Below are 72,089 nucleotides of genomic sequence, written 5' to 3'. Positions count from 1 at the left end.
ATATGGGCGGGTTCTATACTAAAGCCTAACCTTCAGCGAGTAAACATACCTTAAGCTTGTTAGCGCTTCTCCGTAACGGGGGTGTCTGCTGGTGTGCACTTCCGAGAGTGCCGGCGAAAGACTGAGAAGGAATACGCCCAGTATTTATAGGTTGAGCGTATGTTAAACGGTTCCAGCTGTATTCCTAATTGCCTTGTTTTGGTTCAATGACGTATCTAAAAGTCAACATACTGCCTGTAGTCGGATAGATCAATAAAAAAGGGAAGACGGACCCAGTGTAGTTCCCCCGGTGACTAGGTAACTTTAATGGAGCGCGAGAACAGACTGCCCGGGTGATATTCTCCCGGATTAGTTTAAGCGAGGGAGAAGATGGTTGTAAAGCCTCTGCACCTTACCATGGTCTAAAAATATAACATACAGACTGTATTTTACGAGGCAAGAGACACAACTAGTTTCTATATCACAAAATTAGTGTTTTGTTTCCCTTGACCAAAAAACGGGTTGTTGGTCCAAAATAAATATTCATATATCTTATGATGTATCGCTTATATGGAGAACCTTATTTTGGAAAAAGCGATATATATTTTGAGGTGTAAATGTGTCCTGCAATACTTTGATAGATAGTGAAAAGAGAAAAAGGAACTTCCCCTGTTTTATTCCTTAAGGGTAGGTCTAATATAAAGCAGATTACACTCTTGGGGTAATATAATATGTCGCCTTTATCTTAAGAGTCAAATGACATCAGGTGTCCTGTAAATTTGGTTATGCTATCTTCAGGTTATCTTCAAATTTAGTTATGCTATCTTCAGATTTTACATGACAGTAAGCAATATAAAGTGATGCAGAGGGAGTTATGATTGTCAGTATAAATAGTAATGGCAATCATCTAGATGGTGGAAAATTTTCTTTTAATTCTTTATTCTGCATGTAGAACTGTAACAGGTATTCATAGAATGGCCTGCTGCCAAGGGATTTCAGAATTTAGTCCCAGTCTTACAGTATCTAATGTAAATATCCAAAAAAAACTCGCGTTTTCGGCGGATTTGGTCTGTATTCGCACCTGGTCTTGGCACGATTTTTTCCAGCACTATCCATTTTATTTGTTCCAGATTGTGGTCATTTTCAATATAATGGGCCACCATGGGAGCATTTTGTTTTTTAGTGCGAATAGCTGATTTATGTTCAGTCACTCTTGCGTAAACTGAACGTGAAGTTTCTCCAACATATCCCTTATTACAGGGACTTATCAGCAGGTAAACGATGTTGGTCGTTTTACAATTAGTCATGTAGGGTAATCTAATCAATGTGTCATTGAATTTAAATTCTTCTGTTTCTATTGTTAGAGGGCAGATTTTGCATATTCCGCATTTATGATTTCCTATTACCGGGGCCCCGGTAATTATGTTCTTAAGATGGGTGTCTTTTTTGACTGTTGGCATTCTCGATCTGACTACTAAGTCTTTAATGTTCTTGTTTTTTTTGTATGCAAATAAAGGTTTTGGGATCACTTCAGAACCTACTTTATTAACATTTAAGATGTGCCAATTAGAGTAGATAATTTGGCGAATCTGGTTGTTAAGTAGCGAATGTCTGCTTACAAAAACTAGACTAGCATCTCGTTTGTTTTTAGTGTTTTTTAAGAGGTGCTGTTGATCGTAATATCTCGCTCTTTTGTATGATTCCCTTATCAATCTATGAGGATAACCATGTTCCTTGAATTTTTCCTTCATTGCAGTAGCTTTTTCATCAAAATCGTCTAGTCTGGTACAGTTTCTTCTCAATCTAAGGAAATGACTGAAAGGGATACTATCTTTTTGAGAAGTAGGATGAAAGCTACTGTAATGAAGTAGTGTGTTTCGGGCAGTGGGTTTTACATAGAGATCCATGATAAGTTGGTCCTCGTGGTGTTTAATCATTAAATCCAAAAATTCTATTTGTGAATTACTTATTTTTTCTGAGAATTTCAGATTAGGATCAAAGGAGTTGAGCCATAGTATAAATTCTTGTAAGACATCTTCATTATCATCCCAGATAAAGATGATGTCGTCGATATATCTCGACCAGTAAAAAATTGACTCAAAGAAAGGGGCCATTTCATTAAAGATATGTTTCTCCTCAAACTGTGCTACATAGATATTAGTGATTGTTGGGGCACAGCTCTGTAAGTATGATACAGTATATAGGATCTATTGTGCTAGCCCACTTTGGACACAAAATGGAAATGTATCATGTGATTATATATAAAAAATAATTGACCCTAAACTACCAAAAGGTTGTTAAAACAACATACTTTTATTCAACCTCGTAATATATGTTTAGACAGCATATTTATATCAGTCATTTATAAATACTTATTTGTGTATCCTATATGTTTTTTATCTCTTTCTGTATAGGTTTATGTTGTACACCAGTTTTTATGTAAAATACGAATGACGGTCACCTGACGAAGGCCTCAGGCCGAAACGCGTTGTGTTCCATTCTACCGCATTTGCCTTCTTCATAAATTTCTTCCACTGACTGAATATATCGTATAGCACTTCTGTATTTATATGTAAAATGTCCTGTTCTTTGTTAATATGAGTATTGTATGTCTCTTATTGTCATTGCTATGAATTATATATGTCTTTTTATGAATTAATCAACACACTATTTAAAAGAAATATAGACTCTTTTCTAATATCGGAAAAAATATATAAAAAGTAAATAAATAGAATGAAAAATAAAACAACCAAATATTTTTGATATACTACTGTCTAAGTGAATCATTATTGTCTATGTAGATAATATTTGAAATGAGGTTGAAATAAGGGTGACAACACTATCACTGGTTTGCTAGATACTTACTTTCTCAACTTGCAAAGAAACAATGAGCCAGATTAGATCTGTGAGTGTTGCAGCATGGAGTCTCGGGGGGATGTATAGGGAAAGAATATGGAACACCCTGCCCTCCCAATGTCCCCATTGCACGCACCACAAAGTGCCCATGAGGTTCATGCGCAATATTTCGTATGGTAAATGGGAAGGAGTTACGTAGTTGGATACCCACCCCTCTCGAGCTTGTAGTCAGCATGTGCTACCATATTGTAACCCATTCTATTATGTGCACAATAGTGATTTCCTTGTAGGTGAGTTTCTTGCAGTAGGACTATATTGGGTGAGTGACATTTTAGGTATTGTAGCACTATCCCCCTTTTTAATTTTGTCCCCTAGACCGTTCACATTCCACGAGGGGATTTTAAAACTGCAGCAGACATGGGCAGTACTCATAATATCTTGCATATACAATGTTGTCACATCTCAACCGGGAGATTGCTAGCCCCGGGAGAGCTTTTCTGTCTAAACATGGAATATCAGAGAGCAGCAGGGGAGCCCACAACACATGCCCTCGGGTCCACTTGGAAGATGCTCTGACCTATATTGCCCCACTGTCCAAAACACTTGCCATAAATCAATAGCACTGTTATCAACATACATTGACAACAAAACACAGCAAAACAATTTAAATAACAGTCCCCCACATCACCTCTCTGCCTCCCTGTGTCATGGACTCAAACCTGCCCACCCCCCAACATTGCAGAACACCTGTGTATCCCATCCCTTATGACTAAATATAGGGGAGCACATCCCAACCGGGTCGTCCACCCTTCACATCTCCCAAGGTTAGCATGTAAAGATTTTACCGCACTGCCGCTGTCCAAGGCAGCTGCTACAAGCTCCTGGGTCATCTTGGCATCTTTTCACAAAATCAACAACTCAGGTCCAGTGACAGGGGAATAATCATCAACCAGGCCCGTCAATCCCCCAGTAGTTCTATTGTATGTGGGCTTGCTGAACCTGCTCAAGACCAAGACCGCCATCTCTGCCCAAGAGTCTGCAAGTTTACCAAGGCGTGTATTGTCTCCAGAGCCCCTCGCGTTGCAAGGAATCTCCTCAGCATCTCCTATAACCTGGCCTTGTTGTAGCGTCTGTCGTAATTTCTCCTTGCTGACAGTAGGTACTAGGTGGTCTGTTCCCAGGGTGCTGCCATCCATCTAGCCAGTCCCAGGCTTCCTCAGGTGAGTTAATAATCCACATCTTTCCCTTCGCCACCACCCTGGGTTTGGCTAGGAACCACATTGCATATTTTAGTTTTCTTTCACATAGCACCCTCTTCACCTCAAGAAAGGAACCTCTCAATCTCTGAACTTTAATTGTAAACTCCAGAAAAAATGTGATTGTGCCGTTTTCCTATTTGAGTGGAAGGGCAGAGCAAGCAGTTTGCAATATTACATCTCTATCTCTGTAGTTGAAGCAGCCATATACTATATTGTGGGGCATCGGGTGACTGCACGATGACATCTCGAAAATGGCTGCAATTAATCCTATTGTGTTTGGTGTCAAACATGTTGGAATCATACCCCCACACCATTATCCGTGTGGGAGGTATGATTCCACCCACCAGGGGAGCCCTCCGTTAGGCTCTCAATGTTCCCAATACCAGCCTTCTAGACTCGGACAGCACAAAATGGTTGCTGCCGACAAGAGACACATTTCTGCCTCATGCCGCTGAGCCATGCTCGTGCAAGGGAAGGCAGAACAATAGGCATCCTGTCACAGGGAGGTGTGACCACCTCCCAGACAGGATTTAGTTTATTAAAGCTGGGTGGGTGTTCTTGCCAGCGCCTGAAAGTCTGCATGAGGGGCACATTTGGTGTCCCTGTGCATAGTCCAGTTCAAACCAGTCCTGGGAGCTGTTGGCTCCTGCTCTGGCGCAAAACTGGATGAAGGACATGGGGTTAACCTCCCTGTCCAGACTCTCCCCTTGGAGGGTCCCCTGAATGTTCCCAACCCTTTCCTTGGGGTTCTTAAGGGGTTACTTGGGTGTAGGTCCCTAGATTCGCCATGGACAAGATTCAGCACTGAAACCACTGCACTTCTACCGTCTGGGCAGTCTGGACTGCGCTGGACTTCGTTTGGGCCTGACTTTGTCTCCCTTTCAGTCTGCTGCCTCGGCTGTGCCTATGCACCATACTGGATCCACGTAGTGCCTGTGGAGCATCCAAGATACCTAAAGATAATCTCCCATGAAGTGAAGGAGTCACTCCCCTGCATTCACAGGCACCTCAACATTTATGACAGGTCTGATGATCCCAAGCTCCTACGGACACCAAACGGTTCAACTGCACAAGAGGTGGGGGTTCTACATCTCTCAAGGTCAGAGATGGCCTCTTACCCATTTTGAGGCCAGAATTCCTCTGGGGGCTGCAATACCCAAACCCTGTTCATTGCGTACTTTTCCAAGTGCAAATGCTTGCTGGCAAATCTGCAGCAAGTGCATTGGGCTCCAAGTATCCTTAAACTCTGGTAACTTCTGTAAAGATCTTCAACCACATCACACTGTGTGCTCCATGGCCTGTTGTTTTGTAAAGCTGTACAAGGTCCTCCTGCGACACCAGTGTCTTCGACCTGTGGGTCATGTGGAGGGTCAACTATAACTTCTTTGGGCTCCCCTGATTGCTCTGGGCTTGCCCTGACTCCCCTGCTTGTGGGGAGTCTCCTGGTCCTTGCAGGTCTTCTTCCTCCAACTTCTTCACTTTCTGCATGGGTTGCATTTGCCAAGGATTGTTGATGCTCCCACCGGACACTGACCCCTCAGCTCTCGACATCATCCATGGGACAGCTCATATCTGGCTTCTGGTCATATTCAGCATCACCTGGTCCCCATAGCTGCCAAGGTCATCAACATCTATCATGAAGCACCTGACATCTGTGGGCATTCGTCTACAGAGCTCCTGGCCACTCTCAAGTGACCAAGACTCTGTCTCCTGCTTTCAGGCACTCATCATCAAGAATCTAAGTTTGGACTCCCACTGACACTTTCTCCTCTTCCAGCAGCGGCATTCTCCTGAAGTCCTCCACTGGGTTTGACGGCGGGTTTCCTACGCCATTTCACACCTTTGCATCCCTCGGGTAGGTAACTTGGGTACCATGATAAGGTACCAGGATGGGTGAGGTGTCTCTCCAACCTTCTTTCTTTCACTGGGTTTCTTCAATGCCCACTGGAAAGGGCTCCTAATCTTTAAAAATCTAACTCCGGCTTACGTGTGGTCCCTGTCTACTCACTTTGAATGGTTCCTTGGGGTCCCAGAAATTCTACGTCCTCTCGATATTGTCCTGACTCAAGTTGTGGTTCTGATACCACTTTTTTAGTATATGGTTTGGTACCCCCACCCCCCTTTACTGTGATCTATTCGCTAAAGCATTGTGTGCTTTGTGTCTATTTCTGTGTAGGACATCCTGTAACGTGCTCAATAGTGTTATAAAATAAATACATATTTTTTATAACTACTGTGTGGTTCTCTTTTCATTTAATTGCATTCTGGTAAAACAAGCTGCTTTACACTCCTTCAGGTCTAAGCCGGAAGGCTTCTCTCCACAGCTACCACTTGGATAGCTTTCAAGGTTGTCCGAGACCTCTTAAATCACTATAAAGGTTGTCTGGACTGGTGCAAGGTGCCCACTTACATTAGTGGACATCATATACTAGGCCAGGTTCTTACAATAAAAATAAACACTATCAGCATTTTGAAAAAGGGCAAACGTTTTTCAAGTTTGAAGTGCTAAGGCCCGAGGCCTTTGAATCGTTTTACTTTTACCGCATGAGGAAGTAGGTGTTTATTATTGTCAAAAGCCAGTATTAATGTTTGTTATTGCTGATAGCCATTGATGTTCATCACTCTCCGACGCCATTGAGGTTCATTTCCAACTTGGCCCATTAAGATTCATTAGTGCGTGGGGCAATTGAGGCACATTAGCGTCTCAGACCATTGATGCTCATTAATCCCTGGTATGATACATGCTAAGATAGAGATTTCAAATGAAAAACTCTTGAAATTCACTGGAAAAAACAATAGTTAAAGTGTAGTTCATTTTAATAGGGGACGGTAGTGGCCACAACATAAAACTGACAAAAGATGGCAAAGTTATCACTTAATGTACTCTATAAACTTCCTATTTCAGATACAGAATATCAAATTACATCCCCTGTAATATTACAAACAATATTATTAATGTTTGCACTGGGACAGAATTATGCTTGAAAATAGAACGGAAGTGGAACACCACCATGAAATACCAAAACTACAATCATACAGTGTAATTGAATGTATGACGTTACAATGCATACTTTTACAACACATACCTTTACAACACAATTTTTACAATGCAACATCCATTACAACACATTCCATTACAACGCATGCCATTACAACAAATTTTAAACAAGCATTTGCAATGCAATAGGTCTCGTATTAGGAAAGTTTGAGCTATTGGTCTTGTAAATGACAAATTTTTCATTTAAGATTTGTTTTTGAAAATAGCGAAATTAATAGCTTTGCCATTTACCATGCCAATAGTTATAACTTTCGCAAATGTGACACCTATGGCCTTTGTAATGCAATATGTGTTGTATTTACGTGACTTACATGTATTGATATTACAAATAACAATGTTATGCTATGCTATATTTTGTTATGCTATGTTTTGTTGTGTTTAATTATGCCATGCTTTGTTTTGTTATGATATGTTTTGTCATGTTATGTTTAGTTATGCTATGTTTTGTTATGCTATGCTAAGCTTTGTTTTGTTATGCTATGCTTTGTTGTGTTTTGTTATGCTATGCTATGCTTTGTTATATATGCTATGCTTTGTTGTGTTTTGTTATGCTATGCTATGCTTTGTTATATATGCTATGGTTTGTTGTGTTTTGCTATGTTTTGTTTTGCTATGTTTTGTTATGCTATGTTTTGTTATGCTATGTTTTGTTATGCTATGCTTTGTTGTGTTTTGCTATGTTTTGTTTTGCTATGCTATGCTTTGTTATACTATTCTATGTTTTGTTTTGCTATGCTTTGTTTTGTTATGCTATGCTTTGTTATGCTATGCTATGTTTTCCTATCCTATGCTTTGTTTTGTTATGCTATGCTATGTTTTGTTATGCTATGCTGGTGAGGGTGAGTGAGGGTGGGTGGGTGAGGGTGGGTGAGTGAGGGTGGGTGGGTGAGTGAGGGTGAGTGTGTTAGAGCGAGGGTGAGGGTGAGAGGTTGTGTATCCTATGCTTTTTTTTATTATGCCATGCTACGTTTTGTTATGCTATGCTGATGAGGGTGTATGAGGGTGAGTGAGTGAGGCTGAGTGAGGCTGAGTGAGGGTGTGTGAGTGGGTGTGATGGTGAGGGTGAGGGTGTGATGGTCTGTGAGGGTGAGAAGGTTGGGAGGGTGAGGGGGTGTGAGGGTGTGAGGGTGAGTGAGGGTGTGTGCGGGTGAGGGGGTGTAAGGGTGAGGGGGTAAGGGGGTGTGAGGGTGAGGGGGGTGTGAGGGTGAGGGGGGGTGAGGGTGAGGGCGTAAGGGGGTGTGTGAGGGGGTGAGGGAGTGTGGGGGTGTGAGGGAGTGTAGGTGTGTGAGACAGAAATAGAGGAAGAGTGGAAAGGTCAAGACAGTGAAGGGGCAGGAGAGAGTGAGACAGAAACTGAGGAAGAGTGGAGAGGCCAAGACAGTGAAGGGGCAGGAGAGAGTGAGGCGGAAACTGAGGAAGAGTGGAGAGGCCAAGACAGTGAAGGGGCAGGAGAGAGTGAGGCAGAAACTGAGGAAGAGTGGAGAGGCCAAGACAGTGAAGGGGCAGGAGAGAATGAAACAGAAATAGAGGAAGAGTAGAGAGGCCAAGACAGTGAAGGGGCAGGAGAGAATGAGGCGGAAACAGAGGAAGAGTGGAGAGGCCAAGACAGGGAAGGGGCAGGAGAGAGTGAGACAGAAATAGAGGAAGAGTGGAGAGGCCAAGACAGTGAAGGGGCAGGAGAGAGTGAGACAGAAATAGAGGAAGAGTGGAGAGGCCAAGACAGGGAAGGGGCAGGAGAGAGTGAGACAGAAATAGAGGAAGAGTGGAGAGGCCAAGACAGGGAAGGGGCAGGAAAGAGTGAGACAGAAATAGAGGAAGAGTCGAGAGGCCAAGACAGTGAAGGTGCAGGAGAGTTTGAGACAGAAATAGAGGAAGAGTGGCGAGGCCAAGACAGTGAGGGGGCCGGAGAGAGTGAGACAGAAATAGAGAAAAAGTGGAGAGGCCAAGACAGTGAAGGGGCAGGAGAGAGTGAGACAGAAATAGAGGAAGAGTGGAGAGGCCAAGACAGTGAAGGGGCAGGATAGAGTGAGGCTGAAACTGAGGAAGAGTGGACAGGCCAAGACCGTGAAGGGGCAGGAGAGAGTGAAACAGAAATAGAGGAAGAGTGGAGAGGCCAAGACAGTGATGGGGCAGGAGAGAGTGGGACAGAAATAGGGGAAGAGTGGAGAGGCCAAGACAGTGAAGGGGCAGGAGAGAGTGAGACAGAAATAGAGGAAGAGTGGAGAGGCCAAGACAGTGATATGGGCAGGAGAGAGTGAGACAGAAATAGAGGAAGAGTGGAGAGGCCAAGACAGTGAAGGGTCAGGAGAGAGTGAAACAGAAATAGAGGAAGAGTGGAGAGGCCAAGGCAGTGAAGGGGTAGGAGAGGGCGAGACAGAAATAGAGGAAGAGTGGAGAGGCCAAGACAGTGAAGGGGCAGGAGAGAGTGAGACAGAAATAGTGGAAGAGTGGAGAGGGCAAGACAGTGATGGGGCAGGTGAGAGTGGGACAGAAATAGAGGAAGAGTGGAGAGGCCAAGACAGTGAAGGGGCAGGAGAGAGTGAGACAGAAATAGAGGAAGAGTGGAGAGGCCAAGACAGTGAAGGGGCAGGAGAGAGTGAGTCGGAAACTGAGGTAGAGTGGAGAGGCCAAGACAGTGAAGGGGCAGGAGAGAGTGAGGCGGAAACTGAGGAAGAGTGGAGAGGTCAAGACAGTGAAGGGACAGGAGAGAGTGACACAGAAATAGAGGAAGAGTGGAGAGGCCAAGACAGTGAAGGGTAGGAGAGTGAGACAGAAACGAAAGGCACATGGCGAATTGCGAACAAATGTGAACATTAACAATGCAAAAATACAACAAAGCAAGGCGAAGTGTTGGTGTGCATGGACCTAAGAACAAACTGCAGGAAGAAGCTGCCTCAGCCACGTCTGGAGGATGTAAGAAGGGGTCGACATAAGGCCATTCCTGGCCAGGCAGCCATTGTTCCAGTGTCGTCCCCTTTGCATGGTCAGTAGGAGCAAGTGGGAGGAGGGAGTGGGAGAGGGGTGTGAGATAGATCAAAGCCTTTGCTGTTGTCTGTGGCCGCAGGCTGCCAGTGGGAGGGAAGGAGCATATGGCGAGCGGCGGGGGAGTCTGGTGCGAGGCGTGGGGGGCAGGCAGGGGCGGATTGGCAAGGCGGGCATTCGGGAATGGGCCGAAGGGCCGGTGCCTCAGTGCCCTCTGTGGGCCGTTTTTTTCTCCCCTGTCCCAGTCCACAGAGAGTGGACTAGGAAAGGGGAGGAAAAAAAACGGCCCACGAGGGGCACGAGACAGACAGAGAAAATGAAAGCAGCTTCGGCATGAGAGTGATTGTCAGCTGTGGCCTCTCCTTCACCCCTGCCCTGCCAAGCAATGAAGCTGAGGCTGGGCTGGGGAGCGGTGATTGTTTGCAATAATCGGCCTCCCTGGGGGCCAGGTGTTTCTCAGGCCTTTGAGCCATTTTCACCTCGGCCCCCCTGGCACCCATGCAGCCCAGAAACGGCTTTAGTCTTAACACCTCACCCACAGCCCTTCACATTCAGGGCATAGTGGGCGAGGAAGAATGGGTCTTGCTGTGGGGGCCTGGTGATGTTTGGAATTTTTTTATTTTATTTATTTATTTATGCGATTTTATATAGCGCAGACTTTACCCGAAGGTGTCAGAGCGCTTCACACAAGGAACAGCAATATTACATGAGGAGAAAAATTACAAGTGGACAAATTACAAAAGCAAACGTTAAGTTACATGAATCAAAAGTGAAAATAGTGAGCAACCAAAATACATGAGGTAGCAATCGGTACATTACAGGAGGAAAAAGTGATATGTGTGCAGGTTACAAAAGCGTACAAAGTACAAGTAGAGGTATAATACTGCAATAAATGGCAGACACTCCAGCACAAGAACAAACGTTACATAGGCAATGGTGGCACTTGTGCAAGTATCTAAAGCAAACAAAAGTGAGAGGTAGCATACAGTGTGATACCAGAGAAAAGTGACGTGTGCAAGTTACAAAAGGGTACCATACACAGGTACAAGGGTAATACTACAGTAAATGGTAAACACTCAAACTGCCAGAACACACTGGGAAGGCACTTCCCATGCACCAGCTTCACCCAGCCTCCCCCCTGGCTACCTGGCTACCTTGGATGACCCAGAAAGCTGTGTTTTGTGCTCCCCTGCCAGGACATTTTCCCGAGGCCTGGAGGGCTGATTAATTTACTAATTGCAGGGGCCTTACCTCTGTTCATGTGCTCCTGAGCTGAAGGTCTGGGGAGGGCTAAGTAGGGTAGTAATAGCAGGGGCTTTGCTGCTTTTCAGGTGCTCCTGTGCTGGAGGGTTGGAATAATTTTGTGACAGAAAAGGGCCTTGCTATTTTTTTTAGTTGCTCAGCATGTAGGCCATTGGCACCTTTGCCCTGTGTCCTGTGCAAGAACAGTATCCTCCCACTTTCATTCCTTGTCTGTGGAAATAGTGTTTCATGAAAGGGCACGCCCCTTAAATGTGGGCCACGCCCCTTAAATATAGGCCACGCCTCTTGAATATGGGCCACTTTTTTCGTCAGTGCCCGGGCCGAATTGTGATCCCAATCCGACCCTGGGGGCAGGGGAGGGGGAGCAGGCATATGGGGTGTGAGTGAGGCCAAGCACGCGCCTGGGAAAGCTTGCGTATTACCATGAAGGTTTATGTGACAGACCAAACCTTAGCTAGCCTCTTTGCAGGTCTCTTTAGCAGAGGCGGTCCTATGCACGAGACCTGACAACAAAGGGTTTCTGAGGGGACAGATTGCAATCTTGGAAAATTGGACAATCTGCCCACGAGCATCGGCAGGCATGAGAGAAGAAACTGAACACAAAATTGACAGTTGTCTAAAAACACAAAACGGCTTTCTAGGTGTAGTGTATGAACACAAAAAATGTAGAGTGTCTAAAAACACGGAAAACAAACGGTTCTGTATGAAGGACTGGGTTAATTTAAGACCCAGCGGTGCCAGGGATAACACCTGAAACCTTCGTGGGTTACCCGTTCCGGCGTACAAATAACAGAGACACGGGACACTTCCTTCGGCGTCAAAGATTCGAGGTTTATTACTGCAGGGAACACAGAAGTCTCAGGAAGTACAACACGTGTAGGTTCGAGGAGTCTGATTCGACTTGCCTCTGTGGATCGCTCCTTTTATATGGTTTTCATGCATAGAATATCATAGTACACAAAGGTTTACAACTCGGTTCCCATCGTAAAGACCATAAGGGGTTGCTTTCATGTATTCAAGGCCCGGAACATAAGTACAGAAACGTTTGGTAGTTCCCAACTGTAAAAACCCGTCTTCCCACCATTAGTACATTCCAATCGGCAGTAAACAGATCGAGGAAGGAACAGAAACAGGTGCGGAGGAAGACAGAAACAGTGGGGAGATCGAAAAGGGTGTAAAAGAGGTGGTATCGGGAAACACGAGCTGCAGGCATCAAAGGGACGTGCCTAATGAGATGCACAACTAAGACAATAGTCCGGCACGGCAAGATGAGCCTCGAGCGGGGCCAGCTGCCTTGCAGTGTCATCCCCCTCATCATAAAGACACTTTTAAAGGAAACGTGTCTTCCGCAAGAGCTTGGGAATCCCGTCCGTTCGCTGGCTACTTGAGGGCAAGAAACAAAATGGATGCCGTATCTAAGATGGAACCTGTGGGTACAGATGAAGAAACCCACGAAACAAACGAACGGTTTAAGATAGTACAGCGAAAATGTGTACACCCACTAAACTCGTCATTTGCGGTTCATAGATACCAGACTCGACCATATTCGATGGAGTCGAAAATACCACTTACGATCGTCACGGAACCTCAGACGCTCCTTTTGCCCTCATGTAGGCAAGCACTAGTCGGAATCATATTCGATATTCATCAGACCATCTAGATGCTGCAGCAACATAATTCTATCCATCAGAGTTCCTTTGGTAACAGGTGGCTGTCTTATACACGTTGTAGCACAGAGGCCACATAAGGCAGGACCACACTGCACACAAAGGCAACACGTGAACAGGAATGCTACAACAGCCCCGATGATCATCAGAATTTTCCAACCCCAAGTCGACGTTAAGCCCCAAAACCACCCAAGTAGCGTCCAATCCCCTACGTCCACGTGTATGGATTCAGAGATTTTATGCAACTTTGAGATGGCTTGATAGACAGTCGGAGCGTTATCTGGAATGAAAATACAGCAGCTCGAATGGATCACCTTACATACTCCACCTCGATCTGCTAAGACAACGTCTAAAACCATACGGTTTTGTAACGTCATAAGCCAATCCGCCTGAAGCTCTGCTGTGATGTTACCAAGGGCACTGGCAGTGATATTAGCTGTTGATTCCACCACTCGGGTCAACTGTCTCAGGTTCCTACTATTGACCATAGGTCCCCAAAACGGAAAGAAACCCTTGAAAAAGTCTCCTGCCTCTTGACCGGCAGTGTCCTCTTCGCTAATCACGCCCCTCACAACTCTGGTTTTGTGATAATCTGCGGCAACCGTAAAAGTTGAAGGCAACAAGTTTGCAATATAACAGGTGCCCGCAAAGTCAAGGGGCAACCATGTATATGCACGGTCATAACAGACAAAGTACGTACCCTTGGCAGTCAGGAGAACAGGGGAAGAGAGCATTGGTAAGACATACGTCTCGGAGCAAGCACTCTCTCCACGGTGAGCTCTCGGGCTTCGGCCACGACCTTTTAGACAGAAATTACCAAGGTGGGGTACGATCCATATTGGAGACGAGCTTTTAAGCTGTCTTTCACCCACGAGCGCATTATACTCAACCTCACTCAGATCCCTATAGGTTCGCACCTCTTCCTCCGGGATGAGCGACGGCTCATAGATATCCCTATCTAAGTCAGCAATCGCTATTGCCAAAGGCTTATGGTACGGACCAGAACCAAAGTGGGGAGAACGTGGCTCTCGATTGGGGTAAGAATCTAGTGCGCTTCGAAACATTGTTTGGAATGCTCGAGCTGAACCCTGGGAACTGTAAGGCAGAACCAAGTACGGAATCCCTTTATCGGTGGTATGTGGCATTAACCCACACACCCAACAATTAGTAGTGTTTACGACCAACTGATGCTCATGAAGGAGCTGAACGAAGGAATTGTTCATGAACTCCGCACGTCTAGCCTGCTCGTGTTGTGGTAGGACATGGAAGGAATGAGGAGAAACAGTGGAGATAGGTTTAGGTTCAGGAGAAGGGGTAGGTGAGGCAGAAGGCAAGAACGTCAGTATCAAGTAATACACCACACCCGCCAATAGCGAGGAAACAGTTAAAAACAAAAGGAACACTTGAAACATGAAGCATTTTGTACTAGTAATTTGCTGCAGCTTGAATCTTTGAGCCTGAGCTTTTACCAAGTCCAACAGCTTTGAGAAAGCCATCCTCTAAAACCGTCCGCAACGTTTCTTGATGCACTTCGTTCTGTGTAGCAGTAGTCAATCCCCAGGAGTTCCCAGGAACCGACGTTCTTCGACCTAGTGTCAAGACCTACTAACCAGAAGGAAGTACACGCGCGGCCCTACGGCGCACCTGGATGTAAGGTATTTTTAATTTACAAATATATACAAAATCTCCTAGCTCTGGAAGCAAAAACACATATATACATATGGAAAAAGGCTCACAATATTACGAAAACCACAATTATACGAACGTGTTCAGACTGAATGGTGTCAATGGGGTAATGTGGATGTCAAGGGAGAAAGCAAAAGCTTTTTTATTAGTCTTTAGTATTGGATCGCAGAAAGTAGCGGCTTCTCCCAGGACGTGTCTGTTCATCAAACAACTGATCCGATGGTGGGACAGAGTTCTGCTGATCAGTCAATTGTTCAGATCTCGAGTTTTTCGATGTCAAATGTTCAACAATGTCGTTCTGCTGCACTGAGGGCTCTCCAACAGGCTGAGCGTCGCTAAAAGGGACGAAGGTCTGCTCAGTTTCCGTTTCGGACGAAGCAATGCCCTTCCTCACCCACGAGTCTGCCGGTAAAGGTATAGGTACCTTTTTAGTATGGGTGGCGTGCACCCAGTTTTTCCGTCCTTCCAATCGAACAGCAGTCCTCGTGGCAAGAAGTACTTGATAGGGTCCAGTAAAGCGGGGTTCAAGATTTCGTTTTCGTCCGAAGTTCCGCGTTACCACCCAGTCTCCAGGCTGGAGCTGGTGGCCTGGACCCTCCGTCAGCGTCGGCAGTGCTTCAAAGACCTGTTGGTGAATTAACCTCAGTTTAGCAGTCAGATCATGCAGATAATCGATCAACATCGTATACTCAAGATCAGAGAACACACTCGGTCTAGGGACCCCCCAAACATTTGCAGGGCGGCCGAACACAATCTCGTAGGGGCTAAGCCCTACTCGGGAGTGTACAGTCGCCCTTGTTGACAATAGAGCTAAGGGCAAAGCGTCAGGCCACGAGAGACCAGTCGTAGCCTGAATCTTCGCTAACTTCAACTTAAGGGTGCCATTATACCCCTCAACCAAACCTGCTGACTGGGGGTGATTGGCGCTGTGGAATTTCTGTGTAATTCCAAGGCCCTTACACACACTCTTCATCACGCTCCCCACAAACTCACTTCCGTTATCAGACCATACAATCCATGGCATTCCATACCGGGGAAAGTATTCCTTCAGTAGGATTTTTGCAGTGGACAAAGCAGTGTTATCTTTGAGAGGGTAGGCTTTGATCCATCGGGAGAACGCGCAGACCACAACTAAAACATATTTCAGGTTATTGCATCGCTCCATATGGATGAAGTCTAGCTGAATCACCTCAAAGGGACATGAAGGGGGAGCAAAATGGCCAGGAGGTGTAGGGGTTCCCTTTCCAGGATTGTACATCATACATATCATACAATTCTTAACCAATCTCTCAGCACACTTTGTAATACCATCATTCTTCCATACAGGGGACAACAACTTACAGATACCTTTCGCACTAATATGTGCCAAGCCGTGTGCCATCGTCCCAACAGCTAGCACATATGCATCCGGCATCATCCACCTCTTATTCTCCAACAAATCAATCCAACAGCCATTCTCATCCAACTTTCCCGTACTCTCTTTCCACTTGGTCTTTTCAGATTCAGTGGCCTCGTTCTGTATCGCTTTCATACTCTCGATGGTGTCCTCACACATACCCGTTTCTGTAGGCCACCTAACCGAACTCGTCACATACATTCTAGTACTGAGATTCCGGGCAGTCTCCTTAGCAATCTCATCCGCAAACGCATTGCCCCGACCGACATCATCCGTCACCTTACGGTGTGCACTACATTTAATAATCGCCACCTGCTTGGGCAATGTAAGTGCATCCAAAAGATCATTCACGAGCTGTCCATGCTGGATCTTCGTACCATGCGATGTCATAAAACCTCTCTCTCTCCACAAACGTCCGAAGCTATGTGCCACGCCAAATGCGTATTGGCTGTCAGTAAACACATTCACCCGTTTCCCTTTCGACAACACACATGCTCTAGTCAAGGCAATCAGTTCTGCCGCCTGAGCAGAATTCTGATTCAATCTCGCAGTCTCCACAACAGTACCCAATGTCACCACAGCATACGCAGTCGTTACATCGCCATTCGGCAACTTAAAACACGACCCATCCACATACAAGGTCCCATCGGGATCTTCCAATGGAGTATTTTTCAGGTCTACACGACCTTTTGTTTCCTCCTCCGTTTGTAAGTAGCAATCATGAGGTGCTACTTCGTCTGATTCCATACTGATTGGCAACAAAGTCGCCGGGTTCAGGACGTTACAACGTTTTATTTGGATGTGACTTGCCAAAAGCGTCAACTCATTACCAGACAATCTCGCACTCGTCAGGTGTTGAGTTTTCGTACGATTCAAGAGAGTGTCAACTGCATGCGGAACCATCACCGTAAGCATATTATCCATGACCAATCCTGCAGATTGTCGAATGGACACCGCAGCTGCCGCTGTTGCTCTCAAACAACTCGGCAATGCTCTAGCTACCGGGTCCAAGGTCGAGGAAAAATATGCACATGGACGTTGCTTACTGCCGAATTGTTGCGTCAAAACACTCAACGCACAACCTTCCCTCTCGTGAACGTATAGTGTAAACGGCTTACTGTTGTCAGGAGTACCTAACACAGGGGCCGAACACAACGCATCACGTAGTTCAGAAAAACTTTTCTGACATTCGTCCGTCCATGGTAAAGGAGTTGGAACATCCTTGCACGTAAGAGCCACTAATTGTTTCGCTAGCAATGAAAAATTTGGAATCCATTGCCTGCAGTATGACGTGATACCTAAAAAGGCACGCACATCTCTCTGAGTTGTTGGCACCGTCATTCGAGCAATCGCTGCAATTCTCTCTGGGGTCAACCTTCTTCCCTCCTTTGACAATAAGTGGCCTAGATAGGTTACTTCTTGGCAACAATATTGTAGCTTAGAAGGCGACACCTTATGATGTAAGTCACAGAGATGTTGCAACAACGACACCGTAGCAGTTTTGCAAATGTCCTGAGTATCTGCAGCCACCAATAAGTCATCGACATATTGGATCAAGGCCGCACCGGCCGGCAACACAAACGCATCTAGTTGGCCCTTCAAGGCTTGACTGTATATAGATGGACTTTCACAGTAGCCCTGAGGAGCGCGTTTAAACCTGAAGCTGCGTCCACCAAGAGAAAAACCGAAAAGGTCTCTACTTTCCTCAGCAATCGGAATGCTGAAGAAAGCATTCTTCAGATCGATCACCGAGAACCAAGATGCAGAGGCTGGAATCAGAGTCAGTAGAGCCGTAATGTCAGGCACCACAGGGAACTGAGGAATCACAATTTTATTCACCTCCCGTAAATCGATAACAAAACGATAAACAGGTGGTTTCGATGGATCAGTGCGTTTTAGAATAGGAAGTACAGGGCTATTGCACACGTTTCCCCGTGTCTCCTCGATAACATCTTTCTCGATCAAATCGTAAATGATCGCTAACAGCGCTCGCTCACCATCAAGGGAGATACGATACTGGGGAATACGTGGCAGTCGCACATTAGATTTCAAGTGGACAACATAAGGGGAGATGTCAAGCAGGCCCACGTCATTGGGACCTGTTGCCCACAAAGATGCAGGAAGAGAACTCAATTCCGGTGGAAACTTATCGAGAGACAAGTACATAGGAGAGACAACTCTCTCACCCAACGTAAGCTTTACTCCCGCAGGAGAACAATACAGAGTCGCATACAGACGTTTTAGCAAATCCAGGCCCAAAAGATTTTCACCACAACCAGTAGTCAAAATCAACGGAGCTTTCAGCTCACGTGGCCCAATTGTTAGGGGCAAAGGACGAGAAACCGGATTACTAACAGGGGCACCAGAGAATCCAACGGAAACATTTGTTAAGCCAGACAAAGGTGCGCCAGGGAGTTTCGAATGCATGATGGAACTTTTCGCTGCACCAGTGTCCAACAGAAAAGGCTCAACGACGCCCGAGGTGGCAACTGCGACGTAAGGCCCTCTCTGATCAACCGGAACTGATACTACTCCCTCTCCTTGTCTATGGCTGTCCTAGTAATTACCGTCGTCAGCATCCTGATCAGCATAATAATCATCCACATTGTACTGAGCAGATCGCCCTTGCGACGATCCACGCTGATCGAAACAATTATTAGAGTCAGAAGTATTAGTGGAACGATCGTTTTGAACACCGCGACCTCTACCACGTGATGTCTGTTGAGAACCACCACGACCTCCTCTAGATGAATTTCCACTATTACGAACAAGCAAAACAGGACAATCGAATTTCAAATGACCCTCTCCCCTACAATAGGCACACTGATTGTACCCCAACGAAGATCTCTGCGAAGAGGAGTCATTTTTCTGATTCGAACGTGGAGGATACGCCTGCTGCAACAACACTTTAGTTTTGAGTTCTTTCGTCTTCTTATCGGCACGATCATTCTCCTCTTTCTCTCTATTCTCATAATATTGGGCCGTGGCCAATATTTGAGCAGAAGTGGAAACAGCCCATGCACTTTCTGAATTACGCAATTTGTTGCTCAAGTCAGGCAACAAATTTGAGACAAACTTATCCACAAACAATCGCTGACCTCCCTCAGTACCCATATCCTGACCACTGTGATCAATGAATGCCTCCTCAAATCTCGTAAAGAAATCAGAGACACTCTCATCCTTCTTTTGTTTACAAGAGGACAGTTTGTCCCAATTGACCTTCATAGCTGGCATAAGCTTCTTCATCAAAGTGATAATTCTCTGAGGCAAAGCCGTAATTAACTGATCAGGCTTGGCCCCACCAACTTGCAAAGCGTCAGCAGCCCGCAATGCATTCCAATCACCGCCTAGTTCCGCCTCATGGTCTTCTTGTCGGATCTTTGCCCATACCGGTTGCGGTACGACATTGCCAAACAGCATATCAATATCGGCAAGATTCATTATCGTAGCATCCACAAGCTGCGATAATTCTTTATAATACCCTGCAGGATTTTTGCGAGGGTCAGGCAGAGATTGCTTTACCTGCAAAACTTCCGACCGTTTCCATGGAAGATGGATCCACACTCTCTGGAAATGTGGCAGGATCGGCGGAGCAGCACCAGGGTTACCTGGCATATACACTGGAGGAACCTCGCGCATGGGGTACTGACCAGGCGCTGCAAGCGGTCCCTCAATGTCTTCCAAAAATAATGCCCGAGCATTATAGAAGGACGAAAAGACAGCAACTGCTCAACAGCACGTCGAACATTGGTACCCACCAACATTCCGCTCGAAAACTGAAGCTGAAGATCAGTCAAAGCAGTCATAACCTCGTCAGATGCATCAGCCGATATTTGGTCACGTAAAACCTTACACATTTCTTCAAAAACAAACCTTTGTGTCGGTATGTTGAATTGACAAAACGTATCTAACACCACACGTGGAGGATTTCTAAGGGGGTATTTCATCCAACCCATCGCCCTGTTATACAGCGAGTCACGTTCCCTACCACCGGGAAGCTGACTTCGTCTTTGAGGACCGTCCGAACCAGCGGACTCAAGAATAGGTCCAAGAGAATTAAAGAAGTTAGCAGCAACAGAAGGGGTACGAGGTCGAACAGACGGAGAAGAAGAGTAACCCAACGGGGTAATAAGAGAAGTACCAGGAACAGAAGAGACAGCAGGAGAAACCAGAACAGCAGGAGCAGCGGAAACAGGAGTATGAGGAAGTACAAGCGGAGGAGCAGTAGGGACGGAAGCAGGTAGAGGAGCAGGAACGGGTTGAATAACAGGGACAGGTTGTGGAACAGGAGCAGGAGGGACAGGGACAGGAGGAACCACAGGAGCTACAGTACCCTGTGCGTACGGAGGTGGTGACTTCAAAAGATAGGACAACAAGGGGTCCTCTACCGATTCCTCCTTCTTATCCGTATTCGTCGGCAAAGCGGGGTAACACTTATCTATAGACATACGCTGCAATCTATCGAAAACTTCCTTTTCCTTTTCCTCCTTATCTCGCTGGAACTGCTCTGCTTTTCTTACCGTGGTAACAACTCCTTCTCTCTGATTACGTTTAATCTGTCTGATTTCTCTCTGTTTGGCTTCTTTACGCCACAACCGAAAGGAGTCAAACATGGCCGGCCTTGATTTTCTCTTAAACAATTTAGCTTCTAGATTATCTAAAATCGGAGTCTCAAAACTACCATGAGGTGGCCAACTAAGGACACCGTCCTTTTTAGTATAGCGAACCCAATACTCGTTGAATGTAATGGGACCTAAACCATGCTTACTGTACAGCTCATAAGTTGGAGTTCCAACCGGAGGTATCGGACACGAGTCCTCCAGTCGGGAATCCGCACCACAACCCTTAAAGCAACTGAACAAAGTACTACAGCCAGGCATTGTGCACACTAACCGAGTTTCACAAACGTCAAGGGTTACGGGATTACACTATATCCCAGCAATGAGCAAAAACCCTCGGTTTTTGGCGACTGCAGACGTCAAATATCACAACAAAGAACAAAGTACTAAGAACCACAAATGCAATGGAACCATGCAACAACTAAGCACCCACAACAAAGGACTCTGGGAGTGACCCACAAATACTTAACTAAAAGATCGATGGCGTCACCAGGAAGGCCCGTCTATCGTCTCGCTGTACCAAGGTCTACGCCAGGCGCCAAAACAGGTCTACAGTCAGGGCAGCAGTCCGTCGCAGCCGTCATGAGGCGGGGATCTTCGCGGAAAAGTCGTTGATCCACTTATTTCAATAACAGGATCGATGAAGCGGGGTGCACCTTCCCTCGGAGATTTCACACGAAGTTCCTCACGATCGTCGGGCTTGGACCGGTACCACTGATGTAGCCCCACGTTGGGCGCCAACTGAAGGACTGGGTTAATTTAAGACCCAGCGGTGCCAGGGATAACGCCTGAAACCTTCGTGGGTTACCCGTTCCGGCGTACAAATAACAGAGACACGGGACACTTCCTTCGGCGTCAAAGATTTGAGGTTTATTACTGCAGGGAACACAGAAGTCACAGGAAGTACAACACGTGTAGGTTCGAGGAGTCAGGTTCGAGGAGTCTGATTCGACTTGCCTCTGTGGATCGCTCCTTTTATATGGTTTTCATGCATAGAATATCATAGTACACAAAGGTTTACAACTCGGTTCCCATCGTAAAGACCATAAGGGGTTGCTTTCATGTATTCAAGGCCCGGAACATAAGTACAGAAACGTTTGGTAGTTCCCAACTGTAAAAACCCGTCTTCCCACCATTAGTACATTCCAATCGGCAGTAAACAGATCGAGGAAGGAACAGAAACAGGTGCGGAGGAAGACAGAAACAGTGGGGAGATCGAAAAGGGTGTAAAAGAGGTGGTATCGGGAAACACGAGCTGCAGGCATCAAAGGGACGTGCCTAATGAGATGCACAACTAAGACAATAGTCCGGCACGGCAAGATGAGCCTCGAGCGGGGCCAGCTGCCTTGCAGTGTCATCCCCCTCATCATAAAGACACTTTCAAAGGAAACGTGTCTTCCGCAAGAGCTTGGGAATCCCAGGGTCGCGAAGCGGACAACGTCGGTTCGCTGGCTACTTGAGGGCAAGAAACAAAATGGATGCCGTATCTAAGATGGAACCCGTGGGTACAGATGAAGAAACCCACGAAACAAACGAACGGTTTAAGATAGTACAGCGAAAATGCGTACATCCACTAAACTCGTCATTTGCGGTTCATAGATACCAGACTCGACCATATTCGTGCGAGTCGAAAATACCACTTACGATCGTCACGGAACCTCATGTAGTTCTAGTCCCCTAAGGGTTCAATTCTTATTGAGGGTGAGAAAACATAACACACATGCCTCAGTGGAGACAGGAGACATGCCAGTCTAAAAACACAAAAGGTAGAAGCTTCTATAGACAAAATATGGGTCTAAGCAGACAGATGCGAACAGACCACACTCAAAATGGCTTGTTAAAACGTGCAGCATTTTAGTTTATGAAGACTATGGTGATTTTTTTTTTTTACAAAGCTTGACAACAAAAAAACGCAGTATATACGCACAGCATGTGTGTTGAAGGGGGTGTGAAAGCACCGACTGCGCATCTGTTTAAAGGTAACGCTGCTGCATTTGTGTCCGAGGGTGGTAGAGGCCGGAAGCAACTATGGGCTATTGTGCCTGAGACTTCCCACGTGATGAGAAGTGAAAGAAATCAAGCTACATTCTCGGAGAGCAGTGGGGACTAGTCTGGAAAGACCCTGGATGCACAGAGTGCACATTCAGTGCTTGCTGCACGCAGACGTCAGGCTGTTAAATTAAAAGTCACATTTTCTATTAACTCACATGGAAGACTCGAGAGAATGCCATACCTGCTGCAAACTGTGTGCATCCCGTCAGGCTCAAAATAAAAGCGGCTGCCAAGTACAGTGGAGAACATTGTATGTTTACATCAACTAATACAACAAGTGGCAATGCCGTGGTAACCTGAGCACTTGTGTGGTGGTACAAACAATAGTTGAAAAGCTGCAAGGACGCTTTTTCAAAGCAATTACAGCAACATTTTACCACAATAAAAGCGGAGAAAAAGGCACACGATCACAGCAGGCTTTGAGTGTGATGGACGAAACGCATTCTCCAACTCTGTTGCGGATGGCAGGGCAAGAATTGTTAAAGACAAGCATGCAATTTTAAAAAAAAATATAAAAGCTGGGAGATAGGCGAAATATAAACAAGCTAGTAAAACTAATAGCAATGAACGACAACCACTTCTGATGAAAGAAACCTGATTTTTCAAACGCCCAGGGCTAAAATAGCGGGGAGCGCACTGGGAGGGGGTGACTAATACAACAAGTGGCAATGCCGTGGTAACCTGAGCACTTGTGTGGTGGTGGACGAAACGCATTCTCCAACTCTGTTGCAGATGGCAGGGCAAGAATTGTTAAAGACAAGCATGCAATTTTATTTAAAAATATAAAAGCTGGGAGATGGCTCTGTTGCGGATGTCAGGGCAAGAATTGTTAAAGACAAGCATGAAATTTTTAAAAAAATATAAAAGCTAGGAGATAGGCGAAATATAAACAAGCTAGTAAAACTAATAGCAATGAACGACAACCACTTCTGATGAAAGAAACCTGATTTTGCAAACGCCCAGGGCTAAAACAGCAGGGAGCGCACTGGGAGGGGGTGACTAATACAACAATTGGCAATGCCGTGGTAACCTGAGCACTTGTGTGGTGGTACAAACAATAGTTGAAAAGCTGCAAGGACGCTTTTGCAAAGCAATTACGGCAACATTTTACCACAATAAAAGCGGAGAACAAGGCACATGATCACAGCGGGCTTTGAGTGTGATGGACGAAACGCATTCGCCAACTCTGTTGCGGATGGCAGGGCAAGAATTGTCAAAGACAACTATGCAATTTTATTAAAAAATATAAAAGCTAGGAGATAGCTCTGTTGTGGATGGCAGGGCAAGAATTGTTAAAGACAATGATGCAATTTTTTAAACGGATCAAGGCCTGCGGCCGTGAATAAGTGACGGCGGGGGGCGGGGCAGCGGAAGCCTTTGATGTGGCAAATGCTGCTGGCAGGGGAAAGCTTGTGCACGAGGAGCTTGTCACGTGATTCGCTTCTCGTGAACTGTTGAAAATCCGGATCGTAAAAGTCAGCTTTGTGGATGGACGGCATTAGGTCTCTCTATGAGACCTAAAAACTACCTTTACAACGGATTCCATTACAACGCATACTACCTTTACAACGCATACCATTACAATTCATGTATGGTAAGTATTGGATAGTGTAGTGGTAAGAATTACTATTCTAACTCCAGGGGGGTGCAACAGCAGGGTAAGTGTTAGATAGTGTAGGGGTAAAAATTACTATTCTAACTCCAGGGGGTGCAACTGTAGGGTAAGTGTTGGATAGTGTAGGGGTAAAAATTACTATTCTAACTCCGGGGGGTGCAACAGTAGGGTAAGTGTTGGATAGTGTAAGGGTACTATGCATTGTGATGGTATGTGTTGTAATGGTATGCGTTGTAATGACTGCCTTGTAATGACATGCCTTGCAGTGGTATGCGTTGAGGTGTCATGCATTGTAATGGTTGCGTTGTAATGGCATGCATTGTAATGGATGTTGTGTTGTAAAAGTTTTGTTGTAATGGTAGTGCGTTGTAAAAGGTGCATTGTAAAGGTTGTTCACCGTATCATTTGAGGATCATTTCGTGACTTGAGTGTCCCTTGATCAACACAAAAACAAACCTGTGAATTACTTCCTGATTATGACCCACGTTGAGTAAATAATACTTACATGTATAGTTACGGATTCACTTAATCTTTTACTCCATGAACTTAGAACTTTAATCATTTAAACTCGCATCCACATGCACACACTTGCTCTGTTATATTATTGACATTTGCATGTCACATTCTCCACCTCTTGTCAGAGTAAGTTGAAGGTTTTTGCTTACAGTTCGACCTTAACTGGTGAACTCTCCAGTTTCTAAATATATAAATATATGAGTGACTGAGGGTGGCCAGCTGCAAGCTGGTACAGTGTTCTTTTCTTATTTGTGAATGGAGTGCCCGGTGGCCTGCAGCATTTTATGGTTTGGAGAGGACTGGGACAGCTCACAGTTATCTGTGTGCCTTGTTTGCAATTGTTAACAGCATGCTGGTAGCTATGAGCTTCCCCGATCCTTCAGAGCCAGGACCATGGCAGTGGGCCAACAAAAGACATCGGCCTCAGCGCCTATTTCACAAATGCTCCTAGCTGCCTGTCTTTTTTTGCCAAATCGCCCTCCCCCCCTTGGGCAGGGCATGAAGAAATGACCTAACAAGCTACGTAACAATTACGGGTCGGGTAGGAAGAATCAACAAAATACCTCCACACTTTGTCACAGAAAGAGAAGGTCTTAGGGGCAACAAGGAACCATAATTTCCCCCTCTCCTTGAGCAAGATTGAAGCGATGACAAAATCTCTCTCCACTTGGGTAGGTTGTTGGTTAGGGTTAGTGGGCTTAAAGGAGCAGTGAGTCTCTAGTACAGAACAATCAACATAATTGCTAACTTGTTCATTCTGACATTGTCTATGTGACACGCCATGTTGTCTATGAGCCTCAGTGGGATTGCTTCCAAGTGAAATTAAGTGATACAGAGCTTGGTGAAGGCTTGATTATGTTAGATGACCCCCCCCCCCCCCCCACCCCACCAAGCCCCAATAGGGTTCCGAAATCCAGTTTAAGCTGGAACTCCCTAGCAATAGCACTGAGCATTAGGGCACAATATTGGCAACAATTGTGAAGTTACTATGACACAACCAAGGGTTGTAGTAGCTTGTGCAGGATGGAAAACAACAGCCTTCCGTTGACTCCCTCCTGTACCTCCTATTACTAGGGAATATAATGGCCCCATAGGTTATGACCTACGTATGAAGTATTAACCAGTGAGGTGATGCAGCTATTTTGATACTCATACAAGAAAATCTAACCAAATCCAACAAAACCAAAGAGAGTAAATTGGTCCACGAACATGTGCCATGGATTATTAATGGTATTCTGGGGAAGTGCAAGAAGAAAATATCTTTAGATCCACATGTAGGGTTACTGAACTGGAATATTGGAGAAATTAAATCAAAATTTGCCAACAATGACTGGGGCCAATTTTCTAACATAATTTATTCCTTTTTCAAGAGACTTGGGACAGTAGCCAAATACAAATAGATTAGACTTTAACACATATAGTATACAGGCCCAAGAATCCAAAGCAGGAAATACCATTTGGAGGGCTAATTATTTCGGTAAAATCATCCCTTTATTGTTCAATCAAGAAACTTGATATAGCCTCCTTGGATTTATTAGTACTCGGATTGATATTCAAACAAGAGAATCCTTATCTTCTAGTTAATATTTACAATAGATGCACTCCCTGAAATAAAGACTCCTCAACTATTAAAAACTTGTATAGTATTCTAAATATTTATTGCGAAAGGTTCCATGTGATTATGAGGGGAGATCTAAACACCTGCTTTGAGCCCTGTGATCCTATGCTAGATTTGATTAAATATGAGGATTAGATCCGGAGAACTCCATCCTTAATTAAACTGAGGAGAAAGATGAGGAGCGTGGCTGCCTTACAAGTAGTGGACCTCCTAGTGTCCTATGGCCTTAGAGCCTGCCTTGGTCACTCTCAATCAGACCAATATGCTTAACTGACTTTTAGGAGAGGCGAATATGAAAGCAATAATGATTATATTTTGATTGAGCCTAGAATTTGGCACAAAATGGCTGATATGAAGGCCATTGAAAGAACAGAAAGTTACTATGATCCATTCCTGCTAGAATTAAATGAGTCACAAATTAGAGATCAGATTTGTCTGGATGCATTTCTCTCTGAAACAACAGTGTTAATAATAGACAACATTTAAAATGGTTGGATGCATATAATTTTGTGAATTCCATGCAAGCGATTTATAATACTCTAATTTCAAATTTTGCTTCTTTAGAGAATAAGGCCTGTACAATTTGCCAAAATATGGTCGTTCATGAAGAATTATTTCTGAAATAAAAATAAGTCTTTCAGAAAGATAACAAAAACAGTAAATATCTGCACTCCTTAAGCTATACAAATAAGGGGAGAAATAGCATATTAAAATGCAGACAGAAGTATAAAAACAAAACACACAAGATGATGGACGGAATGTTGTACAATGGCAAAACATTCCCCCCCAGTCACAGAACTGGGTTTAATCCATCGTTATTTTGCTCACCAAGCCACCCCAGTTCAGACATGGCCATATGCAAATCAGTCTTGACTCTGTGCCTCATGGGAACAGTCCAGCCCGAACTGCCAAGCCATGTCTTCCCTGGACCAGAATCAAGCATCCTAGGACCGGTTTCTGGCTATCAGCCGTCTTTAGCCAGGATAGCTTGACTTCAGTGGCATATTGAGCACGGGACCCACGTCTGGGCATACCCTTCCCACATAGTGTGAACAGCAAAACACGCAAGATGATGGACGGAATGTTGCACAATGGCAAAATATACACCCCAAGGCCCAGATCTGGGTTTAATCCATAGTTATTTTGCTCACCAAGCCACCACAGTTCAGACATGGCCATATGCAAATCAGTCTTGACTCTGTGCCTCATGGGAACAGTGCAGCCCGAACTGCCAAGCCATGTCTTCCCTGGACCAGAATCAAGCATCCTAGGACCGGTTTCTGGCTATCAGCCGTCTTTAGCCAGGATAGCTTGACTCCAGTGGCATATTGAGCACGGGACCCACGTCTGGGCATACCCTTCCCACATAGGGTGAACAGCAAAACACGCAAGATGATGGACGGAATGTTGCACAATGGCTTGGTGAGCAAAATAACAATGGATTAAACCCAGAGCTGTGACTGGGGGTGAATGTTTTGCCATTGTGCAACATCTGGGAAGCTTTACTGGAGACAGTCAAGACAAAAGACAGTAGGGGGATCTGGCACCTAGTAACACATGGATGGTGCAGGTTCCATTCACGTCCAGAAACCCACATACAACCAGTGGAGTGGGTAGAAATGTTTGTAGTACTGTATTCTGAATCTACTTGTTACGGTAGCACTGAGGATATTTTGCCCAAAGTGTTGAGAGAAAATGGAGAGACTATAGAGAGAGGATGGTGGTTACGCTGGAAGAAAGATTAAATGCAATACAGGCACAACAATCTGGAAATGTCCCTGTCTTGACATGATCCTTTCAGATCTTTATTGTTCAGACCATTATTTCGGGGACCATACATAAACACATTTTTTAATGCCATAGCTGCAGGAGCCCCAATCCCTAACTGTTAAAGGGATCAGAAATCATACCGATTTTGAAGAAGGGGGCTCGAAATACCCTATCCAATTACCATCCCATAAGGCTTATTGATAACTTCCAAAATGTTTATAGTAAGCACATGTTCACAAGACTTTCTGGGTGGATATCTGAAAACAAGGTGCTTACCGACTTCTAAGCAGGCTTTAACGCAAACACTTGCATGCTAGACCAAGTACTTTGCTTTCTGACCATAAAATGGAAAGCAGTAGACATAGATCGAGGCAGCCTGTATATTTTTCTGTAGACTCTGGGTTGCATTCTACCTAGTTCTGAGGGGGGAAATGTGGGAGGCATTAGATTAAAATTGTGTTCCAACTAGCATCCTGCACTCTATTAAACAGCTATATACGGATAACTGTGCCAAGGTCAGGTGGGGTCTAAAGGAGGAAACCACAGAGGACATCCAAACAAAGGAGTCTGCCAGGGATGTGTTTTGATGCCTACCCTTTTCCCACTGTTTATTAAAGGTTTTATTACAATATAGATGGTGAAAAGGATTCAGCAAAATTGGCTGACTTAACAGTTCCAGGACTATTATTAGCTGATGACATCCTTCTCGTCTCAAAAACCCCAAAAGGCTTATGTATCATTCTGGAGAGATTCAACCGTTTTTGCAAGAGCAATGGGCTGGAAATAAATTGAGCCAAAACGAAATATATGGGGGCAGATTTACAAGCCCCTTGCGCCAATTTTGCATCATTTTTAACATGGGAAAAGTGACGCAAAAGTGGCGCAAGGGGCTTGTTAATCTGCCCCATGGTGTTTAACTTCCGAAAATGAGCAGAGTGTAGTGCATTTCTGAAAGGTAAAGTTATGAACAGTTTAGCCAAATTTGACTAACCAGGGGTGGGACTTAATGATTCGCATAATTGGAAAGCTCAGTTCGAGAAAAGGTCTCTAGTCTTGAGACACCGGGATTCGGTAGTTATTAGATTTGCTAACCGAGCCTCAACATACCCTCTATATTGCGTTGTTGAAGTCTACAAGATGAGCCCGTGGTCCAGAACCCTACAGTGAAGACATGTGGGTGGGTATAAGCTGGACACACTTGAAACACGAGAAAAAACCTTTATTACATCATTGCTGAAACTTCCAACCCAATAAGACTCAATCTAAACTTAAAATATGTTACTAATGTAGCCAATTTAAAGCCAAATCTATACAGCATCTGAATATTCAAAATATGAGAACTGGAGCCCTATAGAGAATGACTTTGTGATATATTAGGTAATATTTGTCTTAAATAGAGGTGGGTGGAAGTCGCGTAATGGACTTTCGAGAAAAAGCACCGAAATTGAACCAATTCTGATAGGCTGTTGAAAATAGACAGGTGATCCATAGTCCTGCACAGGATTCTGGGACCTGTAGTGTGGTATTGCTACTCAAATGGGTGCCGTGTCCATGGTGTCCCCAATGCTTAGCCCTGGATGGGCCCCACAATGCGCTTGGTCTGGCTTTCTCTGGCACTGCACTCCACAGGAACTTGGCAGGATACCAAGCCCCAAGGCTTGCTTCATTCATTTTTACAGAATTGCAGTTGTAATCATGTTGTTTCACAGACCAACAATGCTTTCAGGATTCCAAGAGTTAGTTTTTAACAGTTCCGATCTTATTCTAAGTGTGTGTAAAGTTCCTCATCAAAGTTCAACCCTCTCGGGGTCTTGGTTTTGAGTCTTATGATAGATTTGGATTCCATCTGATGGAGTTTTCTAGTTCTATTTCCACCTCATTCATTCAGAGTGACTGCTTTTATGCCATAATAGCACAGTGATCTCCAATCTCCCTTCTGGCATTGCATCATGTGTTTAGCGGTTGCCTATGACAAGTCTTTGTTTTTCACCGCTCTGATATGACCCAAGATGCGTTTGCGCAGAGTGCAAGTTGTGCTTCCTATATATTTACTTCTACAGTTGCATTCGATAATATATATCACATACTGTGATGTGCATGTGATCCTCTCATTTATAGCAATTGTGTTCCCATTTGGTTCAATAATGGATCTTTTGTTCTTGCCAATTTTGCACACCTTGCAGGAGTTACATTTATAGAATCCATTCTGCTGATTCGATAACCAATTGTTGTCTGCTTGTTGTAAGAAGTGACTTTTTACCGACATGTCCTTCAGTGATTTGGTTTTACGATAGGTTACAATAGGTTTAGATCCCACTAGTTTTCCTATGTCAGGATCTTTGTCAATCAAATGCCAGTATTTTTTCAATTTTTCCATGATTTTGCCACTTTCTTTACTGTATGTTGTGATGAAGCATGGTTTTTGTTCTTCAGTTTGTGTTTTAATTTTTGGTATCAGGATTTCTTCTCTTGTTTTTTGATCTATTCTCCTTTTGCATTTTTTTAGGGAATGATCTTTGTATCCCCTGGCTTTTAGTCTTTCCATGGACTCCTCTATCTTGTTTTCAGCATCCTCCGTTTTCGAGCAATTCCGTTTCATTCTCAGGAATTCCCCATATTTGATGCTAGCAATTAATGGCTTCGGGTGGAAACTTGTCCCATGCAGTATGCTATTAGTAGATGTTTCTTTGCGATAGAGTGTTGAATGGATTGTATCATTTTCTATGTAGATCAACGTGTCAAGGAAAGCAATCTGTGTTCTGCTCATGTTGCATGTGAATGATAGACCTATCTGGTTGTTGTTAAATTTTTGAAAATAGCTCTTAAACTCATCTTCCGTGCCGTTTTATCCAGATATTCCTGATTTTCCGTGTCCCATGCCACCAGTTTTTCCCACCATCCCATTGTTATATTGGCGTAGTTGAGAGAAAATGATATTCCCATGGCTGTACCACAGTTTTTCTGAAATAATACTTTGTTGAAATGAAAAATATTGTTTCTTAGGCAAATTTCAATCATGGTCAGTAGCATACGTGTGTGTTTCATTTCTGTGATTTTTCTTTGTTCCAAAAAATATTTGCAGGCTTGTACTCCTATTTCATGTTGAATGGACGTGTATAATGATACCACATTGATGGTTATTAACAGCAATTGAGCATTCCATGTGACTCCATTCAATATCCTTAAGAAATCCCCCGTGTTTTGGATGTAGGAACTCATGCTCTGTGCAATTGGAGCAAGATATTGATCCACATACTTAGAAAGATTTTCATACAAAGAATCACATGAAGATACAATCGGTCTCCCTGGTGGTTGGTGAAGAGTCTTGTACACTTTTGGTAAGAAATAAATTGTAGGGATTACCATAAAGTCTTTGGTTAGAAATTTTAGTTCATCATCATCAATCACATTTTCATTGTGCCATTTCATCAAATTAGCATTTAAATCCATCGTCATTTTGTTTATTGGATTATTCTGTAATTTGTGATAATTGTCTGTATTGTCAAGTTGTCTGTATGCCTCTTGTAGATAATCCACAGTATTTAACAAGATAATATTGCCCCCTTTGTCTGCGGGTTTGATTGTTAGCTCTTTATTTTCCATTAGATGTTCGATGGGTTCCCGCTCTTTCTAATTGAGGTTTTCTTTTCGGTTTCCATTTCTGATGTTGGCCATTTTTTCCAATACTTCTATTATCGCCTCACTGAATTGATCAATTCTGTTTCCAGGGGGCAATATTGGGCAAAATGTTGATTTCTTTTTTAGGCCACTTTTGACTTTTTGATTGGTGTCAATCTCTAGATGTTCCAGTACCTCCTCTTCTGTCATTTCATCACCCTCCAAATTGTATAATACATCAAACATTGTTTTCAAATCTTGTGCTTGGCCAATACTGATTGTTGGTTCCATTTCAATTCCTTCTGTTGATGGTAATACTTCTGGAGATGCTCCTTTATTTTTGTTTGCATGGATTTTAGCCAGTTTTAATTTTCTGATGTATCTATATAGATCAATACGGGCTTCCGTGTAGTTGAAGTGGCTTTCCGGGCAGAAAGACAGCCCTTTATTCAATGCACTTTCTTCATCCATTGTTAAAATATGTTTTGATAGATTGATGATCAAGTTTTTATTTACGCTTTGATCGTCTGATTTTTCTGGTGATGGGGATGATTATATATATATATATATATATTTATGCACCAAACTCCAGCACCTCCCAAACGGCGAACTGAAGAGAAAATGGACCACCAGGACCTTTGGATGGCAGATTTCTTTTATTTATTCCTCATTTCCATGACGCGTTTCGGGCATCAAGTGCCCTTTATCACATTAGGGGAAGCAGTACACCATGATTATTTATAAGTTTTTTTCTTTTTTCGAATTACACACCATGTGATCTATGGACAGTGAAGAAACACTTCAGTTTTTACCAATGGGCAATTCAACATGCAAAAATAGAGACTTTTTGATGACATCATATTGCAATGTTATGCAGCACATTGTATTAACGCAACCTCATTATTTATGCTTCTTAAAATAACCAGAATACATATATTGATTGCATTAATCAAATTTGTGTGATTTGAATAAATAAATACATAAAAAATATATAATTAGTTGATATATAAAATCACAATAAATCTGTATAAATACTATAAAATATACAAATTGCCACACATAGACGGTGAAAATACAATGTGCAAAATACTGCAATTTTTCTTATACCAGCATAAATGCTTTAGATAAGTCCCAATAAATACATTTAATACCTGCAAAATACAGTTTTACTATTTCTTTAGAATGTAAAGTGCATGGTGCCATAATGTACATTTGTATATAGCTGTGTTTCATTGAGTGAACTGTGCCTAACTTATTCATAACTATTTCTTATTAAAGTGCATAATGCAATAACTGCATACAACCATTAAAAGTCTGTAAGTATACATGTATAAGCAACTAGTGATAATTAAAAAAAGAGAGTGATGAAAAAGTGTCTAAAAACGAAAGGCAGGTTGTCTACACCAGATATCTATCCGGTGGACAACGGACAAGCCAATAACCCATCACCAAAAAATCTTGGATTCAACCCGGCAAGCCTGCCGGATATATCAGCTACGAATACTGAAATCTACTTTGAGGAAATCAGAATGTGCAAAGAAGCAATGTGTTAAATAATGACCATGTGTTAAAATATATCCCGGATATCATGACTATAAATAGCTAAAAATATCCTAAAATAACACATCAAAAAAACCTTTATAGGGAGCCAATATAAAATGGCTCCTATCACCCTATAAAAATGTGTACATATCCTTTGTGTTGTTCAAACTGTTAGGGAATTTACTATCAAGATCTAAAATAAATCTTGTTTCTCTTTGTCTGAGTAATTTTTCCTGATTGTCTCCTCTCTGTGGCAACGGTACAGAGTCCATCACAAAGTATGTCAGGCAAGTAATATTGTTGTTATGTGCATACTTGAAATGCCGAGCGACAGGGTACGATAGATCACTATTTACAATTGCCTGCAAATGTTGCGGTATTCTCACGTGCACCTGTAGCTTAGTACTTCCCACGTACCTAAGACCACAGGTGCACTTGAGAACATATACTGCGTGATCGGTTCAACAATTGTAGTTCCCTTTAATCTTAATCTCATTCTCTTTAAATGGAGTCTTGTAGAGATGTATTGATTCCAAATGTACATGCGCGACATGATGCACATTTAAAAAATCCTTGTCTCGGTTTCAGCCAAGTTTCCTTAACAGCTGTTTCAGTATTAATTTTAGTTAATGTTGACCCGATACTTTGTATTTTTCTGAACGTTAAGGTCAGTTTTAATGGCAGTCTATTTGAGAACACATTGTCTGGTAATACAATTGGCCAATTCTTGTTGATTATAGCCCGAATTTTGCTTTCCTGACGACTATAAGTTGTAATAAGCCGTGGAGTGTCATTTGAAGCTTCAAGAATATCCACATCACTGTTCTCATTGAGGGGCAAATATGACTCTCTTGATCTCTTATCAGATTTTTTGACAGCATCGACTAACATTTTGTTAGCATATCCTCTTTTCCTAAGCCTAGATATAGTATCTTGTTTACATTTCTCAAATTATTCTTCCGAGCTACATATCCGTTTCAACCTCAAAATGTCACCTTATGGAATACTAGCAATCAAATGCTTAGGATGGGACCTGGTAGCGTGCAAGGTGGCATTGCCTGCCATGGGATTTCTGTAGCTGTGGTGGTAAGTTTGTCATTATGTATAAAAACGCTAACATCTAAAAATTCTATTTTGGTCTGACTAAAATGAGATGTAAAATGCAAGTTCATATTATTATTGTTGATACTTTTCACAAACTCTTTAGCATTTTCAATTCCATTATTCCAAGCAATAAAAACATCATCGATGTAGTGTAACCAATGTAAAAATGTTTGTGAAAAAGTTTCCCGGTGTTGAACCTTGAGGACCCGCTCCTCCCAATAGCCCACGGGTAAACACGCATAGCTAGGAGAGTAGCAGGCCCCCATGGCCACACCCTGTATCTGACGATAAATATTCTTGCCAAATGAAAAGAAATTGTTATTAAGACACCATTCTATCAAGGCCACTAACATTTTGTTATGTTGATAATAGTCACATGACCTTGATTCCAGAAAATGTTTGACTGCAATTAAACCCAACTTATGTTCAATGCTGGTATACAGCGATTCTATATCTAATGTTATTAGTATAAGCTTATCTGTCCATTGTATGTCACCAGTTTTGTTGATAAAGTCCCCCGTGTCCTTTACATAAGAGGGCAAAGATTTCACTAAATCTTGTAAAAAATAATCCACATATGTGCCCATATTTTCGGCCATACTCCCAATGGCTGATATAATCGGGCGACCTGGGACTGGGGTGACATCTTTATGACAACAGATACAAGAATGGTAGCACTGGATGTTCATTCCACATATACTGAAACTCACCAGTAGTTATAAGGCCCTCATGTTTCCAATATTGTAGTTCCTTTATAGAGTCTTTCACTTTGCTGTATTCCTTCATAGATGATTTTACATAACATTGTTCATTATTGAGCTGTCTCATTGCTTCCTGTGCATATTCCTTTCTTGGCCATAAGACCACGTTCCCACCTTTGTCTGATTTTTTGATAACCACTTCCACATTTTTATTAAGTCTGTCCATCAAATTCTGCAGTTGAACCTGATTGTATTTCAACTTTTGTATTTTGTAATTTACTTTGCGATTTAGCTTTTTGATTTCCTCTGTGACGCATTCACAAAAGGTGTCTATTGCGTCTTTAGGCATTAATGGTAGAAACGTTGATTTCGGTTTATATGGACTATCCCCAGCTCCCTTTTGTAAAAGATTGATTTTTTATATTCTTTCTTAGGTGGACTCAATATGTGTTGCTGATTGAGTGACCCTACTTGAATCATTTCCAAGATCATGCATTGTTAGTAAGGTCTGTAAATCAGATGCCTGCAATTTTGACACTGCCTCAGTATCATTATCTTGTGTGTTTTTATTCAACCTTTCTGCTCCAGTTTTCACTGCAAAGAATTTTTTCAATTTTAATTTCTGGATAAAACAAAATACATCTATTCTTGTTTTAGCGTAATCAAAGTTATTGCCTGGACAAAAATTCAGACTTAATGCCAGCAGCTGTTCTTCTGCCTTTGTTAATTCAACTGTGGATAGATTGATAATTGTCTTTTCATCAATTGAACCTAAGTTTGTTTTTTACGCTAATGTATCCTCTTCTTCTCTTTTGGCTTTACGCTTACTCCCGCGGCACCGTGCTCTTCTGTTTGCGTTCTGCCTTTTTCCATTGGTTTTTTGATGTTTCTCGGTCTCTGAGTTTGCTTCCGGGCTTCCACCAAAAAATCTATCTCTTCTTCCAAACTTAATATGGGCATACTCATTAGACTGTCAGTATTAACACTGCCCATACTAGAATCACTTGTTATAGATTCTGTGTCAGTGCTTGCAACGTTATCATCCGTTACAGCTGCTTGTGCAATATTCACAGAGGTTATTTTATTTTTTCCACTCAGTTTCAATTTCTTGGCAGTGTCGTATTTACGGGCAAAAGTATAAATCTGTCCCAACTCATAGTCGGCCTGATCCCATGCAAACTTATGTACCTTCCTTATTTTTATTCTATCCTCGTGTTTTTAAAGGCGCTCATTAATCTCAGTGCGTTTGGCCGTAATGAAATCTTTTTTATATATTTTATCCAACTCTTTATTTAAAGCTTCAATTTCACACAGCAGTGTTTGACAGTCAATTTCAGCATAATTGATTAATATATGCACCAGATTCATTGATGCCACAAGATTGGTTTCCCCTGATTCACTAAGCATGAGGGGGTTGGGATTATCAAAACTACATAATATATATATTGGATTAAAGCACATTCAGGGAACCCCTTTCTTGCTTTACATGCCATTCACCCAATCCCATAAAAGTTTGACTCCTTCGAAAAGTCAACTGCTGGATGAAGTATGGTAAAATTTGCTGACAATCCTAAAATGATGCAAAGTTATTAAGTGAGATATTTAAGATCCATAGGGGAAACAATCTTTACAAATTGGCAACTAACAAATTAAGCTATTATCATTTAAATGAACTGGGAATAAGTGATTAACAATGATCAAAATTAATAGATAGCTACATGTAACACACGTACCCATAAGTCAGCAACATACTTCCCGCATAATAATGCAACGTTCAGATAAAAACTACATAGATGATGGTTGCCTTTGGTTCATACTATACTGTCAACTGTACATGGTATACTATAGCCCAATATATAAAGTATGATTTATACAACGTAAGTTTACAAATACTTACATTATTTATAAATACAGCCTCAAAATTAATATTTACATATTATGTTTGTTATTTTGGACATACATTACATTGACATATTTTCATATAATTTTACGGTACATTTTTAAAATTTACACACTCCACTTCATGCCACTTCAGTATATAAGTGTTGATTTTACACCACTGCACATACTTTACGGTTTGCCAGGCCACTTTACAACACTCTACTATACGCCGCAACATTTTACGTGAACCCACTGTACGTTACTCTACTCTAATCCACCCTTCTCCACTATACGCTAATCCATCACTATATTGTACCTCACTCCACTTAATAACACTCCAGGGGCCAGATGCACAATCCTTTTTTGCAGCCGCCAACAGGAGATCTTCTCGTTTGTGACCACAAAAAAAGGGTAATGGCATGTACAAATGTTATTTTGTGAGTCACTGACTTGCAAATTAGCATTTTCGACTCCTGCTATTAGGAAGGGGTGTTTCTTCCAAATAGCCAGTCACCATGCCATGTAAAATTGTTTTGCGACCGCATTCGTGGCCGCAAAACACTTACAGTTTGCTACCTAGTTCAAGTAGGTGGTGAACCACTTGCAAATGGGAAGGGGTCCCCAGGGGACCCCTTCCCCTTTCTGAGTATGTGAGAAAATATTTGTAAGAGCAGGCAGTGGTCCTTGGGACCTCTGCATGTCCATATAAAAATGATGTGAAACCAACAGGAGTAGAAACCCATCAACCTGGTTGGGATTGGGGTAATAAGCTATATACAAGAAACAATATCCCAAGTGGTATAATTAGAGGACAAATAGTAAGGATATGAAAACATTATCCATGGAGGCACAAGGAGACTCTATTCACTCATTACATGTGCTAAAAGCATCAGTTTTATTCAACATTTAAAGGATAGGGCAGAGAAATTGTTCACAATTGATATCAGCACTGCAATTGTATATTCAAAAATTTCATTGTAACCCAAGTGTGTACAAGGTGCACGAGTGAGAGGTGAGTGACACTACGTCGACGCTAGTGACAAAAAAATCAGCGTGGACGGCGCAAGGTGTTCTGTGCAAGGATATTTACAGTGACTACAAACATAGAGGTTTCTAAACACTTTCAACAATTGACTTTGTTTGTTATTTATACAGAGAACCGCTATGCAGGAGGCGGCTACATTTTGGCTGAAAAGTCGACGGCGTTTTGATCCGTGCAGTATAGGATCATCTTCAGGACTAGATGGGTAGAGTGCAGTGCCGGGTTAAAAATCAACCGGTAGTGGTGGTTGGGCTCCTATGTACGACCTGGAGTCCCGTGGGTGCCACACGGGGCAGTCCTACAGTGTAGTAGGAAGGGTATAAGCTTGGGCGTAGAGTTATTGGTTCGTCCGCAAGGAGGATCTGGAGACTCACGGTCTCGTAAGACCCAAGGATCAAGCCGATGTGAGGGAAGTCGGCAGGTCCGGGGACCGGTCAAGGAATGATCGGTCTAGTGAGAGGAATGAATCTCTGGTCGAAAGGCAGAACGGGCGAGTGAATATATATATATATATGTATTTTAAAAAAAACTTCTCTACAAATTCAAAAGGGAAGGACTTATCTCGAGTGAAGAGTTTAAATTTCTTCATGTAGAACATCCAGTATTGCCCAAATTCCACCTGATTCCTAAAATACATAAGTGTAGGTCTCCAGTGCCGTGAAGACCAATCATTTCTGCTATAGACAGTTTGACAGAACATCTGGCACAGTACACTGACTATTTTCTACAGTCTCTTGTCACTAATTTGCCTACCTACATAAGAGATACGGGCCACTTCTTACAAAAGTTAAAAAACATTGCTTGGTCAGAAGACTGTATATTGGTAACATTAGACATCGAAGCCCTCTACACCAGTATAGATCATGGTAGAGGGCTGGAGGCACTGGATTACTTTCTAAGGACAAGACCAGTGCATTGTTACAACCATAACAAGATGCTTATTGAATTTGTAAGCTGGTGTTTGCATCATAATTATTTCTTGTTTGGTAAAGACATCTATATACAGAAAAGAGGTGTAGCCATGAGGGCCTGCTTCTCACCCAGCTACGCGTGTCTCCACGTTGGCTGGTGGGAGAAGCGGGTCCTCATGGAAACACATCAAGCTGTGTTTGCAACAAATGTGGTTATGTGGGTTCATTTTATAGACGATGTGTTTTTAATTTGGAGAGGTAATGAAGAAAGTGTGAAAGAATTTATCATTACATTAAACAACAATGAGGACAATCTTAGGTTCACACATAATATCAGCAAGACATCTGTGGACTTCTTAGATGTCAGGGTCTTTCACACAGCAGGGCAACTAGCTACCACTTTACATAGAAAAGACACATCGGGAAATACAACCCTACATGCCACAAGTGCCCATCCCCGCCATGCCATTGGTAATATTCCGTATGGCGAACTTCTTCGGGTGAAGAGAATCTGTAGCACCGATGAGGAGCTTAATACATGCACAGCCCAGGCACTAGACAGATTCAGGGAGCGAGGATATAGAGAAAACATACTTAAGAAAGCGGTTAATAAAATGCAAATTAGAGCGAGGGAAACCCTATTTAAATCAGTAGAGGTAAATGAGGCCCCAAGAGGAGGTTCGGCTGAATCTCCTATCAGATTTATTACCGCATATAGTGGCCAGGATAGAAAAATCCGGTCTATTCTAAGTAAGAGTTGGCCCATATTCAAAACTGATGCGGTATTGTCCCATCATTTACCAGCACGGCCAGATATTACGTTCCGGAGGGGACCCTCCCTACGTACGCATATCTCTAAACCTTGCCCTGAACTCTCTATGAAAAAAGCTTGGTTCCCACCCTGTTTGGGGTTTTACAAATGCAGCAGCTGCAGAGCCTGCAAATTTGGAATCAACACACAACATTATAATACTCCATTCAGCTCAGTACCATTGCCTATTAAAGGAAGTTATGGTTGCAAAATAGAGTATGCTGTTTACGTCCTGGTATGCACTTGCGGTCTGAGGTATGTGGGAAGCACCAAGCTACCAGTGCATGCCAGGATATTGCAGCATATTCGAGCAATCGTTAACAAAGATAGCTCCTATCCGGTAGCTAGACACTTCAAGAGTGTGCACAACAACAACCTCCAGTGTCTTAGCTATTATGTTCTTACCTCAGTACCCAAACCCAGAAGGGGAGGAGACCGTGATAGGATGCTAAGGCAATTAGAATCCAAGATGATCTTAGAATTGGATTCTAAAGTACCAAATGGACTGAACACTACGGAAGACCTGTATCATTTTCTGTAAATAATAACAACTATATATCATAGCAGGCTCCGTAGTTAGATATGAGTACCAGAACTGTGTCAACAACAGAAAGATTGTGAGTTGTGCTCCAACCAAGTAATATCTAATGATTCATTGATATGATTATGTCTCAGTTCGACACCCAGAACAGACTTTTTTACATTCTCTCTTTTTTTAACTGTTTAAAACAGGGATGAATCATAGTTCCCCCTGTGAAAATTCAGTCACCTTATTTAATATTATTTTGGGTAGGTCAAGTTAATCACCAGAATAGGGGTTGCCATCTATTTCAGATGTCCCCGATTGTTCGGGTAGTTGGTTCAAGGAAGATAAAAGATTCGAAATTGCACCTTAATATTCTGCGTTATATTGCACATTTGAGTGTCAAGTTTACAACATCACTATTGCACTTTAAAAAATATATTGAAATGATGAAATTGTATAATACATTTTTATCCAACAAAAAAGTTTTTAAGTATGTACAGTTTTACTTTTAAACTATGACTTAATGTGTATGAAGATTGATATATGCATATTTTATTGAAATTTGATTTATGTCTATTTATATTGTGAATAGGATAGAATTTTTTTTTGATATTGCAACATATTTATTGGCACTCTTTTGCACATGCTAAATAGCGCAAGCACAACGCACTTTATTGCAGTTTCTGTGAATCGATATGTACAACTCAAGCATTTATGCAGATATCAAATGAATGGATGACATCCATAAAACAACAATATATTATTCCAACTTCGAACAAAATATGCCACTCGAAATTTATGCTAAACCTATGGTGTATTGTAAAGTGACCAACTAGTATTTTCTTTATGTTTATTATTTGTGCATCACATGGTGTATACAAATGTGGTTAAAAAGAGGGCATGATGGGAAATATTTTTTATGTGAGCAAGGGCAACTGCCCGAAACGCGTCATCTGCTAACGCTGCTGTGACCTTTATGAAATAAAGTACCTTTTGCCAGCATCTTTGGGATTCGTTGGTCTCTTCCTTGTGGAATCTCCGAAGCGATTGGCGATTTAGTATTGACCTGTGTTGCCGATATATATATATGTGACTGAAACACACACAATGTCTTTCTTTTTTGTTTTTAATATTATTTCTAAATGTTTGCAACTACAATTCCCAGAATGCCACCTAATGGCAAAACTGGGATAGTATAAAAAGTAACACTGTGGAAGGACTAACCGACCGTGAGCAAGGCCAGTTGTGGCTGAAACGCGTTGGTGGGGTAAAGCAGTAATTAAATAAGGCTTTAACAAGTACCCTGGCTGTGCCGCCTCTTTTGTACAACAAAATTCTTCCTGGGTCAGGATCCGACCCCTGGGCAGAGCACACACTGCGGAGAGCTCTCGTATGGCTTGAGGATCACTGTATATATATATATATATATATATATATATATATATATATATATATATATATATATATATATATATATATATATATATATATATATATATATATCCAACCATAGCAGAACCTATGTGGAAAGAACCCTCACAAAGGTAAGTGTAACTGCCCTCTTTATTGAAGCAACAGCCTACTAGCAGGATTGTTCATGGAAACTTCGTATTTCAAAGTAAAAACGCCAGACGCGTTTCAGGAATAAGTTCCTTTTTTCAGTGGCGTATTGGCATGTGTCAGCTGCGGGTGCTTTATGGAGAGCACTCAATTTATCATCCCCTGCTCAAGTAGGCATGGCAAAAGCCCTTCTGGGTGATGTAGTCCTCTTCCAGTAAAACCACTGTGGGCGCGCCTACACGCCAGCACCAAATAACAGCCCAGTCAATGAAAGTAACAATGGAACAATGGAACAAGTTCATGGTTCCACGCATCAACAGAGCCAAAATGGGTGGACGCTCGTTTTCCCTGCTGGCCCCTTCTTTATGGAACGCCTTACCTCAACTGTTGCGCTTTGAATTCTGCTTCCTCACTTTCCGTAAGGGAATTAAAACCTGGCTTTTCAACACCTAATTCTATGGTCCATTACCTCTCCCTCCTTTTTTTACCGTTTAGTCTGCCTTAGCGCCGGGAAACCTCCGGGTAGCTGTGCGCTTAACAAATGTAATTATAAATAAATAAATAAATAAATAACCTATGCCATTGAAAAAGAGAGCCGTGGCTCTCGAAACGCGTCTGGCTTTTTCATTTTATTAAGGACACTTGTGATGCGGAGCCTGCTGGCAAGCTGCTGGAATTAAATGAAGTTTTTGGGATCCATTTTGTGTGGTTTCTTCCAAATGGGTTTCCTGTTTTGATGGATATATATATATATATATATATATATTCACTGAAAAAACCATAGGTTATAGACCATATATAGTTAGGAATTAGCATTTACAAAACCTTGAAAATTCACTGAAAAAACCATAGGTTATAGACCATATATAGTTAGGAATAAGCATTTACAAAACCATATTTTACTCACACAAAACCATTGAAATTTCATATATAGTTAGTTGCACTAACTATATATCGCGCACCCGCAATCCACTGCTGATGATGTCACACATTACATCATTCATGACATGGTCAGTGACATCACTGATGACATCACTGATGACATGAGCGGAACAAGTCATGTGACTTGTTTATAAAACTTTTCATTGGTTCATTTCACTTTTGGTTTCCAAATGATGTAAGACTAGGTCATATGACCTAAAAATAACACTTTTCATTGGTTTAGAACTTTTGCTTTTCCCAAATGATGAAAACCCCTCCTTCTTTCCTCACTCTGACTTTCATCTTGGTGAGAGAAAGACCCTTTCTGAACAGTGAAGAATGGCTTCAGTAGTTGCAGCAGCTGGTGCACCCCCACCACCACCTCCACCTCCTCATGAGAAGAGAGGACCACCATCCCATTTCATCACCAACACAGAGGAGGAAGAGGATGAACTAGAGGAAGAGGAGACAGAAGAACCACAGTTCTTACAGGAGTTGCCCCGTGTTTCCCGTCGGAAAACCAGTTTCATCTGGCAGTTTTTTTCAATCCCTCGAGGGGAGAAGAAAGTGAATGCAAAGTATGCCACCTGCCTCATTTGTAAACACAGGTTATCAAGAGGCCCTGAAAAAAAGTATAGCATGGGAAACTATACCATGCATCGCCATATGAGCAGGTGGCATCCACTGAACTACAGCCGTGCAGAGTTGCGTGACCTGCAGGATAATCCACCAACAACTCCTGTGGCCAGGTCAACTTCGCAAATATTGTTGACAGGAGGAGAGGCACAGGAAACCGTGCCAAACATTCAGAAGAACTTTTTACATATGAAAGTAACCTGTTTGTATTGCGGTGCATTGCTTTCATGTGGTAACATGAGCATAAAGTTAATGAACATTGCTTATGAAAATCACAATTGCCCTAACCAACCCAGACAGTAATTTTTTTTTTGCTCCTGTTGAGCCCTTTTCAATGCCTGTTTTTTGTTGTTTCCCCTCCATCAAAAACAAAAAAAAACATAAAACTGTTCAAAAAATACAAAAAAAACAAAAAATGTTTAGAAAAAAAATAAATAAATAAAACAACAAAAACATTAAAAAAAAAGTTCTTTTCAGAACTACCTCCCCTTTCAAATAAAATTGCTATAATGTTTAGCACTCTGGCAAGCTCTATTTCTTTTAGTTCGCTTTCCCGTTCGCTGCCCGGTTCGCGAACTAGAAGCGAACCAAAAAATTTTTTTTTAAAAAAAAGAAGAGTTAGTATAAGGGAAGTAAACAGAGAGTAATGTTAAAAGAAAGACAGCTATAGGGAGTAAACCAGAGATACTGTTTAATAGATCTATTTACCGAAGAAAAGATGGAAGAGGGTATAATTGCGAAAAACAAAATGGATAAGGAAGTGAAAGAAAAAAAAGAGAGTAGAACAATAACAAAGAAGAGTTTCTTGGAGAATGTGAGTGAATGTTCAAAATAAGATTAAAACATGTGGAATAACAGAGAGAAAAAATAGAAAACAAAAAAGAAAAAATAACAGAAAAAGATTAATTGAAACAGCAAAGAAATGTAAATAACATAGAGCCATATCATCAACATAGGCAATAAAAGTTTTGCATTTTTTATCAGCAGAAATATGTCGCCAAAGCATTCTAATTAGCTTGATACATATGACCCCAAGTGAGGCCTGTCTTGCAACATGGTGCATCTTTTTCATCACTGCTGCATCGGTTTCATGTGGCACGGTTTTAAAACAGCATGACACATTTGCCTAGATGCATCAATTTGTAATTTTGACGCCTCATAGCATATCTTTTGCACCGCCACTGCGTCACAAAACTGACGCACAGTGGTGCAAAAGAGGCATACATATATCATAAATCTGTCCCTAACATTTTAAATAATTAATTCAGGATGACGATAAGGTGTGGTCTCTCCTGAGGTTTGTTTAAGGTGAGACCTACTCAGGGTTACAGATCAATTTTACGCTTGTTGAAGAATACAGAGGAGATAATACATGTGAAGGCCTACCAATGAAGTAAGTCATGTCCTCTTATTACATCATTCATGACATGGTCAGTGACATCATCAGCAGTGCATTGCGGGTAAAAAGAGTAGAAAACATTTACCTTATAATTCTTGTTAACTTTTTAAAATATTTTTTCATACTTTCAATCAGTAAAAGAGAGAACAAACATTTCCAAAAATATTAAAACATGTATTTAAAAATTAGAAAAGAGAAGGGAAAAGGTTCAAAAACAAACAGTTTTTCAACAACTTTGACATTTACAGAAGCCTCTGCTTCTCTACGTCCCCTACACAATCCTAAAGATATATATTTTAAACAAACAGTATCTTCATGCTGATGAAGTGAGGCCTATTTTGGAACATGGTGCTTCTTTTGCACTGCTGATGTCTCACAATAGTGATGCAATAGCAGCGCAAAAGAGATGTAAAGCCATCATAAAATTGTGTCTAACATTGTAAATGATTGTTTCAGGATGCAAATAAGATGTGTCCTTTCAAGAGGTTTCTTTGAGGTGAGGCCTATTCAGTTTTTTTTAAAAAACAGTACCCAGAAGTGCAGCACTGTAAGCATTAACTTTGACACTTACAGAAGACTCAGTTTCTCCATATCTACCTCACATTTCTAAATGTATATCATAAGTACAAAAAGCAGAACATTAATTATACATGTTAAATGGTTTATTTTTGCTGTTCTCGGAATGTATCAAATTTCACTTAAATCAGTGACTTGAAGGTATTCATCATGTAACAGCGGGGAAAAAAATATAATCAAAATGATTGTGTTTAAAAAACCCATACAACCTAAGAAATCTGAATTCAAAACTCCTTAAAATTAACTTACTTTCCATAACGTCGAAGGATGTCCTATGAACAGCGTCCACTCTGTTGTACTATAAATATTTTCAGCCCGCCACTTTCTGAAAGAAAACCTCCATCGTTTTGAAAAATATGTTACATACAATAAAACACTTCTCACATTCTACCACATGTTTCCACTTGGCCAAATCATGTTGCAGCGATTCACAACTCTTGTAATTCTTCCAATCAAATCCCGTCATTTTCTATTTTCGCAACTTTCAAAAAGAAAACATTTAAGATTATTTTCACAATCCTGGACTACTAATATCTTACCCTTCTTTCTCACTCATGTTCTCCTTTTCCTATGACACTGATACTGCTTACTATGAAGCAGACTTACTTCCATCAGGTTTATATAGTTGGATTTTTAAATTGACATTATAATTAAAAGTATTGGACCAATAATCTAGACAGCATTGCAGACTTACATTCCCTCTACTTCATGAACGTTTTGCAATTCCTCAGAGGAAATCCCAAGATTCTTTCCTTAAAATTTTGGTTTTAAAAACACCAGGTAAGAATTTTTAAGGTCAAACGGCAATTTTTTTTTGAAAGTTACAACAGAATCATTGCAGAATGACCAGCCGTTTCGAGACTTTAAATAAGCTGTGTAATGTCCTGATGTTGTTGAAGGACCATCGTGATAGATAATTGCTACAGTTACAAAAGTCCTTTCTGATATTGACAGCTGAGAAGCAACAACATTTTTTATTAAAGTTGACAATTTTGATCCATCAGGCCTACATCGTTGGATCATTAAAATGACATACTGGCCATATCTTCGTATAAATAATGTTGACATCATTTCAGATTTACATTGGCTACACTCCATGTTGTGATCCGCTGCATTTACTAGCTTATTAAAGGAGACTGATTTACTGTCTGGCAAAGTTAAATATATAAATCTTTCTGAGTCTACACTAGTAGTACTTGATACCATACAGTTCTCGCAGTCATGCTGCCATTGATAAGAAAGCCCAAACAGGTGATCTACATCTACACCCTCATCTTGCAATACATCAAGCATATACATTAAAAACTCCTGACAATCCTGCTGAATATTTTCAGAGAAGTCTGTTTGACCTGAACATTCATCTAACAGATAACGAACTTCAGACACACTTTCTACTTTTGTTCGATCAGTGCTACATTTCTCTAACACAGAATTCAACAAGCAGCATAAACTTTGTTCCGAATTGAACACAATCTGTTCTTTTAAAGTCTCTAGTGAAAAGAGAACATTAACCACTACATTTGCATAGCAGTTGACACCAGAACTGTTTTCAAATTGAAAACCGACAACATCTTCAACAGAATCCACTTTCTTTCTGCATACAATTTTCGGTTCATCGACTTTTGGGCTTTTTGCTACAACCTCCCTACTATTACTGATATTTATTCGTTTCCGGCCTACCACACGTTTCTCAATCAAAGGATATTGAGGCAAATGTGGCGCATACTCTTTTCTTAACCTATTGTATTCCTTAACACAATCTAGATCCGCACAAATGTTTGTGACATCACAGTCAATCAGGTACAATCCCGATAAAGTTCTAACTCGTGACAATGCCACATATGCCATACCCTCCTTGAACACAGAACTGCCAATATTCACCAATGCAGTATCTACACTTAAACCTTGCGATTTATGGATTGTCACCGCATATGCCAAGCAAACAGGAAACTGTTTACGGCGAACATATAAATCTTTAACAAGCAAAAACCTAGCAGAACAACGACCAATTAGCTGTACTTCCTCAATGCCATCAAATTTAATTTTTAAAAATTCAATACCATCTCTACTTCTGTATTTCTCAAAATCAACAACATTACCCATTGATCCATTTACCAGACCTCTTTCAACATGTAAATTCCTTCTCAAAATGATTCGGCAATTTAAACACACATTCAAAGTCTTTTCAAAACCCGCTGTTTAGATATAGTCTTCTCTAATGATTCCAATTTTGATTTCAAATTCTCAGACAAAATAATTGTTGATCCCATATGCTCTATTTTGTCAATAGCTTCAAGTTTCACAATCTCTTGCTTTTCTAAATTCAACATTTTGTTGTTGAAGATGGCACATTCTGCAAGAGTTGGCATCAAACATATTCCGGATTTCTTCTCAGTAATTTTCTGAAAAATATTCTCAGGCACAATGTCTTGTTCGGGATATAAATTTGACAGTAATCGTGCATTTAAAGCTTCTTTCCCATGCTCGGTCACTTTTCCAATTCTAATATCTTGTAGAATATTCTTGTAATCTTCATCCTTCGCCTGACGCATATTTTCATGCAGTTCAGCATAATTGAAATTTAACCATATATTAACGTTGCCAATGCTCCCTAGGCACTTCCTGGTATCTTCATGCGTGAGTATTTTGAACACAGGTTGTCCTTTTACTGGTGTCAGCTGCAGAAGATCTCCAAAAACAATGATGTGTTTGCCACCAAATAACACATCATATTCAGTTTTAAGAACTTCTTGCATTCTCAAATGCACAAAGGCAAGCATGACATTGGAAACCATGCTTACTTCGTCAATGATAAGAAGTTTCATTTTCCTCAAGACTCTTGAAACTTCACAACAAGCATCCCCAGATAACTTGTGGTATTGTAATTTGTTGTCATGCTCCACCGGCAGCATCAGTAGACGATGCAAAGTAATCCCTTTAATGTTATGTGCTGCCAATCCAGTAGGAGCAGTAACAAACCAAGACAACGATGTCTCAGTCCTTTCCTGCAAATAACAAGAAATTGCTTTAATGAGGAAACTTTTTCCAGTTCCCGCTTCTCCACTCACGTACAGTCGGACAGGCTTCAACGATGTACATGAGCACTCTTTCTTCTCATGACTTAATCCATGCTCAATTTGCTTGGTAACTTCATCATATATTTTCCTCTGCTCAACGTTGAGTTGTTTTTCCAAGTCTTCTAAGTTAACTGCATCCTCCTGAGCATGTGCCATGGCTCTTTCCACTTCATTCATAGCAGTGGCAGCTTCATTTTCGATAATAGGTCCTCCTAGTGGATCCTGACTCAATGAAACAGAACTCTGACTGTCCTGAGAACTGTCTCTAGCAATCTCAGCTGCAATTGTTGCTTCCTGCTCAATTTCCAAAGTCAACATTTCTTGATATTTGGGAAAAGCAGGACATTCTATGGTCTCCTTAGCAGCAGTGAAAGAGTCTTCGTAACAGAGGAAATCTCCAAGCAGTTCCTCTTCTGCACGCCAAGGCTTGAAAAGTTGCAAAAGTGCTAAATAGAAAAACTCCTTTTTTTCTGGAGATTCGCCACTCAATTTTCGACGGTTTACTAATTGGCATTTTCTTTGCTTGACCAGACATCCCTCACTTCCAATTACAGCATACACTCCTTTCTCAATATCTGCTTTGATGTTCCTCTTGAATATATAATTTTGTAGAACCTCATATAGACAAACATTCTCAAGGTGACTGCTTCGATTTGGATAATATGTATCCAACATGTTGGTCTTCAAAATGTCGGTACTGTTTGGTTCCTTTTCTGCCAAATACTCAATTTCCCGGACAGGTTTTAGAACTCGATTTCGCGTTGCAGCAAGACCAAGACTCGCCCAAACGATACTCCTGGATTTGGCATAGAGACTTGCTGAAGACAACCGGTCACAACATTCGTAAGCTCCGATTTCACGATGCGACAACATCGTCAGACTGAAACTGTACAACTTCTTGCTGAGGCTCTTTTCATGGGAAATGTCCTCCCACATATCCTTCAATTCTGTCTTTTCTTTTTTGGTGATGTAAGATGTCACATACCGAGCCACAGCCATACAGTTGTCAGCCACAAACTGTATATCCATGTTAGCATTCCACATGGACAAAATCACTGGGTTGTAGTCGTTAATGTACTTGGACTCTTCGTTCCTTTTCAAATTGTATGTATTTTTGGGTGATTTCCTCGTCACATTATGTCGCAGCGAAGACATCAAACTGTTCACTCTTCCTTTAGAAATCACCGGTCGTGGAAAGTTGAAACGACATTTGGTGTAGAACTTGTCCTTGTTTCTGAATTTACGACGACAGTACTTTCCACAACGATGGCTTTGGAAACGTAGAACTTGTTCTCTTAGGCTTTTCTTCTCCGTTGTGTTTGGAACAGCACACGTAGAATACTGTTCTATGAAATTCATCACTAAGTCATCCGGATCTGTTCCAAATTTAGGTGCATCCTTGATCCACAACAACATATGTATATGAGGAGCACCTCTTGCTTGGTACTCCTTTCTCCAGAAGAAATCCAACACCTCTCCAAGAGGTGGATTCTTCTTATTTGTGATGAAAGACATCATAGCTTCAAATCTATGATTGAAGTACCTGCATACATTCACTGGATCCAAAGAACACAGTGTTCCAGGTGTCTTGAATTCAATGTTTTCAATATTTCCATTTGCCTCTCGTAGAAATTCAAGTAAGTCTTCCCAGCCATACTCGGCACAGCTCAGAGTAAGGAACCATGTTGGAGTTCCTCAGCATACATTTTAAATCACCATGACGAAGGTACCAGTACTCATTAGTACCACGCTGACACGCCATGAGATTAATTAGGTGAGAATCCAAAATACTGTCTTGGACATTGACTTTATGCATAAAATCACTTGCCGAGATGTTTCACATCTGTATACCACTTTTTAAGATGTGGTTCACTGCATATGACAGTCCAGACAGATCGCTTTCAAACAGGAGATGAAACAAATAGGGAATGCATTGACGAAACCTAGGATCTTCTGCATACAATCGTAAAGTTCGGTATTCAGACGCAGGAATTTGATGAGGTCGCTCATCATATCTTCCTCCTCGACCTGTGGGAAATAGCTGTGGGAAACACCGAGCTTCCAAACTTTCCTCCCAAACACTAATGGGACTCCCTTTGGCTTGTTTTATTTGAAACAACTCAATTGCATTCCCCATGACTTCCTTGGAATGCAAAGGATGAACACTATAATGTTCATATATTTCTTCACTTTTAGAGGCCTCTACTTTCTCAATTTGGCCAGCACACAAATCGCTATCCTCTTCATCACTTACTTCCTCTTCTGCAACATATACATTTTTTTTTTTTTTTAAATATATTTTTATTGCAGGAATAAGTACATCGTTACATATTCGACCAGCATTATAGATCAAACAAAATCAATGAAACGCAACCCTCCGTCCCCCAGCAGTATGTACTCTTACACAGCCATTCAGCCCACAACCCAACGGTCGGGCGGCGAAATTCAATGGGGGCTCAGCAGGAAGGGGAAGCTGGTCCGGATGATCCACTGTCCGTCATCTGCTTTTCCAAACAAGCCTACAAAACCCAGAAAGAAAACCCCACCCGCAAAACACTATGAACCAAAGTAATCCCTACCCAACCCCGCCATCAGTGCACAGTAACAACCGCATTAGGAGCTGTGAGAGGACCCATGGGGAAAGCAACAGAGCTGTAAAGTACAATCGTCTATCGGGACTCGGGGCGAGCTGCTTCCTCACTTTCAGAGTCGCTGGGGGCGCAATAATCCCTGAGGGCCTGCACTAACGTCTCCCATTCTAGCGCTGCCTCCTGTGCCTTCTCATTACGCTGTCTCCAAGCTAGCTGGTATCTCAGTGTGCTTTCCCCCGCTGCCCACTTCAAGAGTTCGCTGTGCCACCGGCTCCCTGTCGGACCAGCCCGCGCCTTCCAGTTCCTGGTCACCTCTCGTTTAGCAAGGAGAAGCCCCAAATCGATGAATTTGCTAGTAATTTTGTTTTTGGGGGTATGTGGAAACCAGTGCAGGAGTCCCACTGCCGCATCAACCGATAAGGATCTCCCTGTCACCTCCTCCAGGGTCTTCCCCACTTCCATCCAATAGGAGGACAATCCCGGGCAGGACCACAACATGTGGAGAAGGTCTGCCTCCGGCGCCGGGCATCTGGGGCAGTCCGCCGAGCTCGTAGCAAAATATCGTTGGATTTTCGCCGGGGTCAGATATGCCCTATGGAGTACGTAGTAGTGGACCAATTGAAAGCGGGCGTGGCGTGTGCTCTTCCAAGCTCGCCGCACCAGTTGGGACCAGGTCGTCTCCGGGATCTCCCTGCCAATGTGCTCCTCCCAACGGATTCTCAGAGTAGTGAGGGGGGCCAGCCCCTCATTGATCAGTCTACCGTAGAGGCAAGTGACCGCCTTCACCGTACCCGCAGACATCATGACGTATTGGCACACCGGAGATATAGGGGGTTCCTCTTGCCCGCATTTCCAGTGCGCCTGGATCGCTCGGGCTAGGGCCGAGTGCAATAGAAAGTCGCCGCGAGGAACCTCGAAGCGATCAATGAGCTCCTGAAAGGGCAAGAGCGCCCCGTCCTCGTAGAGGTCACCTACCAATTGTAAGCCTACGTCCTCCCAGTTTGCCAACCGTGACCAATCTGCAACATATACATTTATATAGTACTTATTATTTTTCTTCAAATACAATGTTGCCTTTTTGACTTTCCTAACATCCACTAAATCTTGCCATATTTTCTTATTCTTTGTCGGAACACCATTAACCAAGATAACCAAAGGTTCCTCTTCAACTTTTTCTACTTCAATTGTGTTAATGTTTTTGTTCAAATCTAGAGGCAAATAAACAACTCTTCCCTTTAATCCTCTCTGTAAATCTGCTGGAGGCAACTTCCCTGTCTTTGGCTCCATTCTTACAATAGCCTGAAAGGGATGGATACTTTGAATCAAAATAGATTCATAAGTATTTAAATCCTTCAATTCAGAAGGAATCTCAACTAATTCAAGATTATTATGAACCGCCCTAGCAGGCATCTGGTTTTTGTTTAATTTGTTACAACAATAAGTACACACACGTTGATCCGATCCCAAATCAAAAGAATTTTCTACCATCAAGTATGTGGCAAAATCCTTCCATTCACTATTATTTTCCCTTTCACTTTTTGCATATAAATCCACTAACTTAGTCTGATTCTTATAATAAGTGCGTCGACAACACACACAAGTGAAATTAGGCCTCTCACTTGATTTCATCTGAAACGTGGCAATTTCCTTCTGAAATTTATCTGTACTAGAAACCTGTACATTATCTTCAACATTACCTTCTACTTCTGGGTCAATTTGAACATTCTCATCTTTACTACCAAAGTAACAAAACTCAATTTCTTCACAAATATTCTTCACATCTATTTCAGAACCATGCAAAAGAGCAGCACATAATTGTTTAAGCATAATTGCTGGACTCTTAGCATAATACAACATTCTCACTAATTTTTTCACTTTATTATGATGCACTGCTAGCATCCTGAAATATGAAAAACACTCTGGCATACTCTCCTGGAAAGACAAGCCAGTGAATGACCACGCAAACCTGTCATTTGTCTCACTCTGCAAGGATCTAAATCTTGCAACAACTTCATTTTCTGCTTCAAACTTTTCTTATTAAATGTCTGTATAAAATCACAAAGCAAATTGATGGAAACCTGTCACACACTGCAAATAGAACTACACTTCCAAATGTACACAGGACCCTTAGGACGTCTTCCTAAAACCTCATTACCTAACACCTCATCTGTCTCTGTTGTCACAAGTTTTTCTTTTTCAACTGGACAACCATCCTTCACTTCATAAGCTCGACCACTGGTGTCAACTGCAAACACCAAATCATTATCCTGAAAATAACTCTCCTCATTAAAAAATGCCTCACAACTTGAACTATGCATCCATTCTCCGGAAAAAACTTCACAAAAGTTACTACGATTTACTACTCTCTTCCATCTACTTTTTGTTTTGAAATCAGAAATTACCTTGCTTAGTTTCCTAATTCTATTGATTACCAAAATAAATAACTTTCGCTTAATTTCAAAAGAATGATCAATAATTTTCTCTACATTTTTTTTCTTCTTATAAAATGCCACTTTCTGTTGGCCTTTCTTAATATTTTTTAATAAATTAACTATTATCCTGTTGCGGAACATTCGTTTTCGAATGTCCCTAAACTGTCGTTTCCTTCTACTATCATGCACAGAGTTATCTCTTGCTCTACCAGTAACATTTTTGATTGGTCTTTCCTTTCCATTTAAATTGCTTTTCTTTTTCTGAACTGAAACATTTTTGGGATAAATACTTTTTTTACTACAAATATTTCTTAAGAATGATTTCGTGCTCTTACCCGGAGCTTTCTTGGTGATTTCAAAAGTATTTTGGGGAGAGGACTGCTGCAATAAAAGATCATCCTGCTGTCTTTGACGTTTTCTAGCCTTTCTAATTCGATTCTTAGTTGGCATTTTTCAAATTTTGAAATGATCTGCAGTTGAATCTGTGGAAAAATCTAATAAAAAATGTTATTAACCACTATTACCAAACAGTAAATGAATAACAGTCATCAAAAACTTAACGCCCTACTTATTATTTAACATAGCAAATCTTTTGCACCAGCACTGCGTCACAAAAATGACACACAGTGGTACAAAACAGGCATACAACAATCATAAATCTCTCCCTAATATTTTAAATGATTAATTCAGGATGACGATAAGGTGTGGCCTATCTAAAGGTTTGTTTGGGCCCAGATCTTTGGACTGGGGTGAATGTGTGTCATTGATCCACATTCGGTCCATCACCTGTTTTGTTTGTTTGAGGTGAGGCCAACACATGGTTGCAGATAAGATTTTCACTTGTTGAAGAAAACAAAGGAGATAATACATGTGAAGGCCTACCAATGAAGTAAGTCATGTCCACTTCACTCTTGAACAAAGGGCAGACCTCTTTTGAATCTGTGGTCACACCTAAACTTCATCTGCACAATGTCATTCATAAACTTAGGAAACACTAGTGATGTAATTGAAAAATGTGGAGTTTCTTTTCCTCATTTCAGAATTACATCACCTGTGTTTCCTCATTGACTTAAAATATCCTTAATACACATGAAAGCGTTTTTTGGAATGCCCTAGCACCATTTTTGGGACATTATTAACATAGCTATTTAACTCCCATAATCAAAATCTAAATTTGCCAACCACAGGTGGGAGCGTATTTACAAGAAACTTGCCCCATGAGGAACGCTTTCCATTTAAAAAGGGAAAAATAACATAATAGACACTCAAATGCCTTATAAATATGACCCAAAACAACCTATGAAGCTCTAGCAGTACATATCCAGAAATGTAATTGATTTCAAAAAATCGTTTTTAAACACAGCATATAAATCAATTGTATACCTGCATTCAAGAGGAAATGACTGAAAATGTCCTTGAGACACATGAAAGCGTTTTTTGGAATGCCCTAACATCATTTTTGGGACATTATTAACATGGCTATGTAACTCCCATAATCAAAATCTAAATTTGCCAACCACAGGTGGGAGCGTATTTACAAGAAACTTGCACCATGAGGAACGCTTTCCATTTAAAAAGGGAAAAATAACATCATAGACACTCAAATGCCTTATAAATATGACCCAAAACAACCTATGAAGCTCTAGCAGTACATATCCAGAAATGTAATTGATTTCAAAAAATCGTTTTTAAACACAGCATATAAATCAATTGTATACCTGCATTCAAGAGGAAATGACTGAAAATGTCCTTGAGACACATAAAAACGTTTTTTGGAATGCCCTAGCACCATTTTTGGGACATTATTAACATGGCTATGCAACTCCCATAATCAAAATCTAAATTTGCCAAGCACAGGTGGGAGCGTATTTACAAGAAACTTGCCCCATGAGGAACGCTTTCCATTTAAAAAGGGAAAAATAACATCATAGACACTCAAATGCCTTATAAATATGACCCAAACAACCTATGAAGCTCTAGCAGTACATATCCCGAAATGTAATTGTTTTCAAAAATCGTTTTTAAAAACAACATATCTGTTTCAGCTTACATGAGAGACCATGGAATGGGCTCCATGTACAACAATAACTTGTGTTACTGCATGCCAGAATGCTACACCGAATATGCAATTACAATTTCTCCAAAAAGCCAAAATCTATTTGTATATCACTTGAGACAAAGCCACATTTTAAAAACACAGCTTTCTTCATCATTTTCTCCTTAAATCATACTATTCTCTATCTAAATTAAATAAATCTTTTCTCACCTAAGCAAATACTTTTTGAGTTTCAAAACAGTCTCAGAAATACTCCAAATTGTCTTCAGCAGAACAAAGAGGATGCACTCCAAAGGCTGCAGCTATTGAAAGCACACAAATACAGATATTCATTACACATATCTCTCATATTAGCCAATCATAACTCTTCCCTCACTTTTTTCAAATCAAAACCCTTCCCCCCTCTGCCCTCTCTGCCTTTTTTCCATAGCAACCACCTCCTGGAAGACCTCTCATGTTTGCAAATTCACACAACAATGTTTCAATTGAACTCTGAACTCTCAGTGCACCTGCGTATCCAATGCAATCTTTCATTAAATGTTTCTTCCTTGACCATTCAAATTACATCTTTCAAAGAACACAACCATGCACCCTAACTTTCTGTTTTCAGAAATGAAAATACACCAATCACTGCTAATGAATCATTAGGACTGGAAATCCACAGTTTTTTTTCTTTACAAACTCCTACTGTTTCAACTGCCCTTTCATTACCACACTTCATCTGACTGCAGCCCAACCTTCTCTCACCATGTTTAAAGTCTGGACTGTTGGACATAGTTACATCCACTGGGCTCAAAGGTATGCTGAGAACAGAAATTTACCTAACCTCAATTTACAAGATGTGGAAATTAAGTGGTTGGGCCAAAGAGGATTAAAATGTCACCAATTGATACCATTGATGAAAACCTTTATGCATTTGCCAAAACCTGGCCTGTTATTTGTGCACTGTGGAGGTAATGATTTGGGCACTTTGACTGGGGTAGGTCTGGAAATGCTTTTAAAGGACACCTTTGAGCAATTAATGGCACTTTTTCCTCAAACTGCCTTGGTATATTCCAATATATGCCAAAGACAGAAATGGAGGTGGTCCAACCAATTTTGTCCACAAATTGAGAAGTCGAGGAAGCATGGAAACAAATCTGTTTCAGCTTACATGAGAGACCATGGAATGGGCTCCTTGTACAACAATAACTTGCGTTACTACATGCAAGATATCTACAGAAGAGATGGAGTTCACTTCTTAGATGAGGGCAACAGAATTTTCATTCTGAATTTAAGACTGTGCATTGGTACCTACTTATAAGTACCTAAATGTACCATAAACCCATATGGCTGAGATACCCGCCACCCCCTCTCAACACAATCCCCAAGAATGGGAATACGGAAACAGTGCTGAACTTTTGGAAGACGGGAGGGAGTTACCCTCCCGGCCGTATTTATTAAAATATGAAACAAAATTAAAACATTAAAATAACAGTTTCATATCATGTACAATTTCATTTCCACATTACGATGTTTTGGCTGTCCTTAACACATTTCTAATACAAAGGTTCTCCTAGCCGATACTAACATCCTACAAATGCATTTTCAATTGAAATTGTACATCCTAACGTTAAGGGCCAACGGCAAGGTCGTAACCGGTGTCAGATCCCTAAACCAGAACTCCCCCCTCACTTGTGAGGGGCGGCCGCACAGAGGACTGCACCTCATGTGCACATACCAATTTCCCTTGTCTTGACGGAACTCAACGCCATCTTAATGGTCGTCCGAGGACTCGTGTGAGGTGTCTAGAAGGTAGCGTAGACCCCCCTCCCCACCCCACACAACTTACCACATCTGCCGTCGCAGATGTCCTGGCCCCGGGAAATTCCCAGGAGGGGCCCGTAGCCGCTCCTATCCAGGGAGGGGCCTTGACCGCCTTCCCTTTCCTTTCGGCGTCCCATCCTTAGAAGGGACCGCCTCCCCGTTGAGGGGCCAATGGCCACCTCCCCCCGGGCGCTCCCATCCGTAATGGGTGACGCCCCCCCCCCTAGGGATCTTCGAATTACTGCTCACCGATCATGACCTTACCGCCCGACCAAATAATAAATACGACAAACTAATTACTAAAGATGCTAATTACTAAAGAGGAGACAGACAATAAGACATTCACAGTATGAACTTGTCTAAAACATCACTGATCAACTCTGGTGCAACTACTTCTATTCAATAAAGCATACTGTAACGAATTATCCACTTTATTGCATACTAAATCACAACTTTATTCAGAACAACCTGTAAGAAAAATCAATTACCACGTCAAATGACTTTATTTCAAAAACAACTTGCTGTCCTCAGGGGCTGGTGGGTGGGTCAAAATTGGCTCTTCGTTCCGTCTCGAGCTCACGTGCAGCGGGGAGGTGCAGCTTCAGAGCACAGGAACAAGAGGATGCTTCCTTGGCTTGTCGCTCCTTTTATCCTTCTTCGGGCGGGCGTAAACCCCCCTCCACCCGCCTCCGGGGGCGTGGCTGGCGGCTTCAGTGTCTAGGACAACCCACTCTTGGGCGGGAAAAAGCGCGCCCCGGCTACGCCGCTTTGGGCATACCAGCCGAGACTCGCCTCCCGCCCAAGATGGCTTCCCGGGGGGGTCGGGGCACTCCACCATACGTTCGGGGGGACCGAGTGGTCGCCCCTTTCCATATGGCTGAGATACCCGCCACCCCCTCTCAACACAATCCCCAAGAATGGGAATACGGAAACAGTGCTGAACTTTTGGAAGGCGGGAGGGAGTTACCCTCCCGGCCGTATTTATTAAAATATGAAACAAAATTAAAACATTAAAATAACAGTTTCATATCATGTACAATTTCATTTCCACATTACGATGTTTTGGCTGTCCTTAACACATTTCTAATACAAAGGTTCTCCTAGCCGATACTAACATCCTACAAATGCATTTTCAATTGAAATTGTACATCCTAACGTTAAGGGCCAACGGCAAGGTCGTAACCGGTGTCAGATCCCTAAACCAGAACTCCCCCCTCACTTGTGAGGGGCGGCCGCACAGAGGACTGCACCTCATGTGCACATACCAATTTCCCTTGTCTTGACGGGGGCCCCAATTAACTCGACGCCATCTTAATGGTTTTCCGAGGTCTCGTGTGAGGTGTCTAGAAGGTAGCGTAGACCCCCCTCCCCACCCACACAACTTACCACATCTGCCGTCGCAGATTTCCTGGCCCCGGGAAATTCCCAGGAGGGGCCCGTAGCCCCTCCTATCCAGGGAGGGGCCTTGCCCGCCTTCCCTTTCCTTTTGGCGTCCCATCCTTAGAAGGGACCGCCTCCCCGTTGAGGGGCCAATGGCCACCTCCCCCCGGGCGCTCCCATCCGTAATGGGTGACGCCCCCCCCTAGGGATCTTCCAATTACTGCTCACCGATCATGACCTTACCGCCACAGGCCGGATAGTTGACCGGCTATCCGGACCCCCCACAAAAAACTCCTACCTAAAGGTCATGCTGTAAACTCTTTAACCAGGCTACGAGGTCTCCTATGAGTAAAGAATTCCCCACCCGGGACAAATGGACCCCATCTTCTAGATACATATGGTCCCCCCTGATACATCCATGAGGAATCGAATGCAATGTACTTGTACGGAACAGTCTACCAAGCTTGTTATTTACTTTCTTCACAGAATGATTTACAGCAGCCACCGAAATAGCCCCCCGCCACACTTTCCGTGGAATCATATGGGACCATGCAATCGTGCACCCTGGAACCCTTCTCGCCAACCAACTTACTGTGGATAGTATCGCCTCGAGAAGTAGTCGTCTACCAGTGGTCACCAAATCATTGCCCCCAAGATGCACTATGATTATAGCTGGCGGTGACCTTGTCCGCCCTAACAGGCCCTCCATAAAAGTTTGAAACTGGTCAATACAGAGCCCGCCCCTTCCGTAGAAGGTCACCCTGTACCCGTATTCCCCAGCCATGTGAATCATGTCACCTGCTTTGAATACGTCCGCGGCACGCCTCACGTATGAGTGGCCCACGACCCACACCACTTTTTCCTCAGCCGGTGATCTTTGACCGCTGGTTCCCAGGTGTCGGGTCGACTGCACAGTCCGCCCCGCCTCGTAAGCTTGCGAAACTGTAAACCAAACAAAAACAAGAAGCGTGAGTACATGATATCAACTTCACAACATGTGCAACCGCACATACCTTTTGTAACAATTCGAGGACCAACGCCCCAACTGTTTTACTTTTTCCACACTCAGACCCCTGGCTGTAGCCTCTGTAGCAGCCCCTATCCGGAAGGAATGGGTCCCAAACTCGCCCGGGTTCAAGCCCGCGGCCGAAATTGCCATAGCAAGCACCCGCTGGAACTGAAACCTCGTCAGTGGGGTGGCATCAGCGTGTCTCAGCAAGGTCCCCCCCCCATGATGCCGCCCTCTGCGCCAAATACTCCTCAACGCATGCCACAGGGCACATGGGAGATCCGGGAATCCGCTGGACTACTACACTGTCCCCGATCGCACCCTGATCGGTCTTGGACCTGGCAAACGAGACAATCAACGTCTCCCCCTTAACTTGAAGGTGCTCTCGGCACAGTCCACCCCCGTATCCTGCTTGTTCTTCGCCACCAGTTCGCTTACCCGCATAGCCCCATGGAATGCTAATGCAAAAGCGGCCCGGAATAACACTGTTTCTGAATGAGATGAACATGTCGCAGGGAGTACGGACAGTAACAGGGCCAACCTTTCCAGACCTATCGGGTGCCTTTCATCTACTCTGCGACCCTCAAGGCGTTGCCACCCACGCAGCGCTTTCTGTACTACAAAAGACGCTGTGGGGTCCTGGATACCATGAGCCCGTGCCATAAAGGAAATGGCGGCCCGATGCCTCTGGGCCGTAGCTACCGATTTGCCTGCCTGATGTAATGACAGCAAAAACTTTAAGACATACTCTTCTTGGCCCGAAAGCTCCCCCTAGCAGAACCCAAAAAGGACCAATAGGAACAGAACGCCCCTTCATATGCCTTCCTTGTCCTGGGTGCTAAACTCTCTCCCACGAGGTTTTGTAGTTCGGGGCACCGAGAGACCAGAGAGCTTCGGGAAATGGTGCCGCCACCGGGTCCGCTGTGGGCAGAAAACCCCAGAAGGCCTGCATACGGAAACGAGAAAGCGCATCAGCAGCCTGATTCAGCACCCCTGGCACATGTCTTGCCCTAAAGAGCACGTTCAATTGCATACATAGTAAGACAATTTCCTTAAGCAGCCTCAGAATCCATTTGCAGTGTGCTGCCTGACTATTGATACACTCAACCACGGTCATGTTATCAGACCAGAACACCACCGAGTGATCCCGAAACCCCTCAGGCCATGTTTTCAAGGCCACCAGAATAGGGAACAGTTCGAGAAAAGCGATGTTACCTGTGAGCCCACTCTCATGCCACCATGACGGCCATGTTTGAGCTGACCAGTGATTACCAAATATGGCGCCAAAGCCTATACTCCCCGCCGAATCTGTCCACAACCCCAACTCCTCGGAGGACACCGCCGGTTTGTTCCAGACAACCCGACCATTGAAATCCGCCAGGAATGCCAACCAAATGCGCATGTCCTGGCGAATCTCTGCCGAGAGCCTTGTGCGGTGGTGCCCCTCTTTAAGACCGCCCATGGCTTGTGCAATCGAGCGGGAAAAAGGGCGGGCCATTGGCATCACTCTAAGGGCAAAATTCAATTGACCCACAGTCTGCTACAATTGATGCAAATTTACCTTAGTCTCGCTAATACATGTTTCAAGCGAGGCCCTGAATTTCATTACCTTTTCTTTGGGCAACCGGAAGCAACCCTCTTCGGAATCGAGCTCTATTCCAAGAAACTCGAGCGAAGTAGATGGCCCCACAGTCTTACCTGGCGCCAATGGCACACCAAACTGACTCATCAGACCACAAAATTCATTTAAAGCTTGTGCACATTCTGGGTCCCCGGCTGCCCCCAGGAACAGAAAATCGTCAAGATAATGCATAACATGCTGAAACCCCGTCATCCTTGTGAATGCCCATTGCAGAAAACTACTGAATTTCTCAAAATATGCACACGATATGGAGCATCCCATTGGCATACATTTATCCATGTAATAGCGTCCCTGAAACATGAAACCCAGGAGACGCTGATCGTCTGGGTGTACCGGGAGCAACCGGAACGCTGACTCAATGTCTGACTTGGCCATCAGCGCTCCGGGCCCCAGGCGATTCAACATGGCGACGGCATCATCGAAAGATGCGTACCGCACCGAACAAACTTCCGGGTCTATCGCATCGTTCACCGAAAGACCTCTCGGGGCTGACAAGTTATGTATCAATCTAAACTCACCCGGGTCCTTCTTGGGGACCACTCCCAAGGGTGAACAAACAAAATTAGCAACTGGTGGCATGTCAAATGGTCCAGCAACCCGACCCCGGGTCACCTCCTTCCCAATCTTTGCTTGTACCACCGCCGTATTCTGCAGGACCGACAGTTGGTTCCTACACTGTGCTTTACCCTGAAAATTCCCCACCGGGATGCGGAAACCATACGAAAAACCGTCTCGCAACACCCCAGCGGAGACATGATCCGGGTATTCATTGAGCCAAGGAATCATTGCCATGGTATCAACCGGGGTAGGTAAAGGCGCCCCTCGGACTATTTCAGGCCTGTTTGGCGCTTCCCCTACTTCCGTTATCACCCGTTTTGGCTCTGCACATGGTCTCGGGATGCGAGGACTGTCCACACCCCCCACATTCGTGCCTAAACTTGCATGACCCCTGGGGTCTTGTACACTTTCCCCTGTTAAAATTCCAGCAGACCCCTTTTTTACCTGTATTGCCATTCGACCTTGAATGGTGCTCATTACTCGATCCCGCCCGAAAGGGCGCCCCTGATGAGTGGCGGGAAAACTCGCCCCCATTCCCCCCCAACAATTGCGCCTTTGTCATGCCTGATTTCTCCATTTTTTGCCAGGAAATGGAGTCGTAACAATCCCACGTCAGAGATGTGTCGAACTCCTTGGCCTTACGAAAAATATTATCATAACAAAACCACTGATTGCCCTCATATGTCTGAGAAAACTCCATAATACGTGTCTGGTACACAGGTAACTCGGCCAACAGTTCAGGCCTCCGTTCGCCCATAATTGCAGTGAATATCCCAAACGCTCTGCCCCAATTACCTATCGTTTCATCAACTCTGAAAGCGGCCATCTTGGCGCGCCAAACACTCGGGTGCAGAAACTCTTTTTGCATTTTCACATGCTCAATCTCGTAATGATCAGTTAATAAAGAAAACATGTTTATATATTTCTCAGCCCATATCCTTTCTTTGATTTCCATCGGAATATGCTGAGCCACTTTCTCCCTTCTCGAGGGTACTGACCCCTCCCCCGCAATCGGCAATAGCTGCTTACCTGAACCGGAAGCTGTGACCGTAGTCGCTGCCGAACTCAAGCCCGCTGCGGGTTGTGCCACTGGAGCCTGCGGGGGAACCAAAGGACATGGTGCCTTTGCAGCTTCTCTTGATTGCCGCAACTACTTCATTACTGCCCTGGCGTCATCTACCGTTGCCCCCTCACTCTCTTTCCCCAACCATGCTGCCAACTGTGCAGCCAACTCGGGAGGCATATCCTCCCCGTTCACTGGGGTAACTACCACGGGAATTCGTTGTCCCTCGTTCGGGACCGGGATCGGCGCCTCAGTCGGTGCATCAGGGTGCGCCGGCGGCGTCTCGGGAACCGGGGCCTCTCCCCCAGCTGCTCCCCTCTTGGCCCTTCTACCTCTCCCGTTAGGGACTACTCCCGGCAATGCTGGTCCCACGACTCGCTTGGGGCCTCCTACACCGTTCATTGCCGCCATCTGTTTCTTCATCTCGGCCATGTCCTTCATGAGCATGCGGAGCATCTGATCGGTACCGACCCGCTTTCCGACCTTCTTGCCCGGCATAGTCCAACTCTGATTCTCTGAAAGAACAAAGACAAAATTAAAACGCTCAAAATTGGCTCTTCGTTCCGTCTCGAGCTCACGTGCAGCGGGGAGGTGCAGCTTCAGAGCACAGGAACAAGAGGATGCTTCCTTGGCTTGTCGCTCCTTTTATCCTTCTTCGGGCGGGCGTAAACCCCCCTCCACCCGCCTCCGGGGGCGTGGCTGGCGGCTTCAGTGTCTAGGACAACCCACTCTTGGGCGAGAAAAAGCGCGCCCTGGCTACGCCGCTTTAGGCATACCAGCCGAGACTCGCCTCCCGCCCAAGATGGCTTCCCGGGGGGGGTCGGGGCACTCCACCATACGTTCGGGGGGACCGAGTGGTCGCCCCTTTCCAAAAGCTCTTCTCAGAGCTACCCTTCATCTGATCACTCACAATTATTATTTTTTTCTAACTTTTTTCACTAATTTTCCACAAAATACGCTCCCCGGGGCGCTACCCGGTTCGCGAACCGGAAGTTAACCTCGCGGAATTTTTAAAAAAAATGTTTTTTTCCGCACATATAAGCCTCCTCAGCCACCCTCAGAAAACCTACGGGGTCAAGATAAGTCTACCATGACCCCTTCTACCCATTCTGAACATTATTTGCCCTCCATCTTGTATCTTAATGCGACCGAAACACAAAATGGTGGACTCCCGTGACGCTTAAGGTTCGCGAACCGAGCCGCTTCCCGGGAAGCGGTCCAAAAAAAAGGTAGGAAAGTAATTTACAGAAAAACGACTAGAGACACTCTCACCAAATATAGATTAGCTCATACTACATAACAATCCCTTTCATTTTCACAAATTTGATTGAAATTCCATTTAGCCATTTAGCCTGTAGACCTCTCTAAGTACCGTGAGGTAAATTACTTCACAAAACACATCTGAAGTGTTGGAATTGACAACCAATGAAAATGTTACTTTCATTTTCTACTTTTATTACCTGACATTTGATCGGTTATATACCTGAATATATATAAAGGAAGAGAAGGAAACACAGCCATTTTGACTACTACTTCTTGTTGTATATATCATTTGGAATATCACTAATCACTTCAACTTGTTTCTAAAGGTAAGTTGTTATTTTTAAAACTGAAGTATATTGTGCACTATAAGTAAATATGGTAAACTTTTTCAGATAGTTATATACTATCCCTCTGTAGTAGTTATAGATTTAGATAGACTTCTCTGTTATAGTTATGGATGGACTTAGACTTCTCTTGTATAATTATAAATTTACTTACATTAAATCACATACACTTTTTTATATTCCTACTTCCACTCTGATACTATACACTGCCCAAAGATAAATTCACTGATAAAAAATGCCTATCTAAAATTATTCCCAACAGTGCCCTATCTCTACTAATATATATTTTTTTGATCCAAATTTCAGGCAAAATGGAAGGCGAAAACCAAGTTTCTTTTGAAATGGACCTGCAAGAGAGCAGCCAAGAATTGATTGATACAATTGATCAAATTGACATTGAATTTATGGATGAAACTTTGGACAAAGAACTACTGCAATGTGTCCAAGCAGTAGATGACCTCCTTGAAAATGAAGACATTTTACAACCTCACAGATTGCAAACAATATTCCAAGAAAATAATGACATTTCAGACACTGAAATGTTAGAAAGTTTAATAAATTATGAAACACAAACAAAATAAAAAAAATGCTTTAAAAATAAAGACAAAAAAATAATCAACAAAAACAACAAACAATTAACATACAGTATTTGAAAAGTCTATCATTCAATTTTCCTTATAGTACGCTGCCCAGAACGCTTCCCGGTTCGCGAGCTTGACCCTGCTGGGCCCTTTTAAAACCTCCACATAAAACCTAGGGGGCCAACGAGGATCTACTATGCCCCCTTATGGTAATTTCCCCCTTTGTTTTGGCATCCTCTTGTCTCTCGATCCTACCGAGAGACAAAATGGCGGCCGCGCCGGACTGTTTAGAATGTTGACAGACACCGGAGAGCCAATCAGCTTCACTTCGCAAAGTTCCGATACGCGAAAAGTTCGCGAACCGGAGTGCTGCCCGGAGCGCTGTTACAGATATATATCTTGTTTTAAACGTTAATTTCTCAAAAACCACTGGAGCACATATATTGAGACCCAGCAAAGGCACATCGGGCTAACAGTCCCTACAATTTTGCCAAGTTTGGTGGAAATCCATTCAGCCGTTCGGGCTAAAAGTGAGGCCAACCGCCCTATGGAAATTAACATGGGAAAAACGCGTTTTGGGACCCCCCTTTTTTCTCGGCCCCCCCCTTGCCGAACACCCCCCAAATTTTCAGGGGCTGCTCAGAAACAAAATGTGCCATTTTCCTGAAAATTTCAGCCGATTCCGTCCACAAACGCCAAAGTTATTAGACATAGAATTTTCAGAAATCCCATAGGGAAAAAATCCTAACTATATATACCTACTGGCGATTGCCAGTAGGTAATATATATATATATATATATATATATATATATATATATATATATATTACCTACTGGCGATCGCCAGTAGGTATATATAGTTAGGATTGGCTACCATAGGAAATCCGCAACATTCTATTGGGAATAACTTTTGCGCCGGTTGAGGAATCTGCCTGTAATTTTCCTTAAAATGGTCTCGCTGCGCTCCGCTCCTTCCCTGAAAGTTTCAGGGGGATTCGTGAAGTGGGGGCTGAGAAAAAAGGGGGGTCCCAAAACGTGTTTTCCCCATGTTAATTTCCAAAGGACGGTCTGACAAGTCTACAGCCCGAACCGCTGAACGGAATAACGCCAAACTTTGCAAAATTGTAGGGACTGGTACGCAGATGTGCCTTTGCTATGTTTGGTGAAAATTGCTCCAGTGGTTTTTATGAAAATTAGGTTAAAAAACACATATATATCTATATGAGCTTACGGGTCCGCGCACCGTACGCGTACGTGCGCGTACCCTTACGTGCACGAGCGCAATACTGATTGGCTGGCAGTCGACTGTCAACATTCCACACTGTCCAAACCAGGAAGAGTTGGCCACCATCTTGGTTCTCAGGAGAACTGAGGCACAAGAGAGCCCAAAACAAGAGTGGAAAACACGAAAAGGGGGCAGGGTAGAGACCCCCCAACCCACGGTTCGCGTACAGGCGCGCGTACGTACGCGTACCGTGCGCGTACCGTGCGCGTACCCCGCGATTTTACATTAAAAAAATAATAATTTTGCCCATGGGGGTCCTTTTGGGACAACCTGAGAAGGGCTAGGGGGTCACAGAGTCTCTACCCTGCCCCCTTTTTTCGTTTTCCACTCTTGTTTTGTGCTCTCTTGTGCCTCAGTTCTACTGAGAAATGAGATGGCTGCTCAGGCGGTACCAGAAGGATATTAACAAATAAAAAAGTTATTCGCTAAGAGAATTTGCATTTACAAAACCTTTCAAGTTTTTTGAAAAATATAGGTTTCACGCCAGATATAGTTAGGAATTAGCATTTAAAAAACCTTGCAAATTCACTGAAAAACCATAGGTTTCAAGCCATATATAGTTAGGAATTAGCATTTAAAAAACCTTGCAAATTCACTTAAAAAACCATAGGTTTCAGGCCTTATATAGTTAGGAATTAGAATTTAAAAAACCTTGCAAATTCACTTAAAAAACCATAGGTTTCAGGCCTTATATAGTTAGGAATTCGCATTTAAAAAACCTTGCAAATTCACTTAAAAAACCATAGGTTTCAGGCCTTATATAGTTAGGAATTAGCTCTAAAAAAAAATTTGAAATTCACTGAAAAAAAAGTTTTAGGGGTGTTATAGTTTGCTGGACATTTCACTCATACAAAACCATTGAAATTGCTCCTATATAGTTAGTTGGACTAACTATATTTCGTGCACCCACAATGCACTGCTGATGATGCCACATATTAGATCATTCATGACATGGTCAGTGACATCACTGATGACATCTCAAATGACTATATATGGCCTGAAACCTATGTTTTTTCAGTGAATATTTATATAAAAATATATATATATACATAGGCGACAGCTGAATAAAATCTAACCAGCATCTGAAATTCTGGTCCGTCTCTGTGTTCACAGCGTGATTGTAGTGAGAGCGATTGCGGGAGGAGACGGAGGTTGTTCAATATATAAATATTTATGTATATATGTATTTATATATGTATATATCCACATTTCAACAAAGTTGTCCTTGTGAAGACGCCAAACACACAGGGGAGCTTAAACCCTTCTTTATTAAGGATCGCAGGTAAGTTGCAAGTGCTTCCTCACACCACAAGAAAGCCTGGCGCGTTTCTAGCGAGAATCGTTCTTTTTCAAAGGCACTATTGTGCTTTAACCTGCAAGCATGTTGTTAAATGTCCACATCACAGCATGAACCCCGCCCCAGTGGGCGTTGGCACAGCAAGTGCCGCTGGTACTTGCAGTTTTATCACCAATATTCTCCAGTGAGTGCTGCAGGAAAAGGCAATGCAAAAGTATTACCCATGTGGGTTTGGCATGAGGCAACACAGAGCAGCTTCTTGCTTTTACAAGTCCTTAACTTCGGACTCCCCTGTTCCATTAGCGTAACCCCGGTGAGTCACTGTTGGATCCGCCGCCGCAGTGGGGCATCTTCGCGACCGGGCCGGCCACCAAAAATCCACATTTTAACAAAGTTGCCCTTGTGAAGACGCCAAACACAAAGGGGAGCTCAAACCCTTCTTTATTAAGGATTGCAGGTAAGTTGCAAGTGCTTCCTCTCACCACAAGAAAGCCTGAAGCGTTTCGAACGAGAATTGTTCTTTTTCAAAGGCAACAATATCTTTTCACCTGCAAGCGTGTTGTTAAATGTCGGCATCACAGCATGAACCCCGCCCCAGTGGGCGTCGGCACAGCAAGTGCGGCTGGTACTTGCAGTTTTATTACCAATCTTCTCCAGTGAGTGCTGCAGTAAAAGGCAATGCAAAAGTATTACCCATGTGGGTTTGCGATGAGGCAACACAAAGCAGCTTCTTGCTTTTACAAGCCCTTAACTATATATGGTTTATGCAATTACATTTTTTATGTGTTTTTGTTTTACAAAGATATTGAACCAAAACCAGAAATTAAGGGCTTAAAGTTGTGCAGCAATATAAATCATACTGAAGGGATATTGAGACTATTATGGGAGTAACATCCCCATATAAAGTTCTTGTTAAAGGCAATCAGTGAGGCAGTAAAAGGTGTTTTCTCAACTCAGTGAGCTGTACTGTTGAAAAAAGTTTAAATCTGACAATCGCAGTACTAAATGTGTGAATTAACTTTTATTCGTATCTTTCATGTGCTTAATTACTTCCTATCAGTAAAAACGTTTGTTGAAACCCAGCACAACAAAGAGGGACACCTCTTAAAGGAGTGTCAGTATCATAGACATATTTTACACTCTTTGGAGCTTGTTTTAATTTTAATGAAATCATAGGTGGCTCTGACCTATCCCATTCGACCTGCTCAACTTTATTTAAACTGCTTCTAAGTATGTTTTATTGCCCTCTTCTGTGGCTTTGTGATTGTTGCTTAACATGCCTTTGCAATTAAATAAACCATTTGTTGCCTGCTAGAGGTTTTTATGGGGTGTTACGATAAGCACACCTTGCCTATAATAGATTCCAACATAATAAACTCATAAAAGAAGGTTTATTATGGTGACGTCTATAATTTTCTAAATCTGTTAACTTTTTACAATGAAGTACATATTTGCTTGCCGTCCTGCCTAGCTTTGAAAGCTATAATAGCTCTGGCACTGTAACAGAAACATCCCGACTAGCTGTGTTTTGTGAATTGAATTCTTTTAGACAGCTCGTACATCACACCTAGAGTGAGGTACCAACTGGAACACCCACTTATGCTCACTTCAATGTTATACTGACAAAAGGTCTGTGTAGGAAATTGGGTCACTGGTTGGGGAGTTGAAACCCTCCTCAAGAACCAATCACAATTCTTGTCAGGGTGAAGCACAGACAACCCCCAAATTACCTGTGTTCAACTATCTGGTGGCATACCACAAAAGCAGTAAGTCTTAAATTAGAGGCAATGTCTAAAGGGTTTTCGCAGCACTTCAAACAACAATAAAGTAAAACACAACACAAGAAACAAGCATTGGCATAGCCAATAGGTCTCGACTTTGGGAAGTTATAAGTGTCTAGCCAGAGATATTGACTTTGCCTATGTCTTAAAGCTGTGCTGAACATAAGTCTGCAATTTGCCAGTACTGTGCAATTATTTTATCAGATTTTTTGTTGAAGATCTACTAATTGCTCTCTCAAAAATGACCACTCTTTCAGTCAAACCAGTTTATGAAAAAAATAGTTTTGTTAATCTTTATTTGATCAAAACTGTTTTTCAAATTTATCTAGTTCAGTAGCAATGAATGTTTAATGTTGTCCAGTGTCTATGTTGTGTGCTAATTGTCTAATTGTTGCGTAATTCATTTGATTTATCATTTCCTGCGTTTATTTCCCTGTTCCTCCTCTGTGTTATGTATATTGGCAGATAGTTGAAAACAAAAACACTGCAGAACAAAATACTGCGAAATACATGAACTAGATAAATTTGAAAAACAGTTTTGATCAAATAAAGATTAACAAAACTATTTTTTTCATAAACTGGTTTGACTGAAAGAGTGGTCATTTTTGAGAGAGCAATTAGTAGCTCTTCAACAAAAAATCTGATAAAATAATTGCACAGTACTGGCAAATTGTTTTGTTTGTTTCTTGAATTGGCGCAGCCTTACTGTGCCACACGCCAGACCCGGTTTGTTACGTATTTGATCTAGCGGGCGCCGGCCCGCGAGGTGGTTGTAAGAGACCTGAACCAGTCTCTTTCCTTTTGAATTAAGTGTTTCCACAGTCTGTGGTTTGTGGTGAGTGGCCACTGTCGTTTTCTGGATCACCATATACTGGTTGTTTTTGATTATATTCGTTTGTCAATTTCACTTTTCCTTATTTTATTTCCATATTTTCTTCAACTAACTTTGTATGGTATGAATGATAGCGGTTGGTACTCAAAAAAAGATATATCTAGGCAGGAGAACTAAAGAATATTTTTTTCACACCCTAGACTATGTCAGAGGAACAGACATTTGCGTATAGTGAGGATCACATTAAAAAACTCTTGAGGGACCCTCCTCCATTTGGCTCCGCCACACTCAGTAACACAGCTCAAGTTAATAATGAATCAGATAAATTGGTCCGTCTGAAGAAAAAACAAATAAGGACAGACCTACATGGCCACTACCTACTCCAACATCTTGGGTCAGGTACTATACCATCTGGACTAATAGTGAAAAACATACCAGTGATATTCACTGAGGACAGCGTGTACAAAAAAGGCTTTAGTTTCATTGAGACTAAATGTAGTCGAGACCTGATGGTCCTAACTATTGAAACCGCTCAACGTTTATCAAAATCTCAACTTGAGGAAATCGAAAAACTAGAATCTGAAATAAAAGCGAACCCCTTAATTCAAGACTCAAAGACACTACTTGACAGAGTCGAAAAGGAGATTCTTGAATTCAAAGATTTTACTGTTCAACAGAAAGATAACAACTTTGAAAGAGACAAACGTAATTTCACTTTTGAAAAAGCTTATCCGTATCTGCAACAAAATTTCTACTCAAGACCTGAAGCAAGGCGCTTTCTCAACGATAACCAGGGTAGATCTCGTACAAAATACCTTACTTTCTCTGACACTTCATCCTCAGGAGGGAGCGACTCTGACCAAGGACCTTCCCGTCCGCAATATAACCAAAGAGGTGGATACCAAAGGAATTACCAGCAACAATATCAGTCGAATTACCAGCCCAACTTTCAGAATCAACAACAGCAACCTTTTTTAGGACAGGACCAACAAAAGCCCCGTGGAAAAACAAGATTCAACCAACCATGGGAGATGTCAACAAGAAGGCAAAATTACAAGAACTAATACCACATCAAGAATCTTCAGTATTCAATCTTTCACAAACTGTTCTAACTCCATCTGAAATTAGTGTCCTGGAAAAGGGACTCACTTTTGTACCATCTAAGTTTACAGACTTTGTCAGATTGAAGCTTGAATTTATAGAATTTTGCCGTAAAATCCGACTGATAACCTTTTTTGCGGACAAAGAGAGTCCTCCTCAAATCGAAACAACTGGCTTTAGGAAGAAATCTAGCTTTTGCCCGCCAGCATATAAAGTACCCAAGGAGGTAACATACTTTGAAAAAACCATACTTTCAGCCCTGGCTGTGCAAGAAAAGAAGAGAAACGGATATACCAAATCAAACTTGTCTCAAGAACAGAAATCGGCCTTGCAATCTATCAAACAAAACGAAAACATTATAGTGAAGCAAGCCGATAAAGGCGGGTCGATAGTTGTTTGGGGAACAAATGAATACATCTTGGAAGTG

Source organism: Lissotriton vulgaris, chromosome 1_1 (assembly GCF_964263255.1).
Source record: "Lissotriton vulgaris chromosome 1_1, aLisVul1.2, whole genome shotgun sequence".
In the NCBI taxonomy this organism is placed as follows: domain Eukaryota; kingdom Metazoa; phylum Chordata; class Amphibia; order Caudata; family Salamandridae; genus Lissotriton; species Lissotriton vulgaris.
This window is presented reverse-complemented; position numbering follows the sequence as displayed.